The 71744-nt window shown below is 45.1% G+C and overlaps 3 protein-coding genes and 1 pseudogene across 3 annotated transcripts; 3 read left to right on the forward strand and 1 right to left on the reverse strand.

Moving 5' to 3' along the window:
• The first annotated feature begins 1568 nt into the window (after positions 1-1568).
• Positions 1569-4709, forward strand: LOC137589702 (probable E3 ubiquitin-protein ligase makorin-1). Its single transcript, XM_068307556.1, has 8 exons — positions 1569-1646; positions 2113-2117; positions 2215-2411; positions 2672-2895; positions 2986-3200; positions 3900-4010; positions 4162-4306; positions 4512-4709. Exons 1-8 carry the CDS (start codon positions 1569-1571, stop codon positions 4707-4709), a joined length of 1173 nt encoding a protein of 390 aa, XP_068163657.1.
• An 18733-nt stretch (positions 4710-23442) lies between these two features.
• On the reverse strand, positions 23443-34736 carry LOC137589703 (probable E3 ubiquitin-protein ligase makorin-1). The gene is made up of 8 exons (XM_068307557.1): positions 34512-34736; positions 25920-25924; positions 25579-25760; positions 25120-25286; positions 24824-25029; positions 24124-24234; positions 23827-23971; positions 23443-23595 (listed from the first exon to the last, which is right to left on the reverse strand). Exons 1-8 carry the CDS (start codon positions 34734-34736, stop codon positions 23443-23445), a joined length of 1194 nt encoding a protein of 397 aa, XP_068163658.1.
• Positions 34737-35429: 693 nt separating this feature from the next.
• LOC137589704 (probable E3 ubiquitin-protein ligase makorin-1) lies at positions 35430-39107 on the forward strand. Its single transcript, XM_068307558.1, has 7 exons — positions 35430-35701; positions 36784-36965; positions 37258-37424; positions 37515-37720; positions 38310-38420; positions 38573-38717; positions 38955-39107. Exons 1-7 carry the CDS (start codon positions 35430-35432, stop codon positions 39105-39107), a joined length of 1236 nt encoding a protein of 411 aa, XP_068163659.1.
• A 19994-nt stretch (positions 39108-59101) lies between these two features.
• Positions 59102-62737, forward strand: LOC137589706 (probable E3 ubiquitin-protein ligase makorin-1; annotated as a pseudogene).
• The last annotated feature ends 9007 nt before the right edge of the window (positions 62738-71744 follow it).

Genomic DNA, 71744 nt, shown 5'->3' on the forward strand with positions numbered 1-71744 from the left:
TCTAAACTGCACAGTAGTTCCTTTAATGTTCAGATCCGTGAGCCACTTGTCTTCATTGACTTCGGTCTTCTCAGTAACAACTCCTAGGAACCACAAGCTGCTGCCCTCGTCGCTGTCACTGTTAGCTGCTGCTGCTCTAACAGCTTTTGATTTGCACATTGCTTCAAAGTGTCCCTTTTTACTGCATTTACGGCACACCTTGCCTGTTGCTGGACATGCACCGAACACGTGCACTCTGCCACATCTCGAACATGCATTTCCTTGTTTCAGTTGCCCATATCTAGGTTTAGCATTATTTAGTTTACTCTCAGTCTGTTTGGATTGCTTAGGTTTCCGTGTGATTGCACTTACTTCACTCTCTGGCGATCGGACGGTGAGGCTTTGCCGTCCGAGTATATATTTTTTATATATATTTTATATTTTATATTATATTTTTATATATGTGTGTGTGTGTGTGTGTGTGTGTGTGTGTGTGTGTGTGTGTGTGTGTGTGTGTGTGTGTGTGTGTGTGTGTGTGTGTGTGTGTGTGTGTGTGTGTGTGTGTGTGTGCGTGCGTGCGTGCGTGTGTGTAATTAGATGAGTACAAGTGTGTGGAAATTTACTGAGACAAAGTGATAGAAAAGTTTATTGCATGATTAAAACTAAATAGTCGTTAGTTAGTCGGTAGTCATTGAAGCCGGATGGAGGCGACTTCTTCGGGACTGGGATGATGGTGGTGGCTTTGAGGCAGGTGGGGACAACAGCCTGGCTCAGGGAGATGTTGAAGATGTCTGTGAAGACACCTGTGAGCTCATCAGCAGTCTCTCAGGACACGACCAGGAATGTTGTCAGGACCTGGGCTTTCCGTGCGTTGGTCCTTCTGAGGACTTGCCTCACGCTGTCCTGAGAAAGTGTCAACGCCTGGTCGCCAGGAAGGGGTGGAGTCTTCAGTGCCGGGATGTTGTCGTCTGCCACAAAGCATGCAAAGAAGACATTCAGCTGAGTGGTGGAGCTGTCGCAGAACTGAGGAAGTTGGCTTGTAGTCCATAATGAACTGAATCTCCCGCCACAAATTCCTGGTGTCTCTGCTGTCGCTGAAGTGGGTGGCGATCCTCCTGGAGTACTGTCTCTTGGACACTCGTATGCCTCATGACAGGTTGGCTCTAGCTGTCCTCAGGCCCACCTCGTCCCCAGCTCTGAGAAGGTTCTGGTGACCGTGACATCATCCATGCATTTCCTCATGTATGCAGTGACGGTCTCCGTGTAGTCCTGGAGGTCTGTGGTGTTGTTGTGGGTGGCTGCATCTTTGGATACGCTCCAGTCTGTGGTGGAGAAGCAGTTTTGGAGTGCCTCTGACAACCCATCAGGCCACACCCGTATCTGCCTTTTCACAGGTCTGACGACTCTGACGAGCGGTCTGTATGCCGGCGTTAGCTTAACAGTGGTGTCGTCTGACGCCCCAAGGTGGGGGAGAGCAGGGGCTTTATAGGCATCTTTATGTGTCGTGTCAACATTGTCCAGGATGTTAGCTCCTCTGGTGAAAAAGTGGTGGGTGGGACAACGGCCCACCTGAGTGGGAAGGACTTCTAATGACCCTCATTGTGTTGGGGGTTTGTGGGGACGACTTTCTGCCCCAGCAGGACTATAACTGTCTGGACTCAGTCGCAGTGAGTCACAACTGAAGGAGTCCTGACGTGGATGACTGAGACCTGCAGACATGTCTTCAACCAGCCTGAAGTAAGTTCTCCTCATTCTGCTTTGCTCTTCTTGACCTGCCTTTACCTGGAGGACTCCACAGACTTACTCTGACTCAGAGCAAAGTGTGAGTCAGAGTAAAGTAGAGTAATCTTTCTCATCCCAGCACTGTCTCCATTGCTCATGGATATGTTTGGTCCTGACTTCTTATAACTAAATGATATGGGAGCTAAGATGAGGAGCGCTGGGCACAGAATTTAAGGTGAAGTGGGGAAAGGTTTCTAAAACGTTCTCACCATTAATTAAAAATCCCAAATGCTTTGTGTTCATACTGACCCTGACACCAGTGGTGTGGAGCAGCAGTTTCAGATCTATGTAGCTCTTTTAGACTCTTTTTGTAAAACCGTTGAAGTTTTCCCCTGTTCTGTTTGTATGTAGGGAGGGTAATGGGTTTCCATCCCTCTACCTTTTGTATATATGTGAGGGGTGGGGGGGTTACGGTGGGTTTCTATCACCCAACTTTCTGTTTTAACATGGTAACTTGTGTGTCCTCAGGTTTGAACAAAGCAAACCACCCAAGAGCGAGGAGCCACCAACCCCCCAGCCATTGATGCCTACCCCCGCCTCCCTGCTCGACCCATCAGACCTGAATCCCAGTGGGTCAACACCCGGCCCAGGGGCTCAAGATTGGGTCAACGCGGCCGAGTTTGTTCCAGGACAGCCGTACTGTGGACGGGGTGAGTGATCCGCGTGGTGTGTTGGGGAGAAGCACTAGATCCCACCTACGTCCCCTTGTGAGGAAACTTAGGGCTGCGAATATTTTTTTAGGTGGGGGTTGGGCTGTTGTTCATGTTGGTATTTGGTAAAACTGTTGATTTGTTCGCCCATTGACAAGCAAGTGGACAACTGTGAACTTGTGTAGTCCAATCAGGTTGTAGGCGTGTGGGCATCATGTTGACCAGTATTTTGATGTTTTGTTGTTGTGGGTCGTCTGCAGCAGAGCCGATGAAGATGGAAAGCTCCGCCCCCCTCACCGAAGAGTGCGACGCTGGCGCCGCACCTAAAAACAGGGAGCTGAGGAAGCAGGTCTGCTTCTATGCCGCTGTGGGAGAGTGCCGCAATGGAATCAACTGTCCCTATCTCCATGGCGAAGTGTGTGACATGTGTGGCCATCCGGTGCTCCACCCCACCGACATCAGTCAGCGCTCAGAGCACACCAAGGTAACGACCTGCTCACACACTACACGAGCTGTCACACACACTCCTTTGACATGATGGTAACATACACACACTTCCTGCACCTGTCCACAGGCGTGCATGGAGGCCCAAAAGAAGGACATGGAGCTCTCGTTCGCCATCCAGCGCAGCGAGTACATGACGTGTCGTATGTGCATTGAAGTGGTGTTGGAGAAGGCCAACCCCAGTGAGCGGCGCTTCGGCATCCTGTCCAACTGCAGCCACAGCTACTGCCTGAAGTGCATCAGGACGTGGAGGAGGGCCAAGCAGTTTGAGAGCAACATCATCAAGTGAGTCAGATCGTCTGTGCAGTCGTCAGTGTGTGATGGTAGTAGGGGGGGTCGTTTCACCTTTGTATACTACTGAGGAAGATTAGTATACAAAGGGTCACAATGTTTTTTGGGAGTTTCGAAACTCCAAAAAAGATTGTGTCAGCAGATTAACCCAGGTGATGAGTGTCATGCTAATTATACCTCATTAGCATGCAAAGGTGAAACTCGCATTTCAACGACCCCCCTTTGACACACCCATCAACAATTGTTGATGAGTCTTTGTATTGTTGATCCTTTGTATACTAATGACCCTCATTAGTATACAATATGAGGGTCATTAGTATACAATACGATGGGACAAGAACAGCCACCTTCAGAACTGAACAAGTCTCTTGGATGAGAGATGAAATGTCTTCAAGAACTTTCTTAACGTCCAGTGGATCGACTTATTAACAGCTTTGGATAACAAATATTTATTCATTCTTCATGAAAGCATCCAAATGTTATCTAAATATGTTTCAGAGGTACTTTGAACGAGGTTTAGCGATGTGTTCCATCACATTGTCTGTAAATGAACCAGAAACTTTTTTTAATTGACGTTTTCCCGTTTTCTCACCAAACATCTACTGAGACTGTTTTTTAATCTCCTTCAGAGGAGCTTCTTCCTGAACGTTCCCGGTTTCAGATGGTAAAACCATTTTGTCTACTTATTTCCAGATCTTGCCCAGAGTGTCGAATAATATCCAACTTTGTCATCCCGAGTGAGTACTGGGTGGAAGTTAAGGACGACAAGCTGAATCTCTTCCAGAAATACAAGGACGGCATGCGGTAAGTGGGCTAGGCCAGAAACGGGTAAGGGGTGGGGCTACACAAATGGGTGGGGTTATATTAGTAGATCTGCAAGAGAACATCTGGGCTGTGGAGTGGGCGGTGTTTCTGATGTGTCTGAATCCCTGACAGTCTTCTCGGTCTCCTTCAGGAACAAGCCATGTCAGTACTTTGATGAGGGGCGTGGCACATGTCCCTTTGGCGCCAACTGCTTCTATAAACACGCCTTTCCTGGTGGACGACTGGAGGAGGCCCAGCCCCCGCGCCAGCAGCCCAGATCCAATGAGAGGAACATGGTAAGGGGCCACCAGTCCACTGGTTCTGTTGAAGGTCTGCCAAGAACAGCAGCATCTCCACAGCAGCGCCCTCTGCTGGCTGAGTGGAAGCACTGATCAGTGGAAACCATCAATTTGGAGACATTTGGAGTCTGATTTTTTCAAACCTGCATCCATTGATGAAGGCTGATGTGTGTGTGTGTGTATGTGTGTGTGTCCCCAGCAGAACTCCAGGCGGACTCCGCTGTGGAACATCTTTGAGGAGCAGGAGAGCATAGACACCTTCGGCATCGATGTTGAGGAGATGGGGACGTTCAACCTGAGAGAGATGCTTCTGATGCTGCTGGCCGCCGGGACCGACGACGAGGATGAGTGGGACTTATTTAATGAGGACCTGGACGATTTCTGTCAAATGTATCAATAGCAGCCCCCCTCCCCCACTGCACCCCCACCCCCTTTAAAACATTTATATTAGAAAATAGAATGGACTGTCTTCTAAGTTAATGGACGGTAGCTCCCACCCTGTTTTGTGACAGGCCATCAATAAATGAAAGAGAAAAAGTCCCTCAAGCCATGGCGCTCTTGCTAAACATTACCTTGACATCTATTGTTAGTCTTTTCTGTGCGTTTCATGTAGGAGGTATCATTCTAAAATAACAAAAATAAGTCAAAATAATATTTAACAAATTAACTTTTTTCAAATATTGCTAATAAACAAAACCCACAAGTTTCTTTGTGGGTTTTGGTGTGACTTGTTTATCACTGACAGCTGTTAGTGTTACCGGTCCCAAATACTGAGGTACGTAATAACAAATGAATGGTGGTTCTGTATGCCTCGCACCCTAAACACAGGAAAACAGTCACAGGAATGAGAGAGACGAACCACCCTTGTTGCATCTCCAGTATGTTCTGTTTATTTTACAATTATTCACAACATTACGATAAACATTCATGTCCCTAATCTCTCCCTAATACAATAAAGTTCATGTCTCAATGTCCATTGTGTGGCTCTCATATGTCCATGCTTCAACTCCAGGACACAGTGTATTCCGCTCCATCTCACATCACAGTTTAAGATTTTCCCCTTAAAACTCAAAATAAACCAAGAATAAATAAACATGAACCAGAGGGATTCAGATGGTACATTACTTTTGTCCCAAAAGCACATTTTCGGTATCTATGCTATTACCATGGCTACTATGAGATATAGTGCTGTAAAGTCAACTTCACATTTACTGTACCAAAATCCACTGAAAGCTACTTACAGTAGTATAAGACTGGTGTAATCTAAAACAGTAAACTCATTGCATAGGGAATATTAATGGACTCATATACAGTAAAACTAACACCTTTAAAACTGATGAAAATGCAGTTTCACCCTTCGTACTGTAACTATTTATTCCTGAAAGCCACATGAAACTAACCGTGCTTTTTATAAACAGAAAATAGCCATTCAAAAATATATGCATCTGCTTGTTCAAGTAATTTCCATAATGCACCATAGTAAACAGATCCTATAGTATTAGTTTAATCATATCCCAACAGAAACACTCTATTTACAGTGTTGGTCAGGTGTGCAGGGCCAAAAGAGGGAAAACAACTAAAATCTTGCCACGCAATGTGCACATATGCAAATGGTCTCTGCCTAATATGGAACAGGTAGGCGCCATTTTCTGAAACTCCCGCCAAGCGGCTTTGCTTGCTAGGAGGAGTTTTCTAGCTAACATCAAACTTACTTTTATACGTTGAGAAACGCCACCAAAGCATGTCAATAATGCTAAAAATAATGAACTCTAGGAGGTAGTCATTTTGTGATTGTCACGGTGTACTAACCTGAAAACACAGGAAAACAGTCACAGGAATGAGAGAGACGAGCCACTCTTGTTGCATCTCCAGTTTGTTCTGAGGAGAGGGGCCGAGGTCCTCACCTAGAGTCACCTGGGTGCAACACGACCTGCACTAAGGTTCCGCCCTCCTGTTTCCCTGCTGCCTGAGTTACTTTGTCTCAAAATAAAGACGAAATTAATATCTGGGAGGACAGACGTTAATATAAAAATGTTTCATCAATTAGAATTGGTGAAAATAAAGTGCTGACAAATCAGTAAAATAATATGTAAACATTAATCCCCAACAATAAAAACAAATATGACCATATATTTTGAGTGTACCACACTAGCACTTCCTGTTAGCCTGACGATCACTCTGACATTTACCGTCAAACTGTAAGGTTTTACTCCTGAAGGCTGGATCTTCAGTTTTCTTTATTAAAGCTGCTCATAGCCATTATTTTGTACTGATGTGTCCTCCCTTCATCACCTTCATCCAAGTGTCCCGTGTGTGTGTGTGTGTGTGTGTGTGTGTGTGTGTGTGTCTGTGTCTGTGTGTGTCTGTGTCTGTGTGCGTGTGCGTGTGCGTGTGTATGTGTGTGTGTGTGTGTTTCATTAATGGCTAAGAGCCTGTTGGATCCCATCTGTCTTTCAAAGTGGGTGAACGGATGGATGGATGAGAGACGGAGGAATTTTTCCCCAAGAATGTAATCATCGGGGTTTTGGCCTCCGTCTGTAGTGAAGAATAGTGAGACAGTAGCCATAGATCTGAGCCATCTTTGTTAAAAATTGGATTGTTGCATTTTATTAAATTTCCCAGTTTTGGTCCATGGCTTAAAAGCAATTGAAGGGGGGAATGTGGTGGAAAGTTTTTAATACAATAAAGTAATACAATAAAATAATATAATAAAATAATAAATTAATATCATTTAATTGACCCAACAATCTAGAGTGTGTGTGGATCAAATCTTTCAGCACTTGGGAGAAACGGCCCCAGGAAGTCTCGAGGTCATGAAAGATTCTGCAAGAATCTAATCTGTTTTTAGAAGTTTTTTTGTTTTTCTATCTCTTCTGTCTTTCCCTCTCTCTCGCTATTATTGCTGTTTTTATTTCAAATAAAGTTTGACGTGCATCATCTGTTTCTCCATCCTCTTCAGTTTTTAACACTCCCTCTTTTATATGCCACAGAGCTTGTTGACTAGCTGCTACCTTTGTGGTTGATGGCTTATTTTGTGTTTGCTTTAACATTTCTCTTGAGCTTAAGGCCCACTGGTGAAATGTTCCTCTCTACTTTGAGTTGGCATGTTCCGGAATGGAATGTTACCCTTGTTTTCAAAATAAAATGCCTCCCTACCTCTAGTAAAACTGTTGTTCTTGTCAATGGGCTCCGGCTGCCACAGGAGGGCCCATCCCTTGCCAACCAGAACACCACGGTCAGGACATGGGGATGTGTTCTGCTTCTACACAATTCAAAGGAAACACAAATTTGGATCACACCCCGAGTGAATTTCAAATCATCTTGTATATTTTATAATTTAATGTAGCTGCTGATTTGAAATTTCTAAAAAATATTTATATTTTTTACAATTTCACTTTTTTCTCAAAAGCTGTTTTAAGACTTGAATGATGCCCCCCTGGCAAGATAAGAGGAAATGTTGTAGAGGAAGAGGAAGTGTTGTAGCTGTAGGTGGCTGCTCGTTGAATACGTTTTTTGTGGTAAATGGACTCTTAATATAATTTTTGTTTCTTTATACATACAGTCCTGACCGTGCCTGACTGTTTTTGCTGGGTGTTTCGCTGTGGACTTTTGTTGTTTGTCTCGGTCGGTGCTGCAAAGTAGAGCCTGAGCCAGGGAACGCAAACGCCCTGACAAACAGACTGGAGCATCCCCTGCCACTGGATGCTTTAGTTCACAAACTACCGGAATGCCCCCACCAAGGAAAAGCCTAACACTAGAAGAGTTCGAGGAGATAAAACTCTCTCAATATTCTGTGCAGCAGTGACTGCGGTCAGAACACAACAGGAACAGCTTCTGGGGCTCCTGGAGGAGGTCAGAACACAACAGGAGCAGCTTCTGGGGCTCCTGGAGGAGGTCAGAACACAACAGGAGCAGCTTCTGGGGCTCCTGGAGGAGGTCAGAACACAACAGGAGCAGCTTCTGGGGCTCCTGGAGGAGGTCAGAACACAACAGGAGCAGCTTCTGGGGCTCCTGGAGGAGGTCAGAACACAACAGGAGCAGCTTCTGGGGCTCCTGGAGGAGGTCAGAACACAACAGGAGCAGCTTCTGGGGCTCCTGGAGGAGGTCAGAACACAACAGGAGAAGCTTCTGGGGCTCCTGGAGGAGGTCAGAACACAACAGAAGAAGCTTCTGGGGCTCCTGGAGGAGGTCAGAACACAACAGGAGCAGCTTCTGGGGCTCCTGGAGGAGGTCAGAACAAAACAGGAGCAGCTTCTTGGGCTCCTGGAGGAGGTGAAACTACTATGCCTCCAGAACGCGGAGAAGGAGAAGCGAATTGTGGATCTCGAGCGGTGAGTGGATGAGCTGGACCAATACTCCCGCATCAATGATGTGGTCATCACCGGCATCAACATCAGGCCTCGCTCATAAGCTTGTGCAGTGGCCGCGGACAGCAGGGAGCCCAGCGAGCAGGAGACACCATCGGTGGAGCAACAGGTGGCTTCCTATCTCCAGAGCAGGGGGATAGAGTTGGACCGGGAGCACATCGAGGCGTGTCACCCACTACCAGTAAAGAACGAGAGACCGTCAGCGCTCATCAGAAGGTTTACTAATCGGAAAAAGAAAATGGCACTGCTGAAACAGGGGCGCAAGCTAAAGCGCACTAATGTATTCATAAACGAGCACTTGACAAAGAAAAATGCTGACATCACAAGGATCGCAGGACAACTGCAAAAACAAGGCGAGATTCAACAAACCTGGGTAACAAACTGTAAGATCTTCATCAAACTAAATGGGTCACCGGAGGCAGCAGAAGTCTTGGTGGTGAAGAGCATAGAAGACCTTGAACAGTATCGACATTGATGCAGCTTGTGACTCCTCATCATCACAATGCCAAACACACCAAGAACACAGACTACACCAAGCACCAATATGGACATGGACATGTTACAGAAGATCCTACAGCATCAACAAATAGAACTGGAAACGTGTGAGTATCAAGAGCACACCCCACTGGAGCAGAAAAAGTATGCAGTTGGTCTCTTCATTGATCTGAACCCCATGTCAGACACATAAAAACAAAAATATCCAAAACCCTCTCAATTATAAATAAAGCAAAACTATACCTTGATGGAAATGCACTCCATACTTTATACTGCACCTTGGTCCTCCCGTACTTTACATATTGTGTTGAAGTTTGGGGGAATACTTATCAGAACACAATTAATCCTCTGATCATTCTACAGAAAAGAGCAGTGCGGATCATTCACAAGGTTGGTTTTCTTGAACATACTCATAACCTGTTTACGCAGTCAAAGTTGCTAAAATTTCATGATATTGTACCATATAATACATCAATAGTTTTATATAATAATAATAATAATAATAATGATGGATTAGATTTATATAGCGCTTTCTTGTCTGGACACTCAAAGTCACTTACATTGGATCCATTATTCATTCACACCTCATTCATACGTGGTGGTGGTAAACTACGTACGTAGCCACAGCTGCCCTGGGGCAGACTGACGGAGGCGTGGCTGCCAATCTGCGCCTACGGCCCCTCCGACCACCACCGGAACAATCACACACATTCAACAAATTATTACCACCAAACCTCCAACGATTCTTTATAACTCCAGTCAGGGTTCATCAATGGAGAGATTTGGGTATTTTTCATTGCCGAGAGCTCAAACCACGCATAAACGTTTTTGTGTGTCTGTGTGCGGAGTGAAACTCTGGAACAATCTGGTCTCACAACACAAGAAATGCCAAAGTACTAATCAATTGAAACTGTTATATAAACATCATGTCTGGTCAAAGTATAGAGATGAGGGTCTTTAACTCAAACTGCTGTTCTGTTTGTTAACATGTGCTCAGTGTTTCTTTACAATTGTTGGTATTTGTTAATTACTGCTGTTGGCATTTGTCCATTACTATTGTTGGTATATTGTACATTACCATTGTTGGTATATCGTGCCTTTCTTACATTGTTGTGTCGAATTGCTATTGCAATGTGATAATTTCATTGTTGCCCATGGTGACGCCATCGTGATGCAATTATTGTGTGGTTATCCTTGAATCCTCGAGGTAGCAGTGAAGCTCAGTGTGTTGATCTCTGAATCAGGAACTGGGGTGGGATTACATAAGCAGTGGATATATGCAATTTGTTAACATGTAACAACTCCTTAACTCCTGAGCAGTGGATATATGCAATTTCCTCCGGGATTAATAAAGTATCTATCTATCTATCTATCTATCTATCTATCTATCTAAGTTTTCTTCTTCCCACTCCCTTTCAGGCAGAATTGTATTGTTGGGTTATGATCTTTGTTTATTATTTGCTGATTTAATTATTTTGTTTGTTGTTGATTTTTTGTTTGTTTTTTGTTTTGTTTTTCCTTGCCTTGTCTGAAATAAATGAATAACTAACTAACTAATGAAGAATACTTTAATAATGCTACAGCGGAATTTGTTACCTCTTTTAAGTACAAGTACAGTCATACGGCACACGTTACACAAGAAAGTACAAGAATACAGCTATCAGTTAGACAACACAGCATAGATAGATAGATAGATAGATAGATAGATAGATAGATAGATAGATAGATAGATAGATAGATAGATAGATAGATAGATAGATAGATAGATAGATAGATAGATAGATAGATAGATAGATAGATAGATAGATAGATAGATAGATAGATAGATAGATAGATAGATAGATAGATAGATAGATAGATAGATAGATAGATAGATAGATAGATAGATAGATAGATAGATAGATAGATACTTTATTAATCCCGGAGGAAATTGCATATATCCACTGCTCAGGCATTACATAACAAATAATACTGGATAAACACCAGGAGAAAAGGAAACACTGACATCACAGGACATACCACAAGACATACATTACACTAACAGACAGACACATGGAGCACTAACAGGACTTATATACTAAACTATAACTAAAATATAAACAGTATAAAATTTAAAAATATTACAGTATTAAAATATAAACAGTATAAAATAAAATCTAAACAGTATAAAATTGAATTAAAATATAAAACAGTATAAAAAATAAAAAAAATAAAATATATATATATATATACAACAGTATAAAATTAAATTTAAATTAAATTAAATTAAATCCATATTCAACCCCGTGCTGACCTTGCCACCTACCCCCCGCTCCTCCTGAGAGAGTCATTGTACCCCCTGATGGCACGGGGCACGAAGGAGGACCTCAGCCTCTCTGTGGAGGCGCTGTGTGACAGCAGTCTGCCGCTGAAGGTGCTTCTCTGCTGGGAGAAGGTGGTGTGTAGGGGGTGCCTGGTGTTGTTCATGATGGCCTTAATTTTAGACATGGTCCTGCTCTCCAGAAGCATATCCACAGAGTCCAGGCTCAGCCCGACCACTGAGCCCGCTCTGCGGATGAGTCTGTTCAGACGGTCCATCTTTTCCTGGCCCCCCCACCCCAACACACAATGGCGTATGACAGCACACTGGAGACTACGGACTGATAGAACATGAAAAGGAGCTTAGGACAGATGTTGAAGGAGGCCAGCCTCCTCAGGAAGTACATCCTGCTCTGCCCCTTCTTGTACACACAGTTGGAGTTGAGTGACCAGTTGTAATGGAAATTTGTATTGTGTGTGTCCTGATTTGACTCTTATCATGTCATTACTGAGAACTTGCTTCAAAACCTCTCCATGCAACTGCTGGGCTAAGTCACATCTTAGTTTGTTTGGACAAAGAGGTCACAGCAGGTCACAGCCCATCCAACCAGATGGAGAACCAAAGGAGAACCGATGGAGAGGAGATGGAGACCTGTTTTCAGTCAAGGTGTAAGATGTTTTATGGGTGCATGAAAGCCTTTAAATTACATTCCGATGTGTAATAAAGATTTCTTAGGTTTCTTAGTTTTGGTGTGATAGGTTTGGTGCATTCCAAAGGTGTAAGGTCTCCTGATACAGATGGTTTACGAGTGCGTGAAAGCCTCCTACACTGCATTCTCGAGGGTGGTGATGTTTATTCCTCAGTGGGGGGTACCACCAAAAGGAGGGCTGCCTGAGAGCTGGAACTGGCCACTCCTGCTCGCATGCAGGCCTTTCTTCTTAAAAAAGGTATAAAAGGTGAGGAGTTTCAGACTCAAGTGAGAGAGTAAGATAAGGGAGAGAGTAAGACTCAAGAAGAAGTGAGAAAGAAGGTAAGAGAGAGAAAGAAGGAAGTAAGAAAGAGAGAGTCAGCTACGGGTTACATACGGACGCCCAGCCTGGTTGAAGCTACTCTGCCTGGGTTGTAGGCTCTCCTTCCCTGTGTCAAGGTAAGAGGCCAAGCATATTTGGAATGCCACCATATATTGCCTTAGCTCAACCAACTATTTGTTTGTTTCTGTGCTCTGTGGGGAATTAAACTACAAGTTTATTCTAGCATCATAGAATTGTTTCTGTGCTCTGTGGGGAATTAAACTACAAGTTTATTCTAGCATCATAGAATTGTTTCTGTGCTCTGTGGGGAATTAAACTACAAGTTTATTCGAGTATCATAGAATTGTTTCTGTGCTCTGTGGGGAATTAAACTACAAGTTTATTCTAGCATCATAGAATTGTTTCTGTGCTCTGTGGGGAATTAAACTACAAGTTTATTCTAGCATCATAGAATTGTTTGTTTGCATTGCTATGCGCTGCGGGGACTAAACGACACATTTAGTCTAGCATCATAGAGGTCTTTTGACTTATTGTTTGTTTGTACTTATTGTTTCTTAATATCTCTATTCTCTGCGTGTAATAAATCACACATTTATTATAGCCCTATAGGAGTGGTTTGATTCATTGTGTGAGTGAGTTTTCTGTGTACCCACCTCCTACGAACCTCTTTATTCAAGTTTTTCACAAAACAATTGGCGTCACGAACAGGATCCTTATAATCAATTTTAATAGTAAAATTGGACTTTTGAAGGTTGGAGGATATACACAGAAAACCATGTTTAAAAAGTTTTGGAAGCGCTCCAAGGAGGCTCCAGAGGCAGGGAGACAGAGAGAGATTCTTGTTCCCGGCTGGGAAGATGCGCATTGGAAAGAATTGGCGTTGTGTTTGCGAGATGGTGGTGGTCGGCCCGAGCCGTGGGCTGACTTGGTGAAGGATGGTTCGGTGGCGTCTGTAGTTAGCGTACTACAGGGCATCCCGGTTTCATCCACAACTCCCCTGGGGGGAGTTCAGCGGCGCATGTGGATCTGCGCCGAGGCTTGGCGGCAGCAGAGTGATGTGAACGCTCAGTTGCGGCAGCAATTGACTGTTTTGCAGCAGCAGAGTGATGTGAATGCTCAGTTGCACCAGCAATTAACTGTTTTGCAGCAGCAGAATGATGTGAGTGCTCAGTTGCGCCAGCAATTGACTGCTTTGCAATGCAAATACGACAAATTGGCAAAGCTGACGGACCGTGCGGTCACGCATGTGTCCAAAGTAAATCGCCAACGACGGCGTAAGGCGCCACGGCGTGCTGAGACCACCCAGATACGGTCGTTCGTGTCTCGGGTGATAGATGGTGATCCGGTCACCTGGGATCCGGAGACCTGGGACGGAAATGTCTGGGATGATTCTGATGACGGGGAGTGGATCGATCCAGCCCCCGAACATCCGCCGCTCCGTGCGAACCCGGTGGTCCGACGGAGGCGGATGCAGCGGATGATTCCTCCGGTGCGTCGGCAGGCGATAGACGGGGCGGGCAGGCTAATGGTAGATGAGCATGGTCAGGCTATCATGGTTGATGAACCCCAGCCGCAGCCAGACCCCGAAATTTCGCGAACCTTGGAGGATTACACCTCCGAGGAGGTGGTTCATTTAACGTCTCGTTTCCGGCAGAAGCCGGACGAGCCGCTAGACTCGTGGCTGCTGCGCATGTTGGATGAAGGAGGGTCACAAGCTGAGGTGGATGACGGGGACGGGATGAGATTTGCGGGGTTGTCACGAGACCCTGCGGTAAATGCTGCATATCGTCATCTCGTCCGCGATCGCGGAGTCGAGATGACAACGGTCCTCGCTCTATACGCTGAGGCTATTCGCGAACTGCATCCTCTGCCGACGGACTGGCCTCCGCTAGACCGTAGGTGGCAGACCATTCGCGAAGGAATGCAGCGTTTGGTGAGGCTTTGTGTGCGGGAGGCGCTGCTAGTGGGGATGGTGGAGGAAGTATCCGCCATGGCTGTCCCCAAAACGGTGAGGGATATGATGATAAAGACCTCACCCCCCCCATACAAGTCTTTGGTTTTGTCCCTCATGTTGGGATCACCCGATCGCCCCATGGGTGAGATTCGGAAAATGATGGCGGAACTTGGGTCGTTAGGAGACTGGGACCAGGCTCCTGTTCGATACCGAGAAGACAGACGGCGCGTCCCCGAGCGGGAGCTGCCTGTGCGTGCTCTGAGAGCCCCCATGTCCGGCCCCTCTAGGCGGGATCTGTGGAAGGCGTTGATAAGATCGGGAGTCCCCGCATCTGAGATAGATGGACTCCCTACAAATGAGTTGAGGAAACGTTATGCTAAAAGAGGGTTACAAGTACATTGCATGACAGAAATAAATCAGTTCGGGCAGCTTTTGAAAACCCTAAAGGAGTTAACCACGGTAACTCCCTCCGCTCCTCCCATGGAGGACCGGAACCGATCCCGTCATTCCGGCATGAAAAGGGAGGAGTCAGAGAGTTCAGATTCAAGGGAGGAGTCAGAGTATTCAGATTCAAGGGAGGAGTCAGATTCAAATCACAGGTTAGTGAGAATCGCTACACGGAAGAAGGGGAAAAATAAGGGCAAGCGTAAAGCGCACCTTTACCCCGACTTGACTGATTTACTGCTTGATATGTAGGACCAAGACAAAAAAAAGATTCTTTGCCCCAAATGGGGCAGAGAGATGTGCAATTGTGTCTCTTATTTCTCACTTACAGATTTAAATGTTCGAGGCTGAAGTGACGACATGGTCACAACGGAACTCATACACCATGAAACCGGAGGACAGCCCAGTCTACACAGATGCTATTGGCATCCCATGTGGAGTTCCAGATGAGTATAAAATGAAAAATCAAATTGCAGGTGGACAGGTCCCGACCAAGTCACTGAGCGAACTGGAACTGCAGTCCGGTTGCTAGGAAAGGGGGACACGTGGTTCCACATCTCATCTACCAGACCAGCCAGATCCGACTCAGGATCTGCTCTTCCTCCACCAGCTAGTGAAGGTGCCACTCCAGACCCTGATCTGGAAACAGAGGTTGCAGCTCTTGCAACCCCAGAGAGTTCCTCGGCTAAGGCAACGGCCTCAACTGAGGACATCGTGTGTTGAGTTGTTGAGGACGTCGGCTGTTTTGGTGTGAGTCCCCAACGGTGAAATAGAGAAGCATCGAATGGGCGGTGGGCAGACTGGAAATGCCCCCGTCATTTCAGAAGGCAGAGCGGGAGGCCCTATTGGCGCCCGACTCCAACGTGGGAAACATCGCTGGCATCATCCATTCCTCTGCTGGAAAGGGGGGCCAGCTTTAGTCAGTGAACATATAGGATACATATAGGATCATCACACTAAGGTGAACCAGTGGGGCCACGTCTTCAATTGGTAGTTACACACATATGTAACACAACACTTATTGTTTCTTATCTACACTTAAGTAGTTATAGCTCACCACATTAAGATGACAGGCCAAGGGGTGGAGTTTAATAGAGATGTCCTGATTGTACTATGAATGAAGAGTCAAAATCAGGCCAAGGGGTGGAGTGTAATGGAAATTTGTATTGTGTGTGTGTCCTGATTTGACTCTTATCATGTCATTACTGAGAACTTGCTTCAAAACCTCTCCATGCAACTGCTGGGCTAAGTCACATCTTAGTTTGTTTGGACAAAGAGGTCACAGCAGGTCACAGCCCATCCAACCAGATGGAGAACCAAAGGAGAACCGATGGAGAGGAGATGGAGACCTGTTTTCAGTCAAGGTGTAAGATGTTTTATGGGTGCATGAAAGCCTTTAAATTACATTCCGATGTGTAATAAAGATTTCTTAGGTTTCTTAGTTTTGGTGTGATAGGTTTGGTGCATTCCAAAGGTGTAAGGTCTCCTGATACAGATGGTTTACGAGTGCGTGAAAGCCTCCTACACTGCATTCTCGAGGGTGGTGATGTTTATTCCTCAGTGGGGGGTACCACCAAAAGGAGGGCTGCCTGAGAGCTGGAACTGGCCACTCCTGCTCGCATGCAGGCCTTTCTTCTTAAAAAAGGTATAAAAGGTGAGGAGTTTCAGACTCAAGTGAGAGAGTAAGATAAGGGAGAGAGTAAGACTCAAGAAGAAGTGAGAAAGAAGGTAAGAGAGAGAAAGAAGGAAGTAAGAAAGAGAGAGTCAGCTACGGGTTACATACGGACGCCCAGCCTGGTTGAAGCTACTCTGCCTGGGTTGTAGGCTCTCCTTCCCTGTGTCAAGGTAAGAGGCCAAGCATATTTGGAATGCCACCATATATTGCCTTAGCTCAACCAACTATTTGTTTGTTTCTGTGCTCTGTGGGGAATTAAACTACAAGTTTATTCTAGCATCATAGAATTGTTTCTGTGCTCTGTGGGGAATTAAACTACAAGTTTATTCTAGCATCATAGAATTGTTTCTGTGCTCTGTGGGGAATTAAACTACAAGTTTATTCGAGTATCATAGAATTGTTTCTGTGCTCTGTGGGGAATTAAACTACAAGTTTATTCTAGCATCATAGAATTATTTCTGTGCTCTGTGGGGAATTAAACTACAAGTTTATTCTAGCATCATAGAATTGTTTGTTTGCATTGCTATGCGCTGCGGGGACTAAACGACACATTTGGTCTAGCATCATAGAGGTCTTTTGACTTATTGTTTGTTTGTACTTATTGTTTCTTAATATCTCTATTCTCTGCGTGTAATAAATCACACATTTATTACAGCCCTAGAGGAGTGGTTTGATTCATTGTGTGAGTGAGTTTTCTGTGTACCCACCTCCTACGAACCTCTTTATTCAAGTTTTTCACAAAACACCAGTCCAGTCTGCTGTCTAGCTGCAGTCCCAGGTACTGATAGTTTTCTACCACCTCCACCTCACTGTCTTTGATGATCACCGGCTGTGGAGAGGGAGGTGCCCGCCGGAAATCCAGAACCATCTCCTTTGTCTTGGAGACGTTGAGCTGGAGCTGGTTCTGTTGGCACCACTCCACGAAGTCAGCCACCAATGCCCTGTACCCCCCCTCATCACCCTCCCGGATACATGCCACTATCGCGGTGTCATCGGAGTACTTCTGTATGTGGCATGTATCCGAGTTGTGCTTGAAGTCTGATGTGTAGAGGGTGAAGAGAATGGGGGATAGAACGGTCCCCTGTGGCGCCCCCGTGCTGCTGGTCACCATAGAAGACAAACAGTCCCCCATACGGACGTACTGGGGTCTGTCCGTTAGGTAGTCCGTGATCCAGCTCATGAGGTAGGGGTCCACAGCCATGGAGGTCAGTTTATCCTGCAGGAGCTGGGGCTGGATGGTGTTGAAGGCTTGAAGGCATTCACACTAAATAAACAGGAGACATATAAACACGCTGTTCTGGGATCAGAAAATGGTCTCGTCAGACCTTCAGTCAGATTTACAGACCATTTGTTCAATCTGTCAACTGTTTAATTTGGGTATTTGGCTGGAATTTAGTTAATCTTTATTTTGGCAAGCTTGCATACCATTTTACCCCAGGTATCTGATCTTCACTCGGCGGCCGTCATTTTGTGAACCACTGTCTCCACAGATGTACCGTATTTATTCGAGTATAACGCGCAAAATTTTCTACCTAAAAAAGAACTCAAAGATTGGGTGCGCGTTATAAACAAGGGCTGGGGTGACACGCTTAGATGTATTAGTATACAGTATTATTTGCGCAATGACTTATTTGTCGAAGATATCGCTGACCAAAATCGCAAAACATTGACTGCAACCACATCTCTCGACCCACAAAACATACATGGTCGATTTTTAGTAACAGTATCCAAATCATTTGCGTGGGCGATCTAAAATAAATACTGGTAATTCATGATGGCTCATGCGCATCACTCCTGCAGAGGCGAGGCGTATCTAAGGAAATGGTATTTAATAATCAAATGCGTCATCAGCAGACCTTGTCGGATGGTGTCATTTCCGAGAATTCTTATTATTATAATAATAATCCACCTTTAATAGTCCACACAACGGGGAAATTATGTTTTCCTCTCCAGTTTTTTGTACATGCATATATATATGTGTTAGTCAGCACACACACACAAACATTGTATACAGGCCCCTGAACACAACACACACTAGGGGCCTGTAGGCATGCAGTTAATGACGAGTACAGGGAGGTGGAGGGACGGGTCGCAGCTTCGGGGGTGCGCCCCAATGAGCAGCTTGTCGGATGGTGTCATTTCCGAGAATTCTTATTATCCGCTGTGACGTATGATATTTGATTATTGATTAGCATTTTATTAGCTACGCCTTGTCTCTTCATTTCCTTTCCTCGCCTCGGCCACACTGAAACGTGAGTTACCGGTAAGCATTGCTGGTGTATCTGATGATGAATCGGACTTTGAAGGATTTTAAATGCCTGTAAATATTGTTAATTTTATTTCGGTATTGTGTTCATAGTTTACGTTGTCAATAAATGATTTTTCAAGTATCAAGAGCACACCCCAATGGAGCAGAAAAAGTATGAAGTTGGTCTCTTCATTGATCTGAACCCCATGTCAGACACATAAAAACAAAAATATCCAAAACCCTCTCAATTATAAATAAAGCAAAACTATACCTTGATGGAAATGCACTCCATACTTTATACTGCACCTTGGTCCTCCCGTACTTTACATATTGTGTTGAAGTGTGGGGGAATACTTATCAGAATACAATTAATCCTCTGATCATACTACAGAAAAGAGCAGTGCGGATCATTCACAAGGTTGGTTTTCTTGAACATACTCATAACCTGTTTACGCAGTCAAAGTTGCTAAAATTTCATGATATTGTAAAATATAATACATCAATAGTTTTATACAATAATAATAATAATAACAACAACAACAACAACAACAACAACAACAACAACAACAACAACAACAACAACAACAACAACAACAATAATAATAATAATAATAATAATAATGATGGATTAGATTTATATAGCGCTTTCTTGTCTGGACATTCAAAGTCACTTACATTGGATCCATTATTCATTCACACCTCATTCATACGTGGTGGTGGTAAACTACGTACGTAGCCACAGCTGCCCTGGGGCAGACTGACGGAGGCGTGGCTGCCACTCTGCGCCTACGGCCCCTCCGACCACCACCGGAACAATCACACACATTCAACAACTTATTACCACCAAACCTCCAACGATTCTTTATAACTCCAGTCAGGGCTCATCACTTGAGAGATTTGGGTATTTTTCATTGCCGAGAGCTCAAACCACGCATAAACGTTTTTGTGTGTCTGTGTGCGGAGTGAAACTCTGGAACAATCTGGTCTCACAACACAAGAAATGCCAAAGTACTAATCAATTCAAACTGTTATATAAACATCATGTCTGGTCAAAGTATAGAGATGAGGGTCTTTAACTCAAACTGCTGTTCTGTTTGTTAACATGTGCTCAGTGCTTCTTTACCATCGTTGGTATTTGTTAATTATTGCTGTTGGCATTTGTCCATTACCATTGTTGGTATATTGTACATTACCATTGTTGGTATATCGTGCCTTCCTTACATTGTTGTGTCGAATTGCTATTGCAATGTGATAATTTCATTGTTGCCCATGGTGACGCCATCGTGATGCAATTATTGTGTGGTTATCCTTGAATCCTCGAAGTAACAGTGAAGCTCAGTGTGTTGATCTCTGAATCAGGAACTGGGGTGGGATTACATACATTTTCTTCTTCCCACTCCCTTTCAAGCAGAATTGTATTGTTGGGTTATGATCTTTGTTTATTATTTGCTTATTTAATTATTTTGTTTGTTGTTGATTTTTTTGTTTGTTTTTTGTTTTGTTTTTCCTTGCCTTGTCTGAAATAAATGAATAACTAACTAACTAATGAAGAATACTTTAATAATTCTACAGCGAAACTTGTTACCTCTTCTAAGTACAAGTACAGTCATACGGCACACGTTACACAAGAAAGCACAAGAATACAGCTATCAGTTAGACAACACAGCATTCACACTAAATAAACAGGAGACATATAAACACGCTGTTCTGGGATCAGAAAATGGTCTCGTCAGACCTTCAGTCAGATTTACAGACCATTTGTTCAATCTGTCAACTGTTTAATTTGGTTATTTGGCTGGAATTTAGTTAATCTTTATTTTGGCAAGCTTGCATACCATTTTACCCCAGGTATCTGATCTTCACTCGGCGGCCGTCATTTTGTGAACCACTGTCTCCACAGATGTAGCTGTTCTGAGCAGTCAGTGGTTCTACCAGTTTAACCCTATCTAAACTAGTTTTACCTTTTGCTTAAGCCTTTCAAACATCACACTCTGTCCCTGACCATTAGCTCCATTCATTTTACACAATCCCTATTTATCACATTCACAAATTCACCTCCCTTTTCATACAATACAATATTCAATTAACCCATTAAAAATGAGAGGTCAAGTATCTACTCTGGGTCCTCCAGCAGCGATGCCTCCAGCTGCTCTGTTAAAATCGCAGACAAAGACGACACTCGTCTAGCCATCGTACTTGCTCCAAGCTGGACATCGGAGATGACATCACGACCATGTTTCTCATCTTTGAATCATTATTTAGCGACAAGCATCATAGCTTCTTTAAAACCTCACCATCTGAAAACGGTTTCTTGTTCTTTATCAAAAAACGGGCAGCTCTAGACGAAGCTTCGATTGTGTTCCGGGATTTTTTGACCGGCTTTGTGAAAAAAGTCTGTTGTTTGTCTGAAGCTGCCTTTAACCCACTGACTTTCTCAGTACATAAAGTGCTGCTGGGTGGGTAGTTCACAGTCATGTTTTTGTGGCATGTTTGGAAATGCCTCTCCACGTTGTGCCGCTTTGGTACTGCAACAGTCATCCCACAAAAAAGACACAAACATTTCTCTTTGAATGACGTAAAAAAAGAAATCTTCTTCCCAGTCACTCTGAAAATACGATGTCCTTTTGTGTTTTCTTCCATGGTTTTTGGGCAAAAGCACAAGCAGGCTAACTCCTCATATCACCTGGTCAGTGTGTCAGGCGCAGACGCACGAATGACCTTCGACTTGGAGAGAGGCGAGTTTGATATCAAGTATTTTATTTGAATGTTTTAACTTAATAAAATATCATTTTAGAATGCTGAATAATTAAGTTGCGATATCATTAATGTGTTAATTAATGTTAATATTTTTAGACCACGCCTCACAGGCGCCACAAGGGGTGCTCGGGGGCGCAGGGTCGCTCGCAGGAACAGCGTTGGTGACCTCTGGTTTAGAACCTCCAGACGTCACGTGAGCGCAGCAACGTCATGAGGAGCTCAGAGGTGATGAAGCTGGACCTGAGAGGGTTCCTTCTGACCGCACCAACCTTCTGACCGTCTCATTGGTCCTTTCATCGTGAGACCTACGGACGTTGGTGGACACAGGAGGGAGTGACAAAGGAGGAGCGACATAGGAAGGAGTTACACAAGAGGGAGTTACACAGGAGGGAGTGACAAAGGAGGAGCGACATAGGAAGGAGTTACACAAGAGGGAGTTACACAGGAGGGAGTGACAAAGGAGGAGCGACATAGGAAGGAGTTACACAAGAGGGAGTTACACAGGAGGGAGTGACAAAGGAGGAGCGACATAGGAAGGAGTTACACAAGAGGGAGTTACACAGGAGGGAGTGACTGTGTGTCGGCTGCTCTGACCTGATCCAGGAAACAACGTACAAACATTAGATAATAAAAGTCACACCCGTCTGTGGTGCTACAGCTGAAGCATGTGTGTGTGTGTGTGTGTGTGTGTGTGTGTGTGTGTGTGTGTGTGTGGCGTGAGGATCAGGAGGTGGTCTTCTGGTGTCGACCCAGTCACACGAGTGGACCGTCACCTGAACATCAGTTTAACGTGAACACGTGTTCCTCCTGATCCTGGACAGGGTGGGGCCACCTCCATTTAAACATCACTATTGGTCACATGTCACAGTGAATCAGTACTCATCACCACAGCAGACAGCTGCTAGCTGCTGTTAGCGACCTGAGCAGCTAGCGGTCCAATGAGTCCTGTTGCTGTGGCTTATGTTTGCTCTGGAGGGTTCTGTTGGGTTTTTCTGTCTATTAAAGGGCTTTGAAATGTCTCTTGATGTGATTAAGAGCTATATAAATAAAAGTTGGTTGAGTCTGACTCAGGGGGCGGAGCCAGAGGAGGGTGAGGAGGAGGAGTATGTAGAGTGGAGGATGAAGACGAGTGTCTGTCAGTGGGACGATGAGCTAATGAAGCAACAGCCAGGACTAAGACATCAGGGGTCGGGGGTTAAAAGCTGTTTTTATGCCACTAGAGGGCGCCACCACATTCTAGACCTCACCTTCACTGGAGGGAGGCTAAGGCTAGCTGTTCATGCTAGCTACAAGAAGTATCTCAACAGCTGTCTGTGACATAAGGACATCCGTCTCTCATCCATCCATCCGTTCACCCACTTTGACAGACAGCTTGTGATCCAACAGGCTCTTAACCATTAATGAAACACACACACACACACACACACACACACACACACACACACACACACACACTCACAGGACACTTGGATGAAGGTGATGAAGGGAGGACACATCAGTACAAAATAATGGCTATGAGCAGCTTTAATAAAGAAAACTGAAGATCCAGCCTTCAGGAGTAAAACCTTACAGTTTGACAGTAAATGTCAGAGTGATCGTCAGGCTAACAGGAAGTGCTAACAGCTGTCAGTGATAAAAGAGTCACACCAAAACCCACAAAGAAACTTGTGGGTTTTGTTTATTAGCAATATTTGAATACAGTTAATTTGTTAAATATTATATTGACTTATTTTTGTCATTTTAGAATTATACCTCCTACATGAAACGCACCAGAAAGACCAACAATAGATGTCAAGGTAATGTTTAGCATGAGCACAATGGCTTGTGGGACTTTTTTTCTTCATTTATATTTCATAAGTTCATTTATTGATGGCCTGCCAGGACCTCGTCTTCGTCCAGCAGCCTCAGAAGCATCTCCCTCAGCTCGAACGGCACCATCTCCTCCTCATCGTTGTCGAAGGAGTCTGTGCTCTCCTGCTCCTCAAAGATGTTCCACAGCGGAGTCCTGGAGTTCTGCTGGGGACACACACACACACACACACACACACACACACACACAAACACACACACACACACACATCAGCCTTCATCCAGTTATGCAGGTTTGCAAAAATCAGACTCCAAATGTCTCCAAACGATGGTTTCCACTGATCAGTGCTTCCACTCAGCCAGCAGAGGGCGCTGCTGTGGAGATGCTGCTGTTCTTGGCAGACCTTCAACAGAACCAGTGGACTGGTGGCCCCTTACCATGTTCTTGTCATTGGATCCAGGCTGTCGGCGCGGGGGCTGGGCCTCCAACAGTTGTCCAGCAGGAAAGGCGTGTTTATAGAAGCAGATGGCGCCAAAGGGACATGTGCCACGCCCCTCATCAAAGTACCGACACGGCTTGTTCCTGAAGGAGACCGAGAAGACTGTCAGGGATTCAGACACATCAGACAACACCGCCCAGTCCACAGCCCAGATGTTCTCCTGCAGATCTACTAGTATAGCCCCACCCACTAGTGTAGCCCCACCCCTTACCCATTTCTAGCCCGGCCCACTTACCGCATGCCGTCCTTGTATTTCTGGATGAGCTTCTGCTTGTCGTCCTCATCTTCCACCCAGAACTCACTCGGGATGACAAAGTTGGATGTTATTCCACACTTGGGGCAGCAACTGGAAATAAGTAGAAAAATGGTTTTACCATCTGAAACAGGAAACGTTCAGGAAGAAGCTCCTCTGAAGGAGATTAAAAACAGTCTCAGTAGATGTTTGGTGAGAAAACGTGAATTAAAAAATGTTTCTGGTTGGTTTACAGACGATTAATCAATGTGATGGAACACTTATCGCTACAACCTCATTCAAAGTACCTGTGAAACATATTTAGGTAACATTTTTGATGCTTTCATGAAGAAGAAAGATGAATAAATATTTGTTATCCAAAGCTGTTAAAGTCAATCCACTGGACGTTAAGAAAGTTCTTGAAGACGTTTCATCTCTCATCAAAGAGACATGTTCAGTTCTGAAGGTGGCTGGTGTTGTCCAGCTTATTAACCCTGTGGGGTGTGGTCAGTGCTATGCACATTCAGACGACCGTCGTTGAAACCCGTCTGGCCCCTCAACAATTGTTGGGTGTGTCAAAGGGGGGTCGTTGAAATGCAAGTTTCACCTTTGTATACTAATGACCCTCATTAGTATACAAAGGTGAAACACAAATTTCAACGACCCCCCCCCCCCCACTACCCATCACACACTGACGACTCACTTGGTGATATCGCACATGGCCCTCCTCCACGTCCTGATGCACTTCAGGCAGTAGCAGTGGCTGCAGTTGACCAGGATGCCGAAGCGCCGCTCACTGGGGTTGGCCTTCTCCAACACCACTTCAATGCACATACGACACATCATGTACTCGCTGCGCTGGATGGCGAACGAGAGCTCCATGTCCTTCTCGTGGGCCTCCATGCACGCCTGTGGACAGGTGCAGGAAGTGTGTGTATGTTACCACCATGTCAAAGGAGTGTGTGTGACAGCTCGTGTAGTGTTTCAGCAGGTCGTTACCTTGGTGTGCTCTGAGCGCTGACTGATGTCGGTGGGGTGGAGCACCTGGAGCTCACACATGTTACAAACGTCGCCATGGAGATAGGCACAGTTGATTCCATAGCGGCACTTTCCAATAGCGGCGTAGAAGCAAAGCTGCTTCCTCGGCTCCTTGTTCTCAGGATCAGCTGCAGACGACCCACAACATCAAAACATCAAAATACTGTTACCATGGTGCCCACACGCCTACAACCTGATCGAACTACAGTTTCCTTCAACTGTTTGTAATCTCAGATGACACAAGTTCACAGTTGTCCACTTGCTTGTCAATGGGTGAACAAAACAACAGTTTTACCAAATACCAAAATGAACAACAGCCCAACCCCCACCTAAGAAAATATCCACAGCCCTAAGTCTCCTCACAAGGGGACGTAGGTGGGATCTAGTGCTTCTCCCCAACACACCACGCGGATCACTCACCCCGTCCACAGTACGGCTGTCCTGAAACAAAATCGGCCGCGTTGAACCAGTCTTGAACCCATGAGCCGGGTGTTGACCCACTGGGATCCAGGTCTGATGGGTCCAGCAGGGAAGTGGGGGGAGGCATCAGTGTCTGGGGGGTCGGCCGCTCCTCGCTTTTGGGTAGTTTGTAGTGTTCAAACCTGAGGACACACAAGTTACCATGTTAAAACCAGAAGGTTTGGAGATAGAAACCCATTACTCCTCGACACATATCAACAGAAAGTTGGGTGATAGAAACCCACCGTACCCCCCCCACCCCTCACATATAAACAAAAGGTAAGGGGATGGAAACCCATTACCCTCCCTACATACAAACAGAACAGGAAAAAAAACATCAACCGTTTTACCAAAAGAGCCTAAAAGAGCTACATAGATCTGAAACTGCTGCTCCACACCACTGGTGTCGGGGTCAGTATGAACACAAAGCATTTTGGGATTTTTAATTAATGGTGAGAACATTTTAGAAACCTTTCCCCACTTCACCCTAAATTCTGCGACCAGTGCTCCTCATCTTAGCTCTCATATCATTTAGTTATAAGAAGTCAGGACCAAACATATCCATGAGCACAGGAGACAGTGCTGGGATGAGAAAGATTACTCTAAAAATCTTCCAGCAATAACACAACAATAGAGTCAGTACTAACAGTGTGAAGATGCTACTGCTAACTGCTAACCCATCTGTTCCAAAAGATGACCATGACTCCAAACTAAAGCACTGAGTCAGAGTAAAGTGTGTGGAGTCCTCCAGGTAAAGGCAGGTCAAGAAGAGCAAAGCAGAATGAGGAGAACTTACTTCAGGCTGGTTGAAGACATGTCTGCAGGTCTCAGTCATCCACGTCAGGACTCCTCCAGTTGTGACTCACTGCTACTGAGTCCAGACACTTATAGTCCTGCTGGGGCAGGAACTCACCCCCACAAACCGCCAACACAATGAGGGTCGTTAGGAGTCATTCCCACTCAGGTGGGCCGTTGTCCCGCCCACTTTCATGCGAGTTGCCCCCACATTTGAACGTGAAAGGTGGTCTCAGGTTTCTGCTCCAACAGGAGTAACTGGACTCAGTCATCAGAACTGAAGGAGACTCTCAGACGAGAGGTGAAGCGTCTTCAACCAACCTGGAGGAAGTCCAGCTGACTGTGTTCTAATGTGATGTCACCAGAAACAGTCGTTAGACGTTTCACAAATCAATCACACTGTCTGAGCAGTCAGTGGTTCTACCAGTTTAACCCTATCTAAACTAGTTTTACCTTTTTTTAAAGCCTTCCAAACATCACATTCTGTCTCTGACCATTCGCTCCATTCATTTCACACAATCCCTATTTATCACATTCACAAATTCACCGTCCATTTCATACAATACAACACAATATTCAATTAATTATCATGTTTACCAAATCCCAGTCGGAAGGACTTTAACCCAAGGGGTATTAACCAAAATCGCCATTTGGAGGGACTCCAATCCCAGGGATATTAACCAAAATCTCCGTTCGGGAGACCCAAACCCACAATGGTACTTTACCGGAAGGACTCCAACCTGCACTTATCTTCTACTGTATATTACTGAACTGAGCTTATAACATTATCACTCCTCTCCTCTCCTTTATAGGTGACAACTGTTGGTCAAAGAAGGAGAGGAGGGAGGTGTGTCCATAGGAAGAAAGAGAAGAGTACACCAAGAGTATAGGACTGAGTTTGACTGTTCAGCTGTTTTATCGCCAACATAACGCTCTTTTCACGCACACAAATGTGCTCTCATCTATATCAGGTTCTGTTGAATAGGGAAATATATTTAAACGTTTTATTGTTGTGTAAATAAAACAGTAAATCTGCATACGAACGTTACAAAAACAGTTGAGAAGAATATTCATACCATTGCGTATAAAAGATTAAATCAAAATTAAATCTACTTTATTCGTCCACACGTGGGGAAATTATCTTTACACTCTTCAATCTTTTTGCATTTGGTTACAGTCTTTTGTTAGTCATGCATACACACATTGTTTTTTGAATACAGGCCCTTGAACACAACACACTGGGGGCCTGTAGGCATGCAATTAGTCACACATCACACAAACAGAGGCAGAGTGACAGGTCGCGCACAGGGGGTCGCGCCCCAAACGTGGGGGGGACGGCGCCTTGCTCAGGGGCGCCTCAGCAGTGGCTGGGAGGTGAGCTGACTTCTCCCATCGTCAGCTCACACTCTGAGGGATGTCTTGGCGGGAGCGGGATTTGAACCATTGATGGCTGGGCGATCCGTCTTCAAGACATCATCTCTACTGCTGAGCCACTGCCGTTCTTATATACCTATGTTATATAAGAACTGAAATCAAAGGATGACATGTAGCTTGTTTGCATGGTTTCCTTGATACAGTAACAGACAAAACTGCTTTAGTTCTAACATCAGTGGCTGTGACATTGTACTGCCTATAACTGCTATAAAGTTCCTCCAAGTTTTATTTTCTGTCTGTTTTAGTCACGATACACACAGGAGTTGATAATTGATAAAAAGAAAAAGAAATTAAGAAGATATATAGATATATTTTTAGGAAAATCCATTGTGTGTGTCTTCAGACTCCTCCCCCTTCAATAAGTTTCCTGATTTTAACTTCCAGTCTCTACTAGACTCTCGTAGCGAGCAGAACTCTCCACACAAACTGACTCTACACACTTTCTCCTTCACTACGCGCACCAACCTCCAAACCTCTGCTCTGACAACTCACACCAGCCTTAACGGCTCAACACAACGTCAATCTAAACTTTATTATCGCTTTCAACACACTTTCAATACACTTTCTACTACTCCATCTACAGCACATAAGCGCATCTCAAACACAGTCAATCAGACTTATTGTTTTTCCAGTGTGGTGGGGGTTTTGTTTCTCTTAAGGACAGGAGACAGTGTAAAATACAAAATATTTATTTGTCAATTCAAATCATGTATAGGTTGAGCAGCAGTACAATAATATCATCAATAGGTTGAGTATGAGTCCAATAACATCATCGATGATATTGACAGACAGACAGGTTCAACAAACAGACTAGTTCAACAAATACTTATCTAAGCATGATGAGAGCTCTGGAGATGATGAAAAAGTCCTCCGGTGTGTTGTTGCAGAGTACTCTGGGTAGATGAAAACTTCAAATACCAACTAAAAAATGGATCACATCTCTTTTTATACCCTAAAGGTGTGACTAGGGGAAGGTATTAACCTCGGCCCATCTGCTTTCAACCAGTTCTTTACGGGCTTTCAGTTGGTACGTCATGACCTCCAGACGTTACCAAAAATATCAAGTCGACAGTTTCACAAAACTATTTGATGACATAACATAATCAGTCACGTGAACCCTGTGAGGATCTGCTGCAGACATTCTCTGGATGACCCTGTGCAGAAACATACATTCTAATTTCAGGTACAGTGTCTGAAATGATCTGGCTAGCTGCTTCTGTCAGTGTCTAACTTCTTCAAGGAGACCCACAGTCATGCAAGCATTTCCAAATATGGTCAAACAGGAATTATTTTCATGCAGCGTCTTCATGACCTGGAGACATCCTGGGGCCACCTTCACAAGCGCTGGATAATATGACACACACAACAATCCAGATCTTTGGTTCACTTAGATGATATTGTTTTCTATATTATTTGATTGTATTAAAAACTTTCCACCCCCCCCCCCTTCCATGGCTTTTAAGCCATGGACCAAAACTGGGAAATTTAATAAAATGCAACAACCCAATTTTTAACAAAGATGGCGCAGATCTATGGCTACTGTCTCACTATTCTTCACTACAGACGGAGGCCAAAACCCCGATGATTACATTCTTGGGGAAAAATTCCTCCGTGACCCTCACTGAGCGATCGCTTTCTTAGCCTGCAGAGAAGACAATCCAAACTTAGTAGCCTCCAAAACATTTGAACATGACCCTTTCATCTATAGATGCATTATGACATCCTGATTACTAAAAAACAAAGATTACTGAAAAACTGAACAATATGTACAGTAGTAGTGAGTTTATGAATTTTCACTGAAAAACTTCTTGGTGACACAAAGTTATCAGTCCTTCACAGTGTCCTCGTCCCGTACTTGGCTGCATGGCAATAAGGACATCCCCCCAGAGCCCAACCCCTAATGGTGTGAGGATCTCCCTGCTTCACTGACATCGAGACGAGTGGAATCTATACATCCACCCCCCTTTGTAGTCAGACTTCCCCTCACACCGGTGGGTGAGTTCTGGCAGGAGTCTCCACCACCGCTGTGGGCGTTTTAGTGGGACGCCTCACTCATCTTTTCCTCTGGGATGAGTTGTCTGGATCTTTTCCTCTGGGATGAGTTGTCTGGATCTTTTCCTCTCAGACCAAAACAACCGACGTCCTCAACGACTCAACACACGATGTTCTCAGTTGAGGCCGTTGCCTTTGTTGGTTCCTCAGCCGAGGAACTCTCTGGGGTTGTAAGGGCTGCAACCTCTGTTTCCAGATCAGGGTCTGGAGTGGCACCTTCACCAGCCGGTGGAGGGAGAGTAAATTCTTGGTCGGCTCTGGCTGGTCTGGTAGATGAAGTGTGGCATCATGTGTCCCCCCTTTCCCAGCAAACGGACTGCATTTCCCGTTCGCTCAGTCACTTGGAAGGGACCTGTCCACCTAGGTTCAGAGCATTTTTGTTTTGTTACTTTCAGCCACAACACTTTCACACACACCCATTTCTCTGGGGACAATCGCCTGTTTTTCTGTGAGATGGGAGAAAGTGATAGTTAGTTGTCTCAGGCCTGGTGGGCCTTCAGCACCTTTGGCTGTCAATGGAGCTGTAGGAGCTGGAAAAGGTCTGTTAGTGTGAATCCAGCCTGTGGAAGAGTTCAGTGACGTCCAGGACCACTCCTTATCTCCCTTCTAGTTCTGCTCTGTGGATTATTAACATCATTATTGGTCTCACTTCTCTTTGGGGAATTGAATAAGTGGGAACTGTGCTGTATCATCATCCCCATCATAGCCAGGAGGAGAAGAAGGAGCATTCCCCCCTTCCAGGGAATCCTTCCCCTGGCCTTCATCTTTGTCACTGAGAATGTCAATGGGTGCCTTTAAGCAATGCTTTAAATGACACCACGTAGGGGATCCTTTGACCTGCACTGCAGTGGAAGTGGCTCTCACCACCTCGTACGGACCCTCCTGTCGGGGGATGTTCCACTTCCCTCTGAACACCTTTATGTACACCAAGTCTCCTGGTGTCACTGAAGGTGGAGTCTCCTCACGGTCAGCTTTTGCCTGTAATGAGATAACAGAGCAGAGATGCTCCTGTGGATGTTAGTCATTTGTCTGACATACGACTTCATGTCATTTGTCAAAATATCAAGAGAAGGTCCCTTAGCTGTTTTGTAAATTGGAGAAGGCATTGACCTGCCGGTTAAAGCTTCATGTTTTTCAAAATCCCATTCACTCTCTCCACAATACCTTGACTCTGAGGATTGTACACACATCCAAATCTCTGCTTGGTTCCTAACTTCTGCAACATGCATTTCACGGTTTTATCCACAAACTCCTTTCCATTGTCTGAACTTATTCTTAGTGGAATCCTGAACCTCGGAACGATTTCACGACACAGAAACTTTGCAACAGTTTCTGCATTTTTGTGTTTGGATGGTGTCTCTTCAACCCACCTGCTGAATCGTTCAATCACCACCAACAGATACCTCTTCCCTTGCACTGGTCTCACCATATCAACATAGTCCATGACCAGGTGTAGAAAAGGTCCTTCAGGTGCTGGAATATGTCCAGCAGGAGGTGTTTCTCCTTTGCGAATGTTACTTTTTAAGCATGTTTCACATCGGCCAATCACTCCATCAACATGTTGATGTAGTTTAGGAGCCCAAAAATTCCATTCTAAAATTTTTCTCATCATCGCCTCTAGACTCATGGCCTACCCCATGAGCCTCATTGATCAGTAAAGGTAGGAGTCCACTCGGAGCAACAAATTGCCCCTCATGGTTTCTCCACAATCCTCCAGCATCCTTAGAAGCTCCTCTCTGAAGCCATAAATGGCATTCTGCTTCTGGAGCCTCTTCCTGTAACAATATCAAATCTTTAGAAGTTATTTGTTCCTCAAGGTCCACAGCATGAGTTACCATTACAGCTTTATTGTTCACTGAAGCTGCACTTTTAGCTGCTTCATCTGCTGCTGCATTTCCTTTGGCAACCCATGAATCATTTTTCTGATGTGCAGCACACTTTATTAAGGCTGAGGATCTTGGTTTCATCATTGCCATTAATAATTTCATGATCTGATCACGGTGCTGAATGGGAGAGCCGTCAGTTTTTCTGAAACCTCTTTCCTTCCACGCTGCACCAAACAAATGACACACCCTATGTGCATAGGCAGAATCTGTGTAGATGTTAGCATTTTTACCCTCTGCATACTCACATGCAGACGTCAAAACCTTTAGTTCTGCCAACTGGCTGGAACACGGCTGCACACACTCTTCCATTCGAACAATCTCAGTTCTGCCATGTTTTAACTCAATAACTGGACAACCTGCTCTGAGGGCTTCCCCATCTCTAGCAGGAGCCGTCCACCAACAGAGTCATGTCGGCTGACTCCAAAGGGATAGCACTCACAGATCTAGTTTAGCATCTCTCTGCCTCAGCCACACAGTCATGTGGTTCCCCCTCAAACGGGAGTGGAATGGAGTCTGCTGGGTTCTTCACCATGCAGACATGCAATGTCACATTCGGGTATTCAAGAAGTCGGTGATAGTCAGTCAACCGTTGTGAGGTTAACATAAATTTTCCTCTTTCAATTAAGTTTATCAACTTATGATGTGATAAAATCTCTATCGAATAGCCCATAGTAAGAGCTGATGCTTTTTCATACAACAAATGAGTGGCAGCCAGGTGCTGGTAGCATTCTGGCAAACCTAGTTCTACCGGTGTTAGTGCAACAGAATAATAGGCCATTGGTTGAGCATGTGTACCTACACCTGTTTTCTGGCCTAACATCCCTACTGCATGTCCCTGACGACACGACACAAACAACTGGAACGGTTTCTCATAGTCTGGAAGAGTCAAAGCTGGCGCCCGCTGTAGCAAAGTTTTAATAGTTTCAAAAGCAATGTGTAGAATAATGTATGTGTCTATATGATGTTTATGTATAAGCATTATAGTGTATTTTGGTGTATATTTCTGTGTTGACTTGGAGACATCTTGGGGCCACCTTCACAAGAGCTGAACAATATGACACACACAACACTCCAGATCTTTGGTTCACTTAGATGATATTGTTTTACTATATTATTTTATTGTATTAAAAACTTTCCACCACACCAGCTCATACATTCACACCTGAGCTCAGCAATCATACACTCAGTTACACAGAATCACTTATGACGTCCAAGCAAACAGTTTTCCACACTCATAAAAGAAAAAAACTTTATTTTATCCTAAGCCTAATATAGCCACAAGAGGACACAAGCCAGTGTCTTATTGTGGCGGTCCCAAGCCCGGATAAATACAGAGGGTTGCGTCAGGAATGGCATCCGGTGCAAAACTTTTGCCAAATCAAAGATGCAAATCAAACCTATGACTTCCATACCAGATCGATCAAGGCCCGGGTTAACAATGACCGCCATCGGCACTGTTGACCTACAGGGCGCTGATGGAAATTAGAGTAGGGACGTTGAATGTTGGAACTATGACAGGAAAAGGTAGAGAGTTGGTTGACATGATGCAGAGGAGGAAGGTAGACATACTGTGTGTCCAGGAGACCAGGTGGAAAGGTAGCAAGGCTAGAAGTTTAGGAGCAGGGTTCAAGTTGTTCTATCATGGTGTAGATGGGAAGAGAAATGGAGTAGGAGTTATCTTGAAGGAGGAGTTTGTTAGGAATGTCCTGGAGGTAAAAAGAGTGTCGGATAGAGTGATGAGTCTGAAGCTAGAAATAGAAGGTGTGATGTTCAATGTTGTTAGTGGGTATGCTCCACAGGTAGGATGTGAGCTGGAGGAGAAGGAGAAATTCTGGTCGGACTTTGATGAAGTGATGCAGAGCATGCCTAGAAGTGAGAGAGTTGTCATTGGAGCAGACTTCAATGGACATGTTGGTGCAGGTAACAGAGGTGATGAGGAGGTGATGGGCAGGTTTGGTATCCAGGAGAGGAACGCAGAAGGACAGATGGTAGTTGACTTTGCAAAAAGGATGGAAATGGCTGTAGTGAATACTTTTTTCCAGAAGAGGCAGGAACATAGGGTGACCTATAATAGTGGCGGTAGGAGCACACAGGTAGACTACATCTTGTGTAGACGGTGTAACCTGAAGGAGATCAGTGACTGTAAAGTAGTGGTAGGTGAGAGTGTAGCCAAACAGCGTAGGATGGTGGTGTGTAGGATGACTCTGGTGGTGAGGAAGATGAAGAGGGCAAAGGCAGAGCAGAAGACGAAATGGTGGAAGCTGAAAAAGGAAGAGCGTTGCATGACTTTTAGGAAGGAGTTAAGACAGGCTCTGGGTGGTCAGGAGGTGCTTCCAGATGACTGGACAACTACAGCTAATGTGATCAGGGAGACAGGTAGGAGAGTACTTGGTGTGTCATCTACAAGGAAGGTAGATAAAGAGAGTTGGTGTGGAATGAGGAGCTACAGGAGTGTATACAGAGAAAGAGGTTAGCTAAGAAGAAGTGGGACACTGAGAGGACTGAGGAGAGTAGACAGGAGTACAGGGAGATGCAACATATGGTGAAGGTAAAGGTAGCAAAGGCCAAACAAGGGGGCTTATGATGACTTGCATGCTAAGTTGGACAGTAAGGAGGGAGAGACTGATCTATACAGGTTGGCAAGACAGAGAGACAGAGATGGGAAGGACGTGCAGCAGGTTAGGGTGATTAAGAATCAGAATCAGAAAAAGTTTTATTGCAAAGTACATTAAAGTTTATCCTCTGCTGAGCCTTCTTGGTGAGGGAGCTGATGTTCTGCTCCCATTTGAGCTCCCGGGTGATGGTGGTGCCCGGGAAGCAGAAGGACTCTACAGGGGTCACTGGAGTGTCACAGATGATGACGGGGGGAGGGCAGGAGGATCTTTCCTGAAGTCTACTATCATCTCCACTGTTTTGAGAGTGTTGAGCTCCAGGTTGTTCCTGCTGCACCATGATACCAGGCGGTCTTTGTCTTTATTTGTCATGTCAACATTGTCCAGGATGTTGACACGACAACACCAGAGGATGCTCCTCTGGTGAAAAAGTTGATATGTCCATGTAATTTTGGAAACACACTCTTGGGGTTTACACGGTAAGCGGATAAGTGATAGATGATGGATGGATGGAGGTCCTATGTAGACCTTCATACTACTCAGTGCTCATGAAGTAGCCCTCAGCCTCAAAAAGGTTTGTGACCCCTGTTCTAAATGTTCCTTCATGCAGGAGAAACGTCTCCTTGCTCTGGTCATGATGAAGTGATGGTGTTACCGGTGTTACCGGTTAGCAGCTCACGTCCCACTGTCTGCTTCTCCACACCAGCAGCGGGAGCCCCCGAAGCTTCTGCACATGTCCGTTCGCCTCCACCTTTCAATGCACTGGGAAGGAAACAGGAGGTGACCGCACAAATACATTGATCTCACAAACCGACAGCAACAACCAGAAGAACGAGCATCTCTGACCTAAAGCGTGTCGCGGTCCACGCCCACCCGTGTCTTCACCGGAATCCGGTCGGCTGAGTGGGAGGTGCTACACACAGACGAGCGGCAGCATCATCCCAGAGGAGCGCAGCAGCATCCAGCCCCTGGTGACTGCCGCCTCCATCATGATGTCGGGGGAGTTCGTCCAGAGCTGCTGGAGCGCACGTTCATGCGTGGCACGCTCTACAAGTCGCTCTGCTTCCTGCTCCTCATCCTCCAGGGCGGCGTCCACGACTTCTACCTCATCATCTTCACCGACCTGTACTGGTGCTCGTGGATCACCGCGGATTTGGTGGTCATCTCCGGCTGGAGCATTTTCTTCATGAAGAACGCACGCAGCAAGCAGGAGCGCGCCTGCGGCTTCCACCAGAAAAGCTCCATCTTCAGCTGCACCCTGGGAGAGTTCACCTACGCCTACCTGGCCTGGCTCATCTACGTCATGCAAAAGGCTGCAAATTAAATGAGAAAACAGTGTGATTGATTTGTGAAACGTCTAACGACTGTTTCTGGTGACATCACATTAGAACACAGTCAGCTGGACTTCCTCCAGGTTGGTTGAAGACGCTTCACCTCTCGTCTGAGAGTCTCCTTCAGTTCTGATGACTGAGTCCAGTTACTCCTGTTGGAGCAGAAACCTGAGACCACCTTTCACGTTCAAATGTGGGGGCAGCTCGCATGAAAGTGGGCGGGACAACGGCCCACCTGAGTGGGAATGACTCCTAACGACCCTCATTGTGTTGGCGGTTTGTGGGGGTGAGTTCCTGCCCCAGCAGGACTATAAGTGTCTGGACTCAGTAGCAGTGAGTCACAACTGGAGGAGTCCTGACGTGGATGACTGAGACCTGCAGACATGTCTTCAACCAGCCTGATGTAAGTTCTCCTCATTCTGCTTTGCTCTTCTTGACCTGCCTTTACCTGGAGGACTCCACACACTTTACTCTGACTCAGTGCTTTAGTTTGGAGTCATGGTCATCTTTTGGAACAGATGGGTTAGCAGTTAGCAGTAGCATCTTCACACTGTTAGTACTGACTCTATTGTTGTGTTATTGCTGGAAGATTTTTAGAGTAATCTTTCTCATCCCAGCACTGTCTCCTGTGCTCATGGATATGTTTGGTCCTGACTTCTTATAACTAAATGATATGAGAGCTAAGATGAGGAGCACTGGTCGCAGAATTTAGGGTGAAGTGGGGAAAGGTTTCTAAAATGTTCTCACCATTAATTAAAAATCCCAAAATGCTTTGTGTTCATACTGACCCTGACACCAGTGGTGTGGAGCAGCAGTTTCAGATCTATGTAGCTCTTTTAGGCTCTTTTGGTAAAACGGTTGATGTTTTTTTTCCTGTTCTGTTTGTATGTAGGGAGGGTAATGGGTTTCCATCCCCTTACCTTTTGTTTATATGTGAGGGGTGGGGGGGGTACGGTGGGTTTCTATCACCCAACTTTCTGTTGATATGTGTCGAGGAGTAATGGGTTTCTATCTCCAAACCTTCTGGTTTTAACATGGTAACTTGTGTGTCCTCAGGTTTGAACACTACAAACTACCCAAAAGCGAGGAGCGGCCGACCCCCCAGACACTGATGCCTCCCCCCACTTCCCTGCTGGACCCATCAGACCTGGATCCCAGTGGGTCAACACCCGGCTCATGGGTTCAAGACTGGTTCAACGCGGCCGATTTTGTTTCAGGACAGCCGTACTGTGGACGGGGTGAGTGATCCGCGTGGTGTGTTGGGGAGAAGCACTAGATCCCACCTACGTCCCCTTGTGAGGAGACTTAGGGCTGTGGATATTTTCTTAGGTGGGGGTTGGGCTGTTGTTCATTTTGGTATTTGGTAAAACTGTTGTTTTGTTCACCCATTGACAAGCAAGTGGACAACAGTGAACTTGTGTCATCTGAGATTACAAACAGTTGAAGGAAACTGTAGTTCGATCAGGTTGTAGGCGTGTGGGCACCATGGTAACAGTATTTTGATGTTTTGATGTTGTGGGTCGTCTGCAGCTGATCCTGAGAACAAGGAGCCGAGGAAGCAGCTTTGCTTCTACGCCGCTATTGGAAAGTGCCGCTATGGAATCAACTGTGCCTATCTCCATGGCGACGTTTGTAACATGTGTGAGCTCCAGGTGCTCCACCCCACCGACATCAGTCAGCGCTCAGAGCACACCAAGGTAACGACCTGCTGAAACACTACACGAGCTGTCACACACACTCCTTTGACATGGTGGTAACATACACACACTTCCTGCACCTGTCCACAGGCGTGCATGGAGGCCCACGAGAAGGACATGGAGCTCTCGTTCGCCATCCAGCGCAGCGAGTACATGATGTGTCGTATGTGCATTGAAGTGGTGTTGGAGAAGGCCAACCCCAGTGAGCGGCGCTTCGGCATCCTGGTCAACTGCAGCCACTGCTACTGCCTGAAGTGCATCAGGACGTGGAGGAGGGCCATGTGCGATATCACCAAGTGAGTCGTCAGTGTGTGATGGGTAGTGGGGGGGGGGGGGTCGTTGAAATTTGTGTTTCACCTTTGTATACTAATGAGGGTCATTAGTATACAAAGGTGAAACTTGCATTTCAACGACCCCCCTTTGACACACCCAACAATTGTTGAGGGGCCAGACGGGTTTCAACGACGGTCGTCTGAATGTGCATAGCCTTGACCACACCCCACAGGGTAAATAAGCTGGACAACACCAGCCACCTTCAGAACTGAACAAGTCTCTTTGATGAGAGATGAAACGTCTTCAAGAACTTTCTTAACGTCCAGTGGATTGACTTTAACAGCTTTGGATAACAAATATTTATTCATCTTTCTTCTTCATGAAAGCATCAAAAATGTTATCTAAATATGTTTCAGAGGTACTTTGAATGAGGTTGTAGCGATAAGTGTTCCATCACATTGATTAATCGTCTGTAAACCAACCAGAAACATTTTTTAATTCACGTTTTCTCACCAAACATCTACTGAGACTGTTTTTAATCTCCTTCAGAGGAGCTTCTTCCTGAACGTTTCCTGTTTCAGATGGTAAAACCATTTTTCTACTTATTTCCAGTTGCTGCCCCAAGTGTGGAATAACATCCAACTTTGTCATCCCGAGTGAGTTCTGGGTGGAAGATGAGGACGACAAGCAGAAGCTCATCCAGAAATACAAGGACGGCATGCGGTAAGTGGGCCGGGCTAGAAATGGGTAAGGGGTGGGGCTACACTAGTGGGTGGGGCTATACTAGTAGATCTGCAGGAGAACATCTGGGCTGTGGACTGGGCGGTGTTGTCTGATGTGTCTGAATCCCTGACAGTCTTCTCGGTCTCCTTCAGGAACAAGCCGTGTCGGTACTTTGATGAGGGGCGTGGCACATGTCCCTTTGGCGCCATCTGCTTCTATAAACACGCCTTTCCTGCTGGACAACTGTTGGAGGCCCAGCCCCCGCGCCGACAGCCTGGATCCAATGACAAGAACATGGTAAGGGGCCACCAGTCCACTGGTTCTGTTGAAGGTCTGCCAAGAACAGCAGCATCTCCACAGCAGCGCCCTCTGCTGGCTGAGTGGAAGCACTGATCAGTGGAAACCATCGTTTGGAGACATTTGGAGTCTGATTTTTTCAAACCTGCATCACTGGATGAAGGCTGATGTGTGTGTGTGTGTGTGTGTGTGTGTGTGTGTGTGTGTGTGTGTGTGTGTGTGTGTGTGTGTGTCCAGCAGAACTCCAGGACTCCGCTGTGGAACATCTTTGAGGAGCAGGAGAGCACAGACTCCTTCGACAACGATGAGGAGGAGATGGTGCCGTTCGAGCTGAGGGAGATGCTTCTGAGGCTGCTGGACGAAGACGAGGTCCTGGCAGGCCATCAATAAATGAACTTATGAAATATAAATGAAGAAAAAAAGTCCCACAAGCCATTGTGCTCATGCTAAACATTACCTTGACATCTATTGTTGGTCTTTCTGGTGCGTTTCATGTAGGAGGTATAATTCTAAAATGACAAAAATAAGTCAATATAATATTTAACAAATTAACTGTATTCAAATATTGCTAATAAACAAAACCCACAAGTTTCTTTGTGGGTTTTGGTGTGACTCTTTTATCACTGACAGCTGTTAGCACTTCCTGTTAGCCTGACGATCACTCTGACATTTACTGTCAAACTGTAAGGTTTTACTCCTGAAGGCTGGATCTTCAGTTTTCTTTATTAAAGCTGCTCATAGCCATTATTTTGTACTGATGTGTCCTCCCTTCATCACCTTCATCCAAGTGTCCTGTGAGTGTGTGTGTGTGTGTGTGTGTGTATGTGTGTGTGTGTGTGTGTGTGTGTGTGTGTGTGTGTGTGTTTCATTAATGGTTAAGAGCCTGTTGGATCACAAGCTGTCTGTCAAAGTGGGTGAACGGATGGATGGATGAGAGACGGATGTCCTTATGTCACAGACAGCTGTTGAGATACTTCTTGTAGCTAGCATGAACAGCTAGCCTTAGCCTCCCTCCAGTGAAGGTGAGGTCTAGAATGTGGTGGCGCCCTCTAGTGGCATAAAAACAGCTTTTAACCCCCGACCCCTGATGTCTTAGTCCTGGCTGTTGCTTCATTAGCTCATCGTCCCACTGACAGACACTCGTCTTCATCCTCCACTCTACATACTCCTCCTCCTCACCCTCCTCTGGCTCCGCCCCCTGAGTCAGACTCAACCAACTTTTATTTATATAGCTCTTAATCACATCAAGAGACATTTCAAAGCCCTTTAATAGACAGAAAAACCCAACAGAACCCTCCAGAGCAAACATAAGCCACAGCAACAGGACTCATTGGACCGCTAGCTGCTCAGGTCGCTAACAGCAGCTAGCAGCTGTCTGCTGTGGTGATGAGTACTGATTCACTGTGACATGTGACCAATAGTGATGTTTAAATGGAGGTGGCCCCACCCTGTCCAGGATCAGGAGGAACACGTGTTCACGTTAAACTGATGTTCAGGTGACGGTCCACTCGTGTGACTGGGTCGACACCAGAAGACCACCTCCTGATCCTCACGCCACACACACACACACACACACACACACACACACACACACACACACACATGCTTCAGCTGTAGCACCACAGACGGGTGTGACTTTTATTATCTAATGTTTGTACGTTGTTTCCTGGATCAGGTCAGAGCAGCCGACACACAGTCACTCCCTCCTGTGTAACTCCCTCTTGTGTAACTCCTTCCTATGTCGCTCCTCCTTTGTCACTCCCTCCTGTGTCCACCAACGTCCGTAGGTCTCACGATGAAAGGACCAATGAGACGGTCAGAAGGTTGGTGCGGTCAGAAGGAACCCTCTCAGGTCCAGCTTCATCACCTCTGAGCTCCTCATGACGTTGCTGCGCTCACGTGACGTCTGGAGGTTCTAAACCAGAGGTCACCAACGCTGTTCCTGCGAGCGACCCTGCGCCCCCGAGCACCCCTTGTGGCGCCCGTGAGGCGTGGTCTAAACATATTAACATTAATTAACACATTAATGATATCGCAACTTAATTATTCCGCATTCTAAAATGATATTTTATTAAGTTAAAACATTCAAATAAAATACTTGATATCAAACTCGCCTCTCACCAAGTCGAAGGTCATTCGTGTGTCTACGCCTGACACACTGACCAGGTGATATGAGGAGTTAGCCTGCTTGTGCTTTTGCCCAAAAACCATGGAAGAAAACACAAAAGGACATCGTATTTTCAGAGTGACTGGAAAGAAGATTTCTTTTTTTACGTCATTCAAAGAGAAATGTTTGTGTCTTTTTTGTGGGATGACTGTTGCAGTACCAAAGCGGCACAACGTGGAGAGGCATTTCCAAACATGCCACAAAAACATGACTGTGAACTACCCACCCAGCAGCACTTTATGTACTGAGAAAGTCAGTGGGTTAAAGGCAGCTTCAGACAAACAACAGACTTTTTTCACAAAGCCGGTCAAAAAATCCCAGAACGCAATCGAAGCTTCGTCTAGAGCTGCCCGTTTTTTGATAAAGAACAAGAAACCGTTTTCAAATGGTGAGGTTTTTAAAGAAGCTATGATGCTTGTCGCTAAATAATGATTCAAAGATGAGAAACATGGTCGTGATGTCATCTCCGATGTCCAGCTTGGAGCAAGTACGATGGCTAGACGAGTGTCGTCTTTGTCTGCGATTTTAACAGAGCAGCTGGAGGCATCGCTGCTGGAGGACCCAGAGTAGATACTTGACCTCTCATTTTTAATGGGTTAATTGAATATTGTGTTGTATTGTATGAAAAGGGAGGTGAATTTGTGAGTGTGATAAATAGGGATTGTGTAAAATGAATGGAGCTAATGGTCAGGGACAGAGTGTGATGTTTGAAAGGCTTAAGCAAAAGGTAAAACTAGTTTAGATAGGGTTAAACTGGTAGAACCACTGACTGCTCAGAACAGCTACATCTGTGGAGACAGTGGTTCACAAAATGACGGCCGCCGAGTGAAGATCAGATACCTGGGGTAAAATGGTATGCAAGCTTGCCAAAATAAAGATTAACTAAATTCCAGCCAAATAACCAAATTAAACAGTTGACAGACTGAACAAATGGTCTGTAAATCTGATTGAAAGTCTGACGAGACCATTTAGTGTGAATGCTGTGTTGTCTAACTGATAGCTGTATTCTTGTACTTTCTTGTGTAACGTGTGCCGTATGACTGTACTTGTACTTAAAAGAGGTAACAAATTCCGCTGTAGCATTATTAAAGTATTCTTCATTAGTTAGTTAGTTATTCATTTATTTCAGACAAGGCAAGGAAAAACAAAACAAAAAACAAACAAAAAATCAACAACAAACAAAATAATTAAATAAGCAAATAATAAACAAAGATCATAACCCAACAATACAATTCTGCCTGAAAGGGAGTGGGAAGAAGAAAACTCATGTAATCCCACCCCAGTTCCTGATTCAGAGATCAACACACTGAGCTTCACTGCTACCTCGAGGATTCAAGGATAACCACACAATAATTGCATCACGATGGCGTCACCATGGGCAACAATGAAATTATCACATTGCAATAGCAATTTGACACAACAATGTAAGGAAGGCACGATATACCAACAATGGTAATGTACAATATACCAACAATGGTAATGTACAATATACCAACAATGGTAATGGACAAATGCCAACAGCAATAATTAACAAATACCAACGATGGTAAAGAAACACTGAGCACATGTTAACAAACAGAACAGCAGTTTGAGTTAAAGACCCTCATCTCTATACTTTGACCAGACATGATGTTTATATAACAGTTTGAATTGATTAGTACTTTGGCATTTCTTGTGTTGTGAGACCAGATTGTTCCAGAGTTTCACTCCGCACACAGACACACAAAAACGTTTATGCGTGGTTTGAGCTCTCGGCAATGAAAAATATCCAAAACCTGTAAAGTGATGAGCCCTGACTGGAGTTATAAAGAATCGTTGGAGGTTTGGTGGTAATAATTTGTTGAATGTGTGTGATTGTTCCGGTGGTGGTCGGAGGGGCCGTAGGCGCAGATTGGCAGCCACGCCTCCGTCAGTCTGCCCCAGGGCAGCTGTGGCTACTACGTAGTTTACCACCACCAAGAATGAATGAGGTGTGAATGAATAACGGATCCAATGTAAGTGACTTTGAGTGTCCAGACAAGAAAAGGCTAAATAAATCTAATCCATCATCATTATTATTATTATTATTATTATTATTATTATTATTATATAAAACTATTGATGTATTATATGGTACAATATCATGAAATTTTAGCAACTTTGACTGCGTAAACAGGTTATGAGTATGTTCAAGAAAACCAACCTTGTGAATGTTCCACACTGCTCTTTTCTGTAGAATGATCAGAGGATTAATTGTGTTCTGATAAGTATTCCCCCAAACTTCAACACAATATGTAAAGTATGGGAGGACCAAGGTGCAGTATAAAGTACAGAGTGCATTTCCATCAAGGTATAGTTTTGCTTTATTTATAATTGAGAGGGTTTTGGATATTTTTGTTTTTATGTGTCTGACATGGGGTTCAGATCAATGAAGAGACCAACTGCATACTTTTTCTGCTCCAGTGGGGTGTGCTCTTGATACTCACACGTTTCCAGTTCTATTTGTTGATGCTGTAGGATCTTCTGTAACATGTCCATGTTCATATTGGTGCTTGGTGTAGTCTGTGTTCTTGGTGTGTTTGGCATTGTGATGATGAGGAGTCACAAGCTGCATCAATGTCGATACTGTTCAAGGTCTTCTATGCTCTTCACCAGCAAGACTTCTGCTGCCTCCGTGACCCATTTAGTTTGATGAAGATCTTACAGTTTGTTACCCAGGTTTGTTGAATCTTGCCTTGTTTTTTCAGTTGTCCTGCGATCATTGTGATGTCAGCATTTTTCTTTGTCAAGTGCTCGTTTATGAATACATTAGTGCCCTTTAGCTTGCGCACCTGTATCAGTAGTGCCATTTTCTTTTTCCGATTAGTAAACCTTATGATGAGCGCTGACGGTCTCTCGTTCTTTACTGGTAGTGGGTGACACGCCTCGATACGCTCCCGGTCCAACTGTATCCCCTTGCTCTGGAGATAGGAAGCCACCTGTTGCTCCACCGATGGTGTCTCCTGCTCGCTGGGCTCCCCGCTGTCCGCGGCCACTGCACGAGCTTATGAGCGCGGCCTGATGTTGATGCCGGTGATGACCACATCATTGATGCGGGAGTATCGCTCCAGCTCATCCACTCACCGCTCGAGATCCACAATTCGCTTCTCCTTCTCCGCGTTCTGGAGGCGTAGTAGTTTCACCTCCTCCAGGAGCCCAAGAAGCTGCTCCTGTTTTCTTCTGACCTCCTCCAGGAGCTCCAGAAGCATCTCCTGATGTGTTCTGACCTCCTCCAGGAGCCCCAGAAGCATGAGAGGGAGGCATTTCATTTTGAAAACAAGGGTAGCATTCCATTCAGGAACATGCCAACTCAAAGTAGAGAGGAACATTTCACCAGTGGGCCTTAAGCTCAGGAGAAATGTTAAAGCAAATACAAAATAAGCCATCAACCACAAAGGTCGCAGCTAGTCAACAAGCTCTGTGGCATATAAAAGAGGGAGTGTTAGAAAATGAAGAGGACGGAGAAACAGATGATGCACGTCAAACTTTATTTGAAATAAAAACAGCAATAATAGCGAGAGAGAGTGAAAGACAGAAGAGATAGAGAGAATGTTGCATGTGATGTAGAGACTGAGAAAGGAACTAGAAGAAGTCAAACAAGGAAGAGAAGCAGAAGTTGTAAGTGAGAGAGAGAGAGGATATCAGCAGTCCCTGATGGAAGGTCATGAGAGTAATAGAAAGTTGATAAAGAAGACAGTGGAGGATGTTGAAGAAAGAGCAAAGTAGGGACAAAGGAGACAGAGATGTTGCCACTTCTATGAAAAATACCAAAATAAATTTACTGATTTAGAAACTGACTTATGAAAAATACAGTTGCAGTTCGCTCAAGCTCAACTGTCAATTAACAAGACTAAAACCAAGACACAAAGGACTCCTTGTCCCAAACTGGACAGGAAGATGTGCACTTGTGTGTCTCATTTCTCCCATACAGATTTACAATGTGTCCAAGGCTGAGGTGAGGACATGGTCACACCTGAGCTCATACACCACGATGCTGGAGGACAGTCCAGTCTACACAGATGCTATTGGCATCCCACGTGGAGTTCCAGACCAGTATAAATTGACAAATCACGTTGCAGGTGGGAATGAATGGTACATTGAGTCAGCAGCGCACCCTTGTGACAAAGGGGAGGAAGAAGATACCCCACCACACATGTGCAGTGGTAAGACTTATCGTCAGATGCCCCTGAGAATCGATTAGCAAGATGATTTGAGAGAATATAAACCATTTATTTACTGATGTCAAAGGCATGGCTAAAAAATTACCCCCCCTGTCTCAGGGAGCGGATCAATAGCTTGAACACACGTTAGCCCTAACTTCAGACCAAAATGTAGCAGTAGGAGAGGTGTGGCAATTTTTAGGTACTGGCAATAGCCCCTATGACAGTTTCAGCTGTCAGAACCGCAGCAGGTCTGAGTGGTGCAGGAACAGAGAGACCGTTCAGACCGTTCTCCAGAGCCTTGTTTAACGTGCTGAGAGACCAGTTTCCAACACCCCGTGGAAACACCCCCACCTCGTTCCCATGGGATGGTAAGGAGGAACCATTGGTGTATTCCTACAACAGCCTGGCCAAATGGTCAGTGGCAACGGGAGCACATCCCTCTAACAATGAGGTAACTGAGACACTTTAGAACAGCTCTCTTGAATGGTTTCACGGCTGATGTAAAAAGACAACAGAATAAAGGTAAAGGAACAATTTTGGGGATGAAGAAAAAAAATACACTGTTGAGAAATTTAAACTTCAAGCTCACCTGCAAAACAAGAAACTTGTCAGTGTGGTGAACTTGAACTTTAAAATAACTTTAAGATAACTTTAAGATAATCAATAATTTAAGACTTAAAGAATAACAATGGCATTTCAGAAGTAGATACAGCAGCTCTTTTTAGAGTTTCAACAAACGCTAAAATAAATCTAATATTAACAGTCAGACCCAGTCCACTTAAACTGAATGAAACCATGTCACGACCCGGATTCGAACCGGGCTTGCTGCAGCCACAACACAGACAACGCGATCAGTTCATCAGTTCATAACACCGTCCCTCAGTGCGGGGACTTTTTTAGTCAATTTACATTAAAAGCTGCCGTGACCCGGATTCGAACCGGGGTTGCTGCGGCCACAACGCAGTGTACTAACCTTTATACGATCACGGCCGATGCAAAAACAAAACTGGAAAACAGTTAAAAAATAATTTTTGGGAGGGTGAGAGTAAAATACACACCAGCAAGTAACACCGCAGCAACCACTTTGTTGTGGTTTCTGCAGCCACAACACAGAGTACTAACCACTATACAACCACGGCTGACGAATAAAGAAGACAGAAACCCACGTGGATCTGGACCCATCAGACCACGTGACCACTGCTCCAGAGTCCAGTCTACATGTTCCAGAACAAACTGAAGACCCCCCTTTTTAGTTCAGCCTCCTTCATGAGTGTTTTTCTTCAGAATAATCAGCTGTAAATTCACTTTGTTATCCTTGTTTTTTAGCTTTTTTTTTTTTTTAGCATGGAATGTAGCCGCAAGAGGGCACAAGCTAGTGTCTTATTGTGCCGGTCCCAAGCCCGGATAAATACAGAGGGTTGCGTCAGGAAGGGCATCCGGCGTAAAACTTTTGCCAAATCAAAGATGCGAATCAAACCTATGACTTCCATACTGGATCGGTCGAGGCCTGGGTTAACAACGACCGCCATCGGCGCTGTTGACCTACAGGGCGCTGGTGGAAATTGGATTACTGTTGGTCGAAGAAGGAGAGGAGGAAAGTGCGTTCGCTCGAAGAAAGAGAAGAGGAACACCAAGAGTATAGGACTAAGAGTAGGGACGTTGAATGTTGGAACTATGACAGGAAAAGGTAGAGAGTTGGTTGACATGATGCAGAGAAGGAAGGTAGACATACTGTGTGTACAGGAGACCAGGTAGAAAGGTAGCAAGGCTAGAAGTTTAGGAGCAGGGTTCAAGTTGTTCTATCATGGTATAGATGGGAAGAGAAATGGAGGAGGAGTTATCTTGAAGGAGGAGTTTGTTAGGAATGTCCTGGAGGTAAAAAGAGTGTCGGATAGAGTGATGAGTCTGAAGCTAGAAATAGAAGGTGTGATGTTCAATGTTGTTAGTGGGTATGCTCCACAGGTAAGATGTGAGCTGGAGGAGAAGGAGAAATTCTGGTCGGACTTTGATGAAGTGATGCAGAGCATGCCTAGAAGTGAGAGAATTGTCATTGGAGCAGACTTCAATGGACATGTTGGTGCAGGAAACAGAGGGGATGAGGATGTGATGGGCAGGTTTGGTATTCAGGAGAGGAACGCAGAAGGACAGATGGTAGTTGACTTTGCAAAAAGGATGGAAATGGCTGTAGTGAATACTTTCTTCCAGAAGAGGCAGGAACATAGAGTGACCTATAAGAGTGGAGGTAGGAGCACACAGGTAGACTACTTCTTGTGTAGACGGTGTAACCTGAAGGAGATCAGTGACTGTAAAGTAGTGGTAGGTGAGAGTGTAGCCAAACAGCATAGGATGGTGGTGTGTAGGATGACTCTGGTGGTGAGGAAGATCAAGAGGGCAAAGGCAGAGCAGAAGACGAAATGGTGGAAGCTGAAAAAGGAAGAGTGTTGCATGAGTTTTAGGAAGGAGTTAAGAAAGGCTCTGGGTGGTCAGGAGGTGCTTCCAGATGACTGGACAACTACAGCTAATGTGATCAGGGAGACAGGTAGGAGAGTACTTGGTGTGTCATCTGGAAGGAAAGTAGATAAGGAGACTTGGTGGTGGAATGAGGAGGTACAGGAGTGTATACAGAGAAAGAGGTTAGCTAAGAAGAAGTGGGACGCTGAGAGGACTGAGGAGAGTAGACAGGAGTACAGGGAGATGCAGCGTAAGGTGAAGGTAGAGGTAGCAAAGGCCAAACAAGAAGCTTATGATGACTTGTATGCTAGGTTGGACAGTAAGGAGGGAGAGACTGATCTATACAGGTTGGCAAGACAGAGAGATAGAGATGGGAAGGACGTGCAGCAGGTTAGGGTGATTAAGGATAGGGATGGAAGTCTATTGACAGGTGCCAGTAGTGTGATGGGAAGATGGAAAGAGTACTTTGAAGAGTTGATGAACGTGGAAAATGAGAGAGAACAAAGACTAGAAGAGGTGACTGTTGTGGACCAGGATGTAGCAAAGATTAGTCAGGATGAAGTGAGGAGGGCATTGAAGAGGATGAAGAGTGGAAAGGCAGTCGGTCCTGATGATATACCTGTAGAGGTATGGAAGTGTCTAGGAGAGGTGGCAGTAGAGTTTCTGACTGGGTTGTTCAACAGGATCTTAGATAGTGAGAAGATGCCTGAGGAATGGAGGAGTAGTGTGCTGGTGCCCATTTTTAAGAACAAGGGAGATGTGCAGAGTTGTGGCAACTACAGAGGAATAAAGCTGATGAGCCATACAATGAAGTTATGGGAGAGAGTAGTGGAAGCTAGACTAAGGGCAGAAGTGAGCATTTGTGAGCAGCAGTATGGTGTCATGCCAAAAAAGAGTACCTACAGATGCAGTATTTGCTCTGAGGATGTTGATAGAGAAGTACAGAGAAGGCCAGAGGGAGCTGCATTGTGTTTTTGTAGATCTAGAGAAAGCTTATGACAGGGTGTCCAGAGAGGAACTGTGGTATTGTATGAGGAAGTCTGGAGTGGCAGAGAAGTATGTTAGAGCAGTGCAGGACATGTATGAGGGCTGTAAGACAGTGGTGAGGTGTGCTGTAGGTGTGACAGAGGAGTTCAAGGTGGAGGTGGGACTACATCAGGGATCAGCTCTGAGCCCCTTCTGGTTCGCTATGGTGATGGACAGGCTAACAGACCAGGTTAGACAGGAATCACCATGGACTATAATGTTTGCAGATGACATTGTGATCTGCAGTGAGAGCAGGGAACAGGTGGAGGAGAAGCTAGAGAGGTGGAGGTTTGTCCTGGAAAGGAGAGGAATGAAGGTTAGCCGCAGTAAGACAGAGTACATGTGTGTGAATGAGAGGGACCCAAGTGGAAGAGTGAGGCTACAGGGAGAAGAGATCAAGAAGGTGGAGGATTTTAAGTACTTAGGGTCAACAGTCCAGAGCAATGGAGAGTGTGGAAAAGAGGTGAAGAAGCGTGTACAGGCAGGATGGAACGGGTGGAGGAAAGTGTCAGGTGTGATGTGTGATAGAAGAGTTTCAGCTAAAATGAAAGGAAAGGTGTACAAAACTGTGGTGAGACCAGCGATGTTGTTTGGTCTAGAGACAGTGTCACTGAAGAAAAGACAGGAGAAAGAGCTGGAGGTAGCAGAGATGAAGATGCTGAGGTTCTCTCTGGGAGTGACCAGGAAGGATAGGATCAGGAATGAGTACATCAGAGGGACAGCACATGTTAGAGGTTTTGGAGATAAAGTCAGAGAGGCCAGACTGAGATGGTTTGGACATGTCCAGAGGAGAGATAGTGAATATATTGGTAAAAGAATGCTGAGTTTTGAACTGCCAGGCAGGAGGCCTAGAGGAAGACCAAAGAGGAGGTTTATGGATGTAATGAGGGAAGACATGAAGATAGTTGGTGTGAGTGAAGAGGATTCAAAGGACAGGGCTAGATGGAGGAAATTGATTCGCTGTGGCGACCCCTGAAGGGAAAAGCCGAAAGGAAAAGAAGAAGATTCAATTAAACACTTTATCATGTTTACCAAATCCCAGTCAGAAGGACTTTAACCCAAGGGATATTAACCAAAATCGCCATTTGGAGGGACTCCAATCCCAGGGATATTAACCAAAATCTCCGTTTGGGAGACCCGAACCCACAATGGTACTTTACCGGAAGGACTCCAACCTGCACTTATCTTCTACTGTATATTACTGAACTGAGCTTATAACATTATCACTCCTCTCCTTTATAGGTGTCATATAATCAATTATACGAGCAAGGGGAGATAGTGTTTAAGTAGGTGCTGGCTCATCTACACTTTCTGTGCAATAATCATCTACCAAAACAATCTCCCATTCAGAACCATCATCGTTTGACTGCCCCCCTTCCACAAGCAGTGGAGTTACAATCTGGTATCAGACAGATCATTAAAAAAAGCAAAAGCCTTCTTCACAGCATTTATATCAACACCTGCCCTGACTCCCTTCATTACAACTGAGCATCCTGGATCATTTCACACAGTGCCATTCTTTTGCTGACTTTGGCAATAAATAATATGGGGAAAAAATGATGAAAGGTTAGACGTGTTCCAGTCCCTGTTCTGGCACCTTTATTTTTCCCTTTGTAACCAAGTATCAATTTGTCCCTCCTTCAATAGCAAACAAATGAGGATGAGATCAGACTCAAAGGTACTCAACAGGTACTCAACAGGTACTCAACAGGTACTCAACAGCAGTAGAATGCTGCCAAAGTAAAAAAAAAAAATAAAATAAATAAAACCTTTATGGACTGGAAAGTACCAAATGTAGCCACAAGAGGACACAAACCAGTGTCTTATTGTACCAGTCCCAAGCCCAGATAAATGCAGCGGGTTGCATCAGGAAGGGCATCTGATGTAAAACTTTTGCCAAATCAAACATGTGAATCAAACTTATGACTTCCATACCGGATCAGTCGAGGCCCGAGTTAACAACGACCACCATCGGTGCTGTTGACCTACAGGGTGCTGGTGGAAATTGGACAACTGTTGGTCAAAGAAGGAGAGGAGGGAAGTGTGTCCGTAGGAAGAGAGAGAAGAGTACGGGAAGAGTATAGGACTGAGTTTGATTGTTCAGTTGTTTTACCACCAACATAACGGTCTTTTCACGCACACAAATGTGCTCTCGTCTATAGCAGGTTCTGTTGAATAGGGAAATATATTTAAACGTTTTATTGTTGTGTAAATAAAACAGTAAATCTGTATACGAACTTTACAAAAACAGTTGAGAAGAATATTCATACCGTTGCGTATACCAATATTATATAAGAACTGAAATCAAAAGATGACATGTAGCTTGTTTGCATGGTTTCCTTGATACAGTAACAGACAAAACTGCTTTAGTTGGCTGTGACATTGTACTGCCTATAACTGCTATAAAGGTCCTCCAAGTTTTATTTTCTGTCTGTTTTAGTCACGATACACACAGGAGTTGATAATTGATGAAAAGAAAAAGAAATCAGCACGAAATAGAAGAAAACAAATGTGGCCTAATATTTTATGTTACTGATTGTTCTCTTCCCATTGCTTCACATTCTGGTGGAATACAGAGTGACATTTATCCTCTACTGAAGTATTAACACATTCTCATCCTTTTTTAACAGACATTGGCAGAAGGGACCCAAATACACAGAGTATCACAGTGAATTAGATGCAAAAAAGTGAAAAAGTGGGGTTCGTCTTACATTCGGGTTCTAGAAATTATACCCATTCACAACGCTAGATGGCGCCAGATATCTTTAAAGCGAAGGCTGAACTTATCTTCCCAGGCTAAAACGAACCCCTGTCACGAAGAAGAAAAATAAAAATAGTGGCAAGAAAGAACTCCTTCCACCCCTTCTAACACACACCCGACATTTCCTTGAGGGATGTGCTTTCCTGGTGGTGGCCCTCAAATGTTCCAGCTTGTGCCTGGACATCAGGCCATCGAGTCTGCCTTCTGGGTCTCTGTTTCTGCGTGACCTGGTTTGCAGCACGTCTTCGACCTCCATCTCCTCGCCCTCCTCATGTGACACGTACCCCTTTTCAGTCCAGGACCTTGCAATACACTTCATGAAATCAAGGTGTGATTTCTTGATCCCTGGGTTCCTGGACCTGAACAACACATAGGCGTTGTACACACAAATCTGGAACAAATAGGCGACAAACTTTTTTGTCCAGTTTTGAGTTTTCCTGATGAAGGGGTAGTACGCGATGTTCTGGTCAAGTTTGTCCACCCCATTCATGCAGGAATTGTACTGTACCACACACTCCGGTTTGAGCTGTGCCACTTTGTCCCGCTGACCCTTCTGCCACACCTCCACCCTCTGCATCCTGTCGTTGTGGCAGGTTGTTATCATCCGCACCAGGCGCTTGTCCTGCCAGGCCAAGACCAGTACCCGGCCGTTGTGTCGCACCACCTTCCCCTCCTCACCCAAGTCTGTCTTTGATGGCTCTCTGATGATCTGTGGTTCCCCACGGTTTTTCCTCAGAGTTCCACAGACATTAGTTTTTTTTTTACACAACTGCTCACACAGTTTTACGGAATTATAAAAATTGTCCATGAATATTGTGTACCCCTGCTCGGTCAGGCGGTCAAGGAGGGAGAACACAATGTCTGGGAGTGTGCTCGGCTGGCCAATATAAGGCAACATATTATAACAATAGCCAGTCCGCGAGTCACACAAAATATAAGATTTGATGCCATATTTGACTGGCTTCTGAGGGTTGTAAACCCTGAAGTTCAGGCGGCCACGCCACTGCAACATCCCCTCATCTATGCAAATGTTTTCATGGGGCTGATACAGCTCTTTGAATTTAGAAATAATAGAATCAAGGACAGGACGCACTTTATAAAGTTTATCTCCAGCATCCTGTGAGGCATTGTCATTGAAGTGGAGAAACTTCCCAATTAGCTGGAACCTGTTGCGTGGCATGGTGTTGTTGAAGTACGGAATGGCTTCCATTGGATCCTCACTCCAGTACATGCTGACGCTGGGCTTCTTTATGTAGCCGGTGAGGAACGTAAGACCCAAGTATTTTTTGAGCTCTGGAACTGTCACCGGTTTCCACACCCTCTCTCTGGAGTGTGGCAGAGCTTCAGGATGTGCCTGTATAAACTGCCGTGCGTACAGGTTGGTCTGAGACGCAATGTGACCCCGCAGCTCGTCAGTCAGAAACAGCTCCATGAAGTCAACCGGCTGGTCTGAATCCAGGTCTGCAGCCACATTCTGGGGACCAGGGGTTGCCACGAATGGGAACTTAGTGGGTTCCCAGCCATCATTACCCCAAACACCTGCATCCACCTCCAGTGATTGGCGTCTCCTCGGACCTCTCCCTCTTGCAGGTGCACGTCCTCTACTCGTTTTAGGGACTGTAAAATATAGAAATAAATATACAATTTTACACTATATATATATGCATGCCTGAAATAAGTAGGATATCATTTTACACTATATATATATATATATACACACATGCCTGAAATATGTACCATTCTAGAAAACGTACACACACACACACATTATACATATATACACACACATGCCTGAAATAAGTACCATTTTACACAAAAGAGTAATACATTCATAGATGGGGAACAACTTATGCTAGATGGAGGGCCGACACGTGTTTTTTACATCATGCAACAAAGTAGCAAAATAGTAACCTTTGCTCCTCAGATCCTCCGTGGGCTCCCACGGGTCTGGGGAGGACTCCCTGCTGCTTTCTGACGGTATCCATTCAGATGACGAGTCCGGGTCCGGTTCAGAGTCAGAACTGTCGCCGGACAGACGCAGCGGAGAACTTTCCGCACCAGCGCTCCCACGTGGGACGCCGCCGAACTGCGGGAGGCCCCCGCTACAACCCGCCACGTTTTCCTCGCCTCCGCTCCGGTTTTCAACCTCCTTGGGTGCATCTCCTGCACACCCCCGATCCTTACTGCTCTCGCTCATTTTCACAGCAGCTACACTGCCAGACAAGCTCTGTGCCAGTGTTAGCTGCTTGAATTTGCCTCCTCCACATGCTTTCGCGTTGCGCTTCGCCATTTTGCTCTCCACTACTGCCCCAACACCGACGCTTCTTCGTCGCTTTATCTGGTGATCTAGGGTGTGAAACACTGCCCCCAACCGGAATAAATGGAATACAAGGCTGAAAATCACACAGAATGTGCGAAACGCTTTGATCTAACGTTCCCTATAAAAAAAGCCTAAGACGAAATATCTCGACTTTGGCACTCAACGTTTGGATTCTATAAGACAAAATATTTCGTCTTTGGCACTCTATGAGTGCACTTTCAACACACTTTCTACTATTCCATCTACAGCACATATGTTTTAATCCCAGTCAAACACAATCAATCAGACTTTTTGTTTTTCCAGCTCACACATTCACACCTGAGCTCAGCAATCATACACTCAGTTACACAGAATCACTTATGACGTCCAAGCAAACAGTTTTCTACACTCATAAAAAACTAACAAAAAAAACAACAACTTCATTTTATCCCAAGCTTGTATGTTCAGATTATTTGATTGGTATGCTTGTACTTTCGGTGGGCTTATCAGTCACACAAGTTCTCATTGGCTCTGATCTTCCCATACACGTATGGTCGGATCTTATCAAACACACACTAACTCTGGGTGACCTTATTTCAGCCGGGTGACGTTTAAGAAATGCACCCCTATGTATACACGGATGTATGCCAGACACTGAAAGACTCATTTTATAGTTTAAAGTTTATATCAATTACTTATACAGTTTATGCATCCATACGCCCCTTTTATTTCAGAGGAAAATGTGTGCAGAAGGGGGACTTCAATTTAGATTAGATTCAACTTAGATTCATGCTCATGAAGTGATTGTTACATTTGGCTGCAGCCTTTTTCTATGTTACAGGTAGTCGCCGACTTACGACCTATGCAACTTGCGACCGATCGACTTTACGACCACAATGTCCGGGTAGGGCGGGGCATTCCCTCCAGCCACAGTACTCACGCTCTGAGGCTCCCGCGCTCTCTCCAGTCCCCACGGCGCACACACGCTGTTCAGTCACACTGAGATCAGCAGCCCAGCCCACTACTGATGGGCTGGGCTGCTTAGGAGGCTGTGACGGAGAAATGTATGAATGGCGTATGGAAAAACTGTCAAGCGTTACGTGAACTCTTCTGCTGGATTTGAAAGTGACGAAGAACTTGATCAGATTCGGGAGAAAATAGTGAAACTGGCAAAAAACCTCTCCTTGGAGAACTCACGAATGATCGCGCTGTAAGAAGAACTGATCGCGCTGGAAGAAGAAAGAGTGGAAGAAGAAGAGAGAAGAGAAGCAGAGAAAGAAGAGGAGGAAACAGAAAAAATGTTCACCACCAAAGGCTTGTCAGAAGGCTTTTCCCTGTTAAATAAACTCCGTGCACACTTTGAAGAAATGGACATAGAACATAGAAACATTTGCAAGGATTGAACGGATGGCAAACGACGCTTTCCGTCCATATCGTGAAATTTATGAGGAGAAAAAGAAACGAACAATTCAGACAAAGCTCACAATGATTATGAAAAGATCGTCTCCCGCTCCCACCAACCCACACGCTGCCCCAGCTGACGATGCGGACGACCCCCAGCCAAGAACCAGCGCTGCTGGATTTAATTTTTACTTAAGAGTCGATTTACGACCAAGTCGAGTTACGACCGATCTGTCGGTCCCAATCGCGGTCGTAAGTCGGCGACTACCTGTATTTCACAAATTATGGTTCCTAAATTTTCCTTTATATTACTTTATTCACTTACATTATACTTATATTTTTTACTTGATTTCCTTATTTTTTATCGCCCGGTTATATTGTTTAGTTGCAGTCCAAGGGTCGGATCACTATCTTTCAACTCCTCAACATCTTTGTACAAGTCAAACCATGCATGCAATTCTCTTTGACTCTTCTCGCGAGGTTTTTCAGGCAGTCCGCCGACTGCAACCTGAGATGCCAATTTTTTATTTATTTTTTATTTTTTTAACCTTTTTTATCCAGGTTAGCCTGATTGAGATTAAAAATCTCTTTTTTAAGAGGGAGCTGGGCCAAGAAGGCAACAAAAAGTTTCAGACACACAGATCATTTCAGATAAAAAATAAATTACAACATTTTACCGATAAGAGATGTACAGTATAAAATAGACATCAATAAAGACGACAAACAACAAGTGATTTGAGCCATAGGCTATGGGGAGAAACAGTTGCATGTTTCAGCATCTGCCCTACCCTTAACCATTAACCAATTTAACTTGGTCTTTTAATAAAACGCCAGTTGGATGATCAGGAATGTCTCTCAAATCAAACCGCTCCTTCTCCCGATCAAATTCACCTTCCATGACTGCAGTTGTTGCTCCCAGAGCAGAGTTCCCAGAACTCGGAGGTCCCAGACCTCAGACTAGTCACAGTGTTTCTTGGACAGAGGAGGACAACTGTCTCACAACAAGACAGCTACGAGCCTCACAATTCCTCAACACAAACAATTCACTATTTCTCAGCGCGCAATTTCAAACGAGGAATTCTAGTCCTCCAGATTCTTTACCAAATAGTAAAGAACGGACAACCTCCAGGACCAAATAGTCCCACTGGACACTCTAGATGTCTCAATTACTCTTTATTAAGTGCACAACAGTCCTTTGATTTCAAGCGAACAACCTCCCAGTCCAGAAATTTTTGAAGGGAGTGGAACCCTTCGGGATTTACAACCTTTTCGTGATAGGACGCCGCCTTCACAGGGCACGTCTAAACCCTTTCTGCTGCCTCGCCAGACAGCCAGGGCATTTCAACCTGTTTAGGAGGAACACGGCAGTATCCTCCAGGGCCTCTAACCCAGGACAAATAAAACAGGCCTTTCAGAAAAACATTTCCAGTCACAGTCACAATTTAGCTTATTCAAAAAACACAAGTTCAAATCAAAAAAAAAATTGACGGACCTTAGGTTCAGTATCAGTTTACAGACGGAAGATCAATTTTAGAGTAAGAATGGTCCTCTTACCTTTTCAATTGATGGCGCCTGAAGTTCAGTCTGTCAAACCAACACCTCAGCCCAAGATCACGTCGGGGTCACCAAATTGTTAGGAGGGGATTCTCTTCTCTAGCCTCCGCGTGTTCCTTTATTTTGGGTAGTGAAAATGTTGGTCACGAAAAGAGACTGGAAACAGATGAAAAGTTCTTTGAAGCTTTATTACAGAATATTCTGGGCACAAAAGGCTTATACATATGCAGTGCTAGTGTGCAATGAAATACAGAAATCACTCAGTATTTATGTTCTTCAGTAGGCGTGTCTTAACATCAGACAATATTTCACCACACTCAGTTCCTATGTGAAACTAACAGGCCTGTCTCTTCTCAGTAAAACAACCTTCAGATGACATCCTTTTTAGACACAAGTTACAGCGCATATACTTCCATTCCTATATATGGTTACACCTTAATACATCTGAAAGGCACAGCGCATATTGTCATATTAGGACGTGAAACATACTCCACGAAGCAGAACCAGCCGAAACCGGTCTCACTACAAAAATGCTGAGGCCACACAGGAATACATCACTTGGCAGTAAGATTAGGGATGAACTTGCCCAGGAAGTTGATGTTTCCCATGGCTCGCAAGACACCCTTTTGGTCGGTGGAGGCAGGCATGTCCAATTATGGCTTGCACTTTTGACTGATCAGGTTCCACACCTTCACTTGTGACCTTGTCTCCCAGGAAGGTCATCTCTGTGACACTGAAGAGACACTTGTCCCTGTTTAGTTTTAGTCCACTTTTTTTAAATTCTCTGTAAGAGTTTCTCCAGTCTCCCATCATGTTGCTGTTGTGTTGTTCCCCAAACAAACAGGTCATCTATATAGAATCTGGTGCCTTCCAGACTCTCTATTATGGACTCCATTGCTCCGTGGAAGTTCCCTGGCACTGATTTGATGCCAAATGGGAGCGTCACGAAACAGTAATGTCCAAATGGAGTGTTAAAGGTGGTGTATTTGCTACTTTCTGGGTCCAGCCTCAGCTGCCAGAACGCATGTGAAAGATTCACTGCTTCATTTTCTTGGTATGTTGCTACTTGCGAAGGCTCTCTGAACGTCACTACCTGTTGCCGTGTAAGTTCACTGGCGTGACATATTTTTATTGCACTGTTTAATGTGAGGTCTGTCTCCCTCAACAGTTTCTCCCGGAGCTTCTTTTCATTAGTCCCAAAAACAATCTGGTGTCTAATCAAAATTGCAGGACTGAGAATGAATAAAGAATACTCTAATAATCCTACAGGGAAATTACTTACCTATGTTAAGTACGCGTACAGTCATACGGCATACATTATACAAGAGTGCAAGAGAATACAGCTATCACAGTTCGACAACACACGATTCACACTAAATAAACACAAGAGACATATAAATATGACTGTATAGACAAACACAACAAAACCTAATAGCATAAATAGAGTGCAGAGATCACACAATAGCTCACATGCCCATACGCTGGCGAGGCACTCTTTCTCGATCTGGGAATAGCGTCGCTCAGTCTCAGTCAACGTCCTGGAACAGAATGCCACAGGTCTGAGGCCGTCTCCCTGCTCCTGTAGCAGCGCAGCTCCCAGGCCGAAGTTGCTGGCATCGGCGCTCACCACGGTTGGTTTGTTGGCGTCGTAGAACGCCAGCACTGGCGCAGAGGTCAGCATTTGCTTTACCTCCTTGAATGCTTGCTCCTGTTCGTCTCCCCAAACCCTGGCCGTGTCCTTTTTCAGGAGGCTGTTGATGGGGTGCATGACTCATGACAGGTCAGGGAGGAATTTCCCCAAAGAGTTGATCATCCCAATTGTCTGCCGTAGCTCTGTCAGGTTGGTGGGACTCGGTAGCTCTGTTATCGCTCTGACCTTGCTCATATCCGGCCTGATGCCCTCTTTGCCTATCACATGACTGAAGCACAGGATCTCAGTTTTAGTGAACTGGCACTTACTTCAGTCCAGACGCTCTGATGGTTTCTAGCACTTTGCGAAGATTCTTGTCGTGGTCCTCCCTGTCCTTGCAGAATATCAGGATGTCATCCATGACCACCATAGTGCCCTCATGGTCTCCTGAGAGACCATGAGGTATATATACCATGAGGTAGGTATATATATATATATATATATATATATATATATATATATATATATATATATATATTGGGGCGACTTCTTCGGGACTGGGATGATGGTGGTGGCTTTGAGGCAGGTGGGGACAACAGCCTGGCTCAGGGAGATGTTGAAGATGTCTGTGAAGACATCTGTGAGCTCATCAGCAGTCTCTCAGGACACGACCAGGAATGTTGTCAGGACCTGGGCTTTCCATGCGTTGGTCCTTCTGAGGACTTGCCTCACGCTGTCCTGAGAAAGTGTCAACGCCTGGTCGCCAGGAAGGGGTGGAGTCTTCTGTGCCGGGATGTTGTTGTCTGCCACAAAGCACGCAAAGAAGACATTCAGCTGATTCAGCAGAGTGGTGGAGCTGTCGCAGAACTGTGGAAGTTGGTTTGTAGTCCATAATGAACTGAATCTCCCGCCACATGTTCCTGGTGTCTCTGCTGTCGCTGAAGTGGGTGGCGATCCTCCTGGAGTACTGTCTCTTGGACACTCGTATGCCTCGTGACAGGTTGGCTCTCGCTGTCCTCAGGCCCACCTCGTCCCCAGCTCTGAGAAGGTTCTGGTGACCGTGACATCATCCATGCATTTCCTCATGTATGCAGTGACGGTCTCCGTGTACTCCTGGAGGTCTGTGGTGTTGTTGTGGGTGGCTGCATCTTTGGATACACTCCAGTCTGTGGTGGAGAAGCATTTTTGGAGTGCCTCTGACAACCCATCAGGCCACACCCGTATCTGCCTTTTCACAGGTCTGACGACTCTGACGAGCGGTCTGTATGCCGGCGTTAGCATAACAGTGGTGTGGTCTGATGCCCCAAGGTGGGGGAGAGCAGGGGCTTTATAGGCATCTTTATGTGTCGTGTCAACATTGTCCAGGATGTTAGCTCCTCTGGTGAAAAAGTGGTGGGTGGGACAACGGCCCACCTGAGTGGGAAGGACTTCTAACGACCCTCATTGTGTTGGGGCTTTGTGGGGGCGAGTTCCTGCCCCAGCAGGACTATAAGTGTCTGGACTCAGTAGCAGTGAGTCACAACTGAAGGAGTCCTGACGTGGATGACTGAGACCTGCAGACATGTCTTCAACCAGCCTGAAGTAAGTTCTCCTCATTCTGCTTTGCTCTTCTTGACCTGCCTTTACCTGGAGGACTCCACACACTTTACTCTGACTCAGAGTAAAGTGTGAGTCAGAGTAATCTTTCTCATCCCAGTACTGTCTCTTGTGCTCATGGATATGTTTGGTCCTGACTTCTTATAACTAAATGATATGAGAACCAAGACGAGGAGCACTGGGCACAGAATTTAAGGTGAAGCGGGGAAAGGTTTCTAAAATGTTCTCACCATTAATTAAAAATCCCAAAATGCTTTGTGTTCATACTGACCCTGACACCAGTGGTGTGGAGCAGCAGTTTCAGATCTATGTAGCTCTTTTAGACTCTTTTGGTAAATCGGTTAATGTTTTTCCCTGTTCTGTTTGTATGTAGGGAGGGTAATGGGTTTCCATCCCTCTAATTTTTGTTTATATGTGAGGGGTGGAGGGGTTACGGTGGGTTTCTATCTCTCAACCTTCCTGTTATAACATGGCAAATTGTGTGTCCTCAGGTTTGAACAAAGCAAACCACCCAAGAGCGAGGAGCCGCAGACCCCCCAGACATTGATGACTCCCCCCTCCTCCCTGCTCGACCCATCAGATCTGAATCCCAGTGGGTCAACACCCAGCCCAGGGGCTCAAGATTGGGTCAACGCGGCCGAGTTTGTTCCAGGACAGCCGTACTGTGGACGGGGTGAGTGATCTGCGTGGTGTGTTGGGGAGAAGCACTAGATCCCACCTACGTCCCCTTGTGAGGAGACTTAGGGCTGTGGATATTTTTTTAGGTGGGGGTTGGGCTGTTGTTCATGTTGGTATTTGGTAAAACTGTTGTTTTGTTCGCCCATTGACAAGCAAGTGGACAACTGTGAACTTGTGTAGTCCAATCAGGTTGTAGGCGTGTGGGCATCATGTTGACCAGTATTTTGATGTTTTGTTGTTGTGGATCGTCTGCAGCAGAGCCGATGAAGATGGCAAGCTGCGCCCCCCTCACTGAAGAGTGCGACACTGGCGCCGCACCTAAAAACAGGGAGCTGAGGAAGCAGCTTTGTTTCTATGCCGCTGTGGGAGAGTGCCGCAATGGAATCAACTGTCCCTATCTCCATGGCGAAGTGTGTGACATGTGTGGCCACCCAGTGCTCCACCCCACTGACATCAGTCAGCGCTCAGAGCACACCAAGGTAACGACCTGCTCACACACTACACGAGCTGTCACACACACTCCTTTGACATGATGGTAACATACACACACTTCCTGCACCTGTCCCCAGGCGTGCATGGAGGCCCAAAAGGACATGGAGCTCTCGTTCGCCATCCAGCGCAGCAAGGACAAGATGTGTGGTGTGTGCATGGAAGTGGTGTTGGAGAAGGCCAACCCCAGTGAGCGGCGCTTCGGCATCCTGTCCAACTGCAGCCACAGCTACTGCCTGAAGTGCATCAGGACGTGGAGGAGGGCCAAGCAGTTTGAGAGCAACATCATCAAGTGAGTCAGATCGTCTGTGCAGTCGTCAGTGTGTGATGGTAGTAGGGGGGGTCGTTTCACCTTGGTATACTACTGAGGAAGGTTAGTATGCAAAGGGTCACAATCTTTTTTGGGAGTTTCGAAACTCCCAAAAAGATTGTGTCAGCAGATTAACCCAGGTGATGAGTGTCATGCTAATTATACCTCATTAGCATGCAAAGGTGAAACTCGCATTTCAACAACCCCCCTTTGACACACCCATCAACAATTGTTGAGGAGTCTTTGTATTGTTGATCCTTTGTATACCAATGACCGTCATTAGTATACAATAAGATGGGACAAGAACAGCCACCTTCAGAACTGAAGAAGTCTCTTGGATGAGAGATGAAACGTCTTCAAGAACTTTCGTAATATCCAGTGGATCGACTTATTAACAGCTTTGGATAACAAACATTTATTCATCTTCTTGAATTAAAAGCATTAAAAATGTTATCTAAATATGTTTCAGAGGTACTTTGAACGAGGTTTAGCGATGTGTTCCATCACATTGTCTGTAAACCAACCAGACTCTTTTTTTAATTGACGTTTTCCCGTTTTCTCACCAAACATCTGAGACTGTTTTTAATCTCCTTCAGAGGAGCTTCTTCCTGAACGTTCCCCGTTTCAGATGGTAAAACCATTTTGTCTACTTATTTCCAGATCTTGCCCAGAGTGTCGAATAATATCCAACTTTGTCATCCCGAGTGAGTACTGGGTGGAAGATAAGGACGACAAACTGAAGCTCATCCAGAAATACAAGGACGGCATGCGGTAAGTGGGCCGGACTAGAAACGGGTAAGGTGTGGGGCTACACTAGTAGGTGGGGCTATACTAGTAGATCTGTAGGAGAACATCTGGGCTGTGGAGTGGGCGGTGTTGTCTGATGTGTCTGAATCCCTGACAGTCTTCTCGGTCTCCTTCAGGAACAAGCCGTGTCGGTACTTTGATGAGGGGCGTGGCACATGTCCCTTTGGCGCCATCTGCTTCTATAAACACGCCTTTCCTGGTGGACGACTGGAGGAGGCCCAGCCCCCACGCCGACAGCCTGGATCCAATGACAGGAACATGGTAAGGGGCCACCAGTCCACTGGTTCTGTTGAAGGTCTGCCAAGAACAGCAGCATCTCCACAGCAGCGCCCTCTGCTGGCTGAGTGGAAGCACTGATCAGTGGAAACCATCGTTTGGAGACATTTCGAGTCTGATTTTTTCAAACCTGCATAACTGGATGAAGGCTGATGTGTGTGTGTGTGTGTGTTTGTGTGTGTGTGTGTCCCCAGCAGAACTCCAGGCGGACTCCGCTGTGGAACATCTTTGAGGAGCAGGAGAGCACAGACTCCTTCGGCATCGATGTTGAGGAGATGGGGACGTTCAACCTGAGAGAGATGCTTCTGATGCTGCTGGCCACGGGACCGACGACGAGGATGAGTGGGACTTATTTAATGAGGACCTGGACGATTTCTGTCAAATGTACCTATAGCAGCCCCCCTCCCCCACTGCACCCCCATCCCTTTTAAAACATTTATATTAGAAAATAGAATGGACTGTCTTCTGAAAGTAATGGACGGTAGCTCCCACCCTGTTTTGTGACAGGCCATCAATAAATGAAAGAGAAAAAGTCCCTCAAGCCATGGCGCTCTTGCTAAACATTACCTTGACATCTATTGTTAGTCTTTCTTGTGCGTTTCATGTAGGAGGTATAATTCTAAAATAACAAAAATAAGTCAAAATAATATTGAACAAATTAACTTTTTTCAAATATTGCTAATAAACAAAACCCACAAGTTTCTTTGTGGGTTTTGGTGTGACTTGTTTATCACTGACAGCTGTTAGTGTTACCGGTCCCAAATACTGAGGTACGTAATAACAAATGAATGGTGGTTCTGTATGCCTCGCACCCTAAACACAGGAAAACAGTCACAGGAATGAGAGAGACGAACCACCCTTGCTGCATCTCCAGTATGTTCTGTTTATTTTACAATTATTCACAACATTACGATAAACATTCATGTCCCTAATCTCTCCCTAATACAATAAAGTTCATGTCTCAATGTCCATTGTGTGGCTCTCATATGTCCATGCTTCAACTCCAGCACACAGTGTATTCCACAGTTTAAGATTTTCCCCTTAAAACTCAAAATAAACCAAGAATAAATAAACATGAACCAGAGGGATTCAGATGGTACATTACTTTTGTCCCAAAAGCACATTTTCGGTATCTTTGCTATTACCATGGCTACTATGAGATATAGTGCTGTAAAGTCAACTTCACATTTACTGTACCAAAATCCACTGAAAGCTACTTACAGTAGCATAAGACTGGTGTAATCTAAAACAGTAAACTCATTGCATAGGGAATATTAATGGACTCATATACAGTAAAACTAACACCTTTAAAACTGATGAAAATGCAGTTTCACCCTTCGTACAGTAACTATTTATTCCTGAAAGCCACATGAAACTAACCGTGCTTTTTATAAACAGAAAATAGCCATTCAAAAATATAAGCATCTGCTTGTTCAAGTAATTTCCATAATGCACCATAGTAAACAGATCCTATAGTATTAGTTTAATCATATCCCAACAGAAACACTCTATTTACAGTGTTGGTCAGGTGTGCAGGGCCAAAAGAGGGAAAACAACTAAAATCTTGCCACGCAATGTGCACATATGCAAATGGTCTCTGCCTAATATGGAACAGGTAGGCGCCATTTTCTGAAACTCCCGCCAAGCGGCTTTGCTTGCTAGGAGGAGTTTTCTAGCTAACATCAAACTTACTTTTATACGTTGAGAAACGCCACCAAAGCATGTCAATAATGCTAAAAATAATGAACTCTAGGAGGTAGTCATTTTGTGGTTGTCACGGTGTACTAACCTGAAAACACAGGAAAACAGTCACAGGAATGAGAGAGACGAGTCACTCTTGTTGCATCTCCAGTTTGTTCTGAGGAGAGGGGCCGAGGTCCTCACCTAGAGTCACCTGGGTGCAACACGACCTGCACTAAGGTTCCGCCCTCCTGTTTCCCTGCTGCCTGAGTTACTTTGTCTCAAAATAAAGACGAAATTAATATCTGGGAGGACAGACGTTATTATAAAAATGTTTCATCAATTAGAATTGGTGAAAATAAAGTGCTGATAAATCAGTAAAATAATATGTAAACATTAATCCCCAACAATAAAAACAAATATGACCATATATTTTGAGTGTACCACACTAGCACTTCCTGTTAGCCTGACGATCACTCTGACATTTACCGTCAAACTGTAAGGTTTTACTCCTGAAGGCTGGATCTTCAGTTTTCTTTATGAAAGCTGCTCATAGCCATTATTTTGTACTGATGTGTCCTCCCTTCATCACCTTCATCCAAGTGTCCCGTGTGTGTGTGTGTGTGTGTGTGTGTGTGTGTGTCTGTCTGTCTGTGTCTGTGTGCGTGTGCGTGTGTGTGTGTTTCATTAATGGCTAAGAGCCTGTTGGATCCCATCTGTCTTTCAAAGTGGGTGAACGGATGGATGGATGAGAGACGGAGGAATTTTTCCCCAAGAATGTAATCATCGGGGTTTTGGCCTCCGTCTGTAGTGAAGAATAGTGAGACAGTAGCTGCTGATTTGAAATTTCTAAAAAATATTTCTATTTTTTACAATTTCACTCTTTTCTCAAAAGTTGTTTTAAGACTTGAATGATGCCCCCCTGGCAAGATAAGAGGAAGTGTTGTAGAGGAAGAGGAAGTGTTGTAGAGGAAGAGGAAGTGTTGTAGCTGTAGGTGGCTGCTCGTTGAATACGTTTTTTGTGGTAAATGGACTCTTAATATAATTTTTGTTTCTTTATACATACAGTCCTGACTGTGCCTGACTGTTTTTTCCGGGTGTTTCGCTGTGGACTTTTGTTGCTTGTCTCGGTCGGTGCTGCAAAGTAGAGCCTGAGCCAGGGAACGCAAACGCCCTGACAAACAGACTGGAGCATCCCCTGCCACTGGATGCTTTAGTTCACAAACTACCGGAATGCCCCCACCAAGGAAAAGCCTGACACCAGAAGAGTTCGAGGAGATAAAACTCTCTCAATATTCTGTGCAGCGATGTGACTGTGGTCAGAACACAACAGGAGCAGCTTCTGGGGCTCCTGGAGGAGGTCAGAACACAACAGGAGCAGCTTCTGGGGCTCCTGGAGGAGGTCAGAACACAACAGGATAAGCTTCTGGGGCTCCTGGAGGAGGTCAGAACACAACAGGAGCAGCTTCTGGGGCTCCTGGAGGAGGTGAAACTACTACGCCTCCAGAACGAATTGTGGATCTCGAGCAGCGAGTGGATGAGCTGGACCAATACTCCCGCATCAATGATGTGGTCATCACCGGCATCAACATCAGGCCTCCCTCATAAGCTCGTGCAGTGGCCGTGGACAGCGGGGAGCCCAGCGAGCAGGAGACACCATCGGTGGAGCAACAGGTGGCTTCCTATCTCCAGAGCAGGGGGATAGAGTTGGACCGGGAGCACATCGAGGCGTGTCGCCCACTACCAGTAAAGAACGAGAGACCACCAGCGCTCATCAGAAGGTTTACTAATCGGAAAAAGAAAATGGCACTGCTGAAACAGGGGCGCAAGCTAAAGGGCACAAATGTATTCATAAACGAGCACTTGACAAAGAAAAATGAAGAAGTCTTGCTGGTGAAGAGCATAGAAGACCTTGAACAGTATCGACATTGATGCAGCTTGTGACTCCTCATCATCACAATGCCAAACACACCAAGAACACAGACTACACCAAGCACCAATGTGGACATGGACATGTTACAGAAGATCCTACAGCATCAACAAATAGAACTGGAAACGTGTGAGTATCAAGAGCACCCCCCACTGGAGCAGAAAAAGTATGCAGTTGGTCTCTTCATTGATCTGAACCCCATGTCAGACACATAAAAACAAAAATATCCAAAACCCTCTCAATTATAAATAAAGCAAAACTATACCTTGATGGAAATGCACTCTGTACTTTATACTGCACCTTGGTCCTCCCATACTGTACATATTGTGTTGAAGTTTGGGGGAATACTTATCAGAACACAATTAATCCTCTGATCATATTACAGAAAAGAGCAGTGTGGAACATTCACTAGGTTGGTTTTCTTGAACATACTCATAACCTGTTTACGCAGTCAAAGTTGCTAAAATTTCATGATATTGTACCATATAATACATCAATAGTTTTATATAATAACAATAATAATAATAATAATAATAATAATAATAATAATAATAATAATAATAATAATGATGGATTAGATTTATTTAGCGCTTTCTTGTCTGGACATTCAAAGTCACTTACATTGGATCCATTATTCATTCACACCTCATTCATACGTGGTGGTGGTAAACTACGTACGTAGCCACAGCTGCCCTGGGGCAGACTGACGGAGGCGTGGCTGCCAATCTGCGCCTACGGCCCCTCCGACCACCACCGGAACAATCACACACATTCAACAAATTATTACCACCAAACCTCCAACGATTCTTTATAACTCCAGTCAGGGCTCATCATTTGAGAGGTTCTGGATATTTTTCATTGCCGAGAGCTCAAACCACGCATAAACGTTTTTGTGTGTCTGTGTGCGGAGTGAAACTCTGGAACAATCTGGTCTCACAACACAAGAAATGCCAAAGTACTAATCAATTCAAACTGTTATATAAACATCATGTCTGGTCAAAGTATAGAGATGAGGGTCTTTAACTCAAACTGCTGTTCTGTTTGTTAACATGTGCTCAGTGTTTCTTTACCATCGTTGGTATTTGTTAATTATTGCTGTTGGCATTTGTCCATTACCATTGTTGGTATATTGTACATTACCATTGTTGGTATATTGTACATTACCATTGTTGGTATATCGTGCCTTCCTTACATTGTTGTGTCGAATTGCTATTGCAATGTGATAATTTCATTGTTGCCCATGGTGACGCCATCATGATGCAATTATTGTGTGGTTATCCTTGAATCCTCGAGGTAGCAGTGAAGCTCAGTGTGTTGATCTCTGAATCAGGAACTGGGGTGGGATTACATGAGTTTTCTTCTTCCCACTCCCTTTCAGGCAGAATTGTATTGTTGGGTTATGATCTTTGTTTATTATTTGCTTATTTAATTATTTTGTTTGTTGTTGATTTTTTGTTTGTTTTTTGTTTTGTTTTTCCTTGCCTTGTCTGAAATAAATGAATAACTAACTAACTAATGAAGAATACTTTAATAATGCTACAGCGGAATTTGTTACCTCTTTTAAGTACAAGTACAGTCATACGGCACACGTTACACAAGAAAGTACAAGAATACAGCTATCAGTTAGACAACACAGCATTCACACTAAATGGTCTCGTCAGACTTTCAATCAGATTTACAGACCATTTGTTCAGTCTGTCAACTGTTTAATTTGGTTATTTGGCTGGAATTTAGTTAATCTTTATTTTGGCAAGCTTGCATACCATTTTACCCCAGGTATCTGATCTTCACTCGGCGGCCGTCATTTTGTGAACCACTGTCTCCACAGATGTAGCTGTTCTGAGCAGTCAGTGGTTCTACCAGTTTAACCCTATCTAAACTAGTTTTACCTTTTGCTTAAGCCTTTCAAACATCACACTCTGTCCCTGACCATTAGCTCCATTCATTTTACACAATCCCTATTTATCACACTCACAAATTCACCTCCCTTTTCATACAATACAACACAATATTCAATTAACCCATTAAAAATGAGAGGTCAAGTATCTACTCTGGGTCCTCCAGCAGCGATGCCTCCAGCTGCTCTGTTAAAATCGCAGACAAAGACGACACTCGTCTAGCCATCGTACTTGCTCCAAGCTGGACATCGGAGATGACATCACGACCATGTTTCTCATCTTTGAATCATTATTTAGCGACAAGCATCATAGCTTCTTTAAAAACCTCACCATTTGAAAACGGTTTCTTGTTCTTTATCAAAAAACGGGCAGCTCTAGACGAAGCTTCGATTGCGTTCTGGGATTTTTTGACCGGCTTTGTGAAAAAAGTCTGTTGTTTGTCTGAAGCTGCCTTTAACCCACTGACTTTCTCAGTACATAAAGTGCTGCTGGGTGGGTAGTTCACAGTCATGTTTTTGTGGCATGTTTGGAAATGCCTCTCCACGTTGTGCCGCTTTGGTACTGCAACAGTCATCCCACAAAAAAGACACAAACATTTCTCTTTGAATGACGTAAAAAAAGAAATCTTCTTTCCAGTCACTCTGAAAATACGATGTCCTTTTGTGTTTTCTTCCATGGTTTTTGGGCAAAAGCACAAGCAGGCTAACTCCTCATATCACCTGGTCAGTGTGTCAGGCGTAGACACACGAATGACCTTCGACTTGGTGAGAGGCGAGTTTGATATCAAGTATTTTATTTGAATGTTTTAACTTAATAAAATATCATTTTAGAATGCGGAATAATTAAGTTGCGATATCATTAATGTGTTAATTAATGTTAATATGTTTAGACCACGCCTCACGGGCGCCACAAGGGGTGCTCGGGGGCGCAGGGTCGCTCGCAGGAACAGCGTTGGTGACCTCTGGTTTAGAACCTCCAGACGTCACGTGAGCGCAGCAACGTCATGAGGAGCTCAGAGGTGATGAAGCTGGACCTGAGAGGGTTCCTTCTGACCGCACCAACCTTCTGACCGTCTCATTGGTCCTTTCATCGTGAGACCTACGGACGTTGGTGGACACAGGAGGGAGTGACAAAGGAGGAGCGACATAGGAAGGAGTTACACAAGAGGGAGTTACACAGGAGGGAGTGACAAAGGAGGAGCGACATAGGAAGGAGTTACACAAGAGGGAGTTACACAGGAGGGAGTGACAAAGGAGGAGCGACATAGGAAGGAGTTACACAAGAGGGAGTTACACAGGAGGGAGTGACAAAGGAGGAGCGACATAGGAAGGAGTTACACAAGAGGGAGTTACACAGGAGGGAGTGACAAAGGAGGAGCGACATAGGAAGGAGTTACACAAGAGGGAGTTACACAGGAGGGAGTGACTGTGTGTCGGCTGCTCTGACCTGATCCAGGAAACAACGTACAAACATTAGATAATAAAAGTCACACCCGTCTGTGGTGCTACAGCTGAAGAATGTGTGTGTGTGTGTGTGTGTGTGTGTGTGTGTGTGTGTGTGTGTGTGTGTGTGTGTGGCGTGAGGATCAGGAGGTGGTCTTCTGGTGTCGACCCGGTGACACGAGTGGACCGTCACCTGAACATCAGTTTAACGTGAACACGTGTTCCTCCTGATCCTGGACAGGGTGGGGCCACCTCCATTTAAACATCACTATTGGTCACATGTCACAGTGAATCAGTACTCATCACCACAGCAGACAGCTGCTAGCTGCTGTTAGCGACCTGAGCAGCTAGCGGTCCAATGAGTCCTGTTGCTGTGGCTTATGTTTGCTCTGGAGGGTTCTGTTGGGTTTTTCTGTCTATTAAAGGGCTTTGAAATGTCTCTTGATGTGATTAAGAGCTATATAAATAAAAGTTGGTTGAGTCTGACTCAGGAGGCGGAGCCAGAGGAGGGTGAGGAGGAGGAGTATGTAGAGTGGAGGATGAAGACGAGTGTCTGTCAGTGGGACGATGAGCTAATGAAGCAACAGCCAGGACTAAGACATCAGGGGTCGGGGGTTCAAAGCTGTTTTTATGCCACTAGAGGGCGCCACCACATTCTAGACCTCACCTTCACTGGAGGGAGGCTAAGGCTAGCTGTTCATGCTAGCTACAAGAAGTATCTCAACAGATGTGTGTGACATAAGGACATCCGTCTCTCATCCATCCATCCGTTCACCCACTTTGACAGACAGCTTGTGATCCAACAGGCTCTTAACCATTAATGAAACACACACACACACACACACACACACACACACACACACACACACACACACACATCAGCCTTCATCCAGTGACGCAGGATGGCAAAAATCAGACTCCAAATGTCTCCAAACGATGGTTTCCACTGTTTCCACGGCGCCAGTGTCGCACTCTTCGGTGAGGGGGGCGGAGCTTGCCATCTTCATCGGCTCTGCTGCAGACGACCCACAACATCAAAACAGCAAAATACTGTTCACCATGATGCCCACACGCCTACAACCTGATTGGACTACACAAGTGCACTGCTGTCCACTTGTTCGTCAATGGACGAACAAAACGACAGTTTTATCAAATACCAACATGAACAACAGCCCAACTCCCACCTAAGAAAATATCCACAACGGATCACTTACCCCGTCCAAAGTACGGCTGTCCTGGAACAAACTCGGCCGCGTTGAACCAGTATTGAGCCCCTGGGCCGGGTGTTGACCCACTGGGATCCAGGTCTGATGGGTCGAGGAGGGAGGCGGGAGGAGTCGGCCGCTCCTCGCTCTTGGGTGGTTTGTAGTGTTCAAACCTGAGGACACACAAATTACCATGTTATAACAGAAAGGTAGGGTGATAGAAATCCATTACCCCCCATACATATCAACAAAAAGTTGGGTGATACCCACCATAATCCCCCCTACTCCTCACATATAAACAAAAGGTAGAGTGATGGAAACCCATTACCCTCCCTACATACAAACAGAACAGGGAAAAAAACATCAACCATTTTACCAAAAGAGCCTAAAAGAGCTACATAGATCCGAAACTGCTGCTCCACACCACTGGTGTCAGGGTCAGTATGAACACAAAGCATTTTGGGATTTTTAATTAATGGTGAGAACATTTTAGAAACCTTTCCCCACTTCACCCTAAATTCTGCGACCATCTTAGCTCTTATATCATTTAGTTATAAGAAGTCAGGACCAAACACATCCATGAGCACAGGAGACAGTGCTGGGATGAGAAAGATTACTCTAAAAATCTTCCAGCAATAACACAACAATAGAGTCAGTACTAACAGTGTGAAGATGCTACTGCTAACTGCTAACCCATCTGTTCCAAAAGACACTTCAATGAATGAGCAGGACGCTAAGACTCATAGGAAACACACTCTGATCTGTTGAGCCTAAGCAGTCTGGATTGGACTTCATCCTCCAACATAAAGATGACCATGACTCCAAACTAAAGCACTGAGTCAGAGTAAAGTGTGTGGAGTCCTCCAGGTAAAGGCAGGTCAAGAAGAGCAAAGCAGAATGAGGAGAACTTACTTCAGGCTGGTTGAAGACATGTCTGCAGGTCTCAGTCATCCACGTCAGGACTCCTTCAGTTGTGACTCACTGCTACTGAGTCCAGACACTTATAGTCCTGCTGGGGCAGAAAGTCGCCCCCACAAACCCCCAACACAATGAGGGTTGTTAGAAGTCCTTCCCACTCAGGTGGGCCGTTGTCCCACCCACCACTTTTTCACCAGAGGAGCCAACATCCTGGACAATGTTGACACGACACATAAAGATGCCTATAAAGCCCCTGCTCTCCCCCACCTTGGGGCATCAGACCACACCACTGTTATGCTAACGCCGGCATTACGGACCGCTCGTAAGA

This window comes from Antennarius striatus, chromosome 22, assembly GCF_040054535.1.
Source record: "Antennarius striatus isolate MH-2024 chromosome 22, ASM4005453v1, whole genome shotgun sequence".
NCBI lineage: Eukaryota > Metazoa > Chordata > Actinopteri > Lophiiformes > Antennariidae > Antennarius > Antennarius striatus.

Excerpts from the sequence above, each read along its gene's own strand:
- LOC137589702 (XM_068307556.1), top strand. The coding sequence starts at position 1,569 with ATGACCCTCATTGTGTTGGGGGTTTGTGGGGACGACTTTCTGCCCCAG. Across the intron at positions 2,412-2,671 it reads ACAGCCGTACTGTGGACGGG|CAGAGCCGATGAAGATGGAA; the intron begins GTGAGTGATCCG and ends GGTCGTCTGCAG. Across the intron at positions 4,307-4,511 it reads GATCCAATGAGAGGAACATG|AACTCCAGGCGGACTCCGCT; the intron begins GTAAGGGGCCAC and ends TGTCCCCAGCAG.
- LOC137589703 (XM_068307557.1), bottom strand. The coding sequence starts at position 34,736 with ATGGTGCAGCAGGAACAACCTGGAGCTCAACACTCTCAAAACAGTGGA. Across the intron at positions 23,972-24,123 it reads AAATACAAGGACGGCATGCG|GAACAAGCCGTGTCGGTACT; the intron begins GTAAGTGGGCCG and ends GGTCTCCTTCAG. Across the intron at positions 23,596-23,826 it reads GATCCAATGACAAGAACATG|CAGAACTCCAGGACTCCGCT; the intron begins GTAAGGGGCCAC and ends GTGTGTCCCCAG.
- LOC137589704 (XM_068307558.1), top strand. The coding sequence starts at position 35,430 with ATGCGTGGCACGCTCTACAAGTCGCTCTGCTTCCTGCTCCTCATCCTC. Across the intron at positions 37,425-37,514 it reads AGCGCTCAGAGCACACCAAG|GCGTGCATGGAGGCCCACGA; the intron begins GTAACGACCTGC and ends ACCTGTCCACAG. Across the intron at positions 38,421-38,572 it reads AAATACAAGGACGGCATGCG|GAACAAGCCGTGTCGGTACT; the intron begins GTAAGTGGGCCG and ends GGTCTCCTTCAG.